Here is a 72089-nt window from a genome sequence, read left to right as displayed (position 1 = left end):
CCCCAGTCTGCATGATTTTAAAACTTTTTTTTTGGGATAGAGATTAGAGACTCTGTCAGGTTTTTATTGCTGCCTTTTGTCCCCATTAGGAATATTCATGTGATGTGTAGTCTCCATACACTGACCTCTGACCCACCTCTCTTCCCCCAGATCTGCACCCAGTGCCCAGGGAAACCGCGGAATGGATCAGAAGTGGCCCGCCTGTGCACAGAAACCTCGGAGGCGGAGATTGTGGGCCGCTGCTGTATGAAGCCTCCAGGGGGCGATATTATTGGGTATGCACCCTTTGGGGGGGGTGTTGGGTAAATTATAGTGAATATAGCAGTACAGGATCTAATCTGTCATCGTCTTATCTTCCTGCAGGCTGGATCTGTGGAACTGCTCCATCTCCCGCCTGGACTCCGGGCTTCACCTTACCCCCGCCATCGCTGTCATGTGAGTCATGGTGGGCTTTTATTCAGATCTGTGCAGACAGTGCTGTGACCCTTCTACTTATACTGTGTGCTCTTCACAGGGACCTTTCCCAGAATCCTCTGCACGAGCTGCGCCAGGACTTCTTCCAGGGACTGACAAGCCTGCGCTACCTGTGAGTGTAAGAGCTCAGCTATGTCCTCTGCGCTGTGTATTTTATAGCTCACCTTCTTCCCTCCTGCGCTGTGTATTTTATAGCTCACCTTCTTCCCTCCTCTGCGCTGTGTATTTTATAGCTCACCTTCTTCCCTCCTCTGCGCTGTGTTTGTAGGTCACCTTCTTCCCTCCTCTGCGCTGCGTTTGTAGGTCACCTTCTTCCCTCCTCTGCACTGTGTTTGTAGGTCACCTTCTTCCCTCCTCTGCGCTGTGTTTGTAGGTCACCTTCTTCCCTCCTGTGCTGTGTATTTTATAGCTCACCTTCTTCCCTCCTCTGCGCTGTGTATTTTATAGCTCACCTTCTTCTCTCCTCTGCGCTGTGTATTTTATAGCTCACCTTCTTCCCTCCTCTGCGCTGTGTATTTTATAGCTCACCTTCTTCCCTCCTCTGCGCTGTGTATTTTGTAGGTCACCTTCTTCCCTCCTCTGCGCTGTGTATTTTATAGCTCACCTTCTTCCCTCCTCTGCGCTGTGTATTTTGTAGCTCACCTTCTTCCCTCCTCTGCGCTGTGTATTTTGTAGGTCACCTTCTTCCCTCCTCTGTGCTGTGTATTTTATAGCTCACCTTCTTCCCTCCTCTGCGCTGTGTTTGTAGGTCACCCGCTGTGTTTGTAGGTCACCTTCTTCCCTCCTCTGCGCTGTGTATTTTATAGCTCGCCTTCTTCCCTCCTCTGCGCTGTGTATTTTATAGCTCGCCTTCTTCCCTCTGCGCTGTGTATTTTATAGCTCACCTTCTTCCCTCCTCTGCGCTGTGTATTTTATAGCTCGCCTTCTTCCCTCCTCTGCGCTGTGTATTTTATAGCTCACCTTCTTCTCTCCTCTGCGCTGTGTATTTTTTTTTTTTAGCTCACCTTCTTCCCCCCTCTACGCTGTGTTTGTAGCTCGCCTTCTTCTTCCCTCCTCTGCGCTGTGTTTGTAGCTCGCCTTCTTCCCTCCTCTGCGCTGTGTTTGTAGCTCACCTTCTTCCCTCCTCTGCACTGTGTATTTTATAGCTCACCTTCTTCTCTCCTCTGCGCTGTGTATTTTATAGCTCACCTTCTTCCCTCCTCTGCGCTGTGTATTTTATAGCTCACCTTCTTCCCTCCTCTGCGCTGTGTATTTTATAGCTCACCTTCTTCTCTCCTCTGCGCTGTGTATTTTATAGCTCACCTTCTTCCCTCCTCTGCGCTGTGTTTGTAGGTCACCTTCTTCCCTCCTGTGCTGTGTATTTTATAGCTCACCTTCTTCCCTCCTGTGCTGTGTATTTTATAGCTCACCTTCTTCCCTCCTCTGCGCTGTGTATTTTATAGCTCACCTTCTTCTCTCCTCTGCGCTGTGTATTTTATAGCTCACCTTCTTCCCTCCTCTGCGCTGTGTATTTTATAGCTCACCTTCTTCCCTCCTCTGCGCTGTGTATTTTATAGCTCACCTTCTTCCCTCCTCTGCGCTGTGTATTTTGTAGGTCACCTTCTTCCCTCCTCTGCGCTGTGTATTTTATAGCTCACCTTCTTCCCTCCTCTGCGCTGTGTATTTTGTAGCTCACCTTCTTCCCACCTCTGCGCTGTGTATTTTGTAGGTCACCTTCTTCCCTCCTCTGTGCTGTGTATTTTATAGCTCACCTTCTTCCCTCCTCTGCGCTGTGTTTGTAGGTCACCCGCTGTGTTTGTAGGTCACCTTCTTCCCTCCTCTGCGCTGTGTATTTTATAGCTCGCCTTCTTCCCTCCTCTGCGCTGTGTATTTTATAGCTCGCCTTCTTCCCTCTGCGCTGTGTATTTTATAGCTCACCTTCTTCCCTCCTCTGCGCTGTGTATTTTATAGCTCGCCTTCTTCCCTCCTCTGCGCTGTGTATTTTATAGCTCACCTTCTTCTCTCCTCTGCGCTGTGTATTTTTTTTTTTTTAGCTCACCTTCTTCCCCCCTCTACGCTGTGTTTGTAGCTCGCCTTCTTCTTCCCTCCTCTGCGCTGTGTTTGTAGCTCGCCTTCTTCCCTCCTCTATGCTGTGTTTGTAGCTCACCTTCTTCCCTCCTCTGCACTGTGTATTTTATAGCTCACCTTCTTCTCTCCTCTGCGCTGTGTATTTTATAGCTCACCTTCTTCCCTCCTCTGCGCTGTGTATTTTATAGCTCACCTTCTTCCCTCCTCTGCGCTGTGTTTGTAGGTCACCTTCTTCCCTCCTCTGCACTGTGTTTGTAGGTCACCTTCTTCCCTCCTCTGCACTGCGTTTGTAGGTCACCTTCTTCCCTCCTCTGCACTGTGTTTGTAGGTCACCTTCTTCCCTCCTCTGCGCTGTGTTTGTAGGTCACCTTCTTCCCTCCTGTGCTGTGTATTTTATAGCTCACCTTCTTCCCTCCTCTGCGCTGTGTATTTTATAGCTCACCTTCTTCTCTCCTCTGCGCTGTGTATTTTATAGCTCACCTTCTTCCCTCCTCTGCGCTGTGTATTTTATAGCTCACCTTCTTCCCTCCTCTGCGCTGTGTATTTTGTAGGTCACCTTCTTCCCTCCTCTGCGCTGTGTATTTTATAGCTCACCTTCTTCCCTCCTCTGCGCTGTGTATTTTGTAGGTCACCTTCTTCCCTCCTCTGTGCTGTGTATTTTATAGCTCACCTTCTTCCCTCCTCTGCGCTGTGTTTGTAGGTCACCCGCTGTGTTTGTAGGTCACCTTCTTCCCTCCTCTGCGCTGTGTATTTTATAGCTCGCCTTCTTCCCTCCTCTGCGCTGTGTATTTTATAGCTCGCCTTCTTCCCTCTGCGCTGTGTATTTTATAGCTCACCTTCTTCCCTCCTCTGCGCTGTGTATTTTATAGCTCGCCTTCTTCCCTCCTCTGCGCTGTGTATTTTATAGCTCACCTTCTTCTCTCCTCTGCGCTGTGTATTTTTTTTTTTTAGCTCACCTTCTTCCCCCCTCTACGCTGTGTTTGTAGCTCGCCTTCTTCTTCCCTCCTCTGCGCTGTGTTTGTAGCTCGCCTTCTTCCCTCCTCTGCGCTGTGTTTGTAGCTCACCTTCTTCCCTCCTCTGCACTGTGTATTTTATAGCTCACCTTCTTCTCTCCTCTGCGCTGTGTATTTTATAGCTCACCTTCTTCCCTCCTCTGCGCTGTGTTTGTAGCTCGGCTCCCTCTCTCCTCTGCGCTGTGTTCGTAGCTCGGCTCCCTCTCTCCTCTGCGATGTGTATGTAGTTTGGCTCTGTTATTGCGCCATGTACTGACGTATTTTCTCCCCATCAGAGCTCTGCCAGTGAACATCAGTTGCCCCGGGGGTAATGAGTCTTGGGGTAGTGTGGAGAGACGATCGGATGCCTGGATCTGCCAGGATCAGCAGAGTGCCTGTAATGTCACTGGAGATATGGGTAAGTCCCAGCGCGGGCTGCTCTTATACACGCAGTATATACAGTGCCTTTTAAAAAGTATTCATGCCCCTTTTGAAATGTTTCACATTTTGTCATGTCCAAAAAATGGGGAGATCTATTCTGCCGTGTGCGGCCACATCCCGAAAATGATATAAAAAATGTGCGTTTCCTCATTACGACAAAGGGGACTTTAAAGGCTCAGAGAGTAAAAATCTAATTCTGTTAAGTTATAAATATAATTCATTAAACAACAATAATGTTATACAGTATATAAAATCAATAGTATAAATTGATACATATAAAAGTGAGGTACATTATTACTCATGGCAGAGGAATCGCATATTGATATTGTTACAGTGACCATGCAGAGGTTGCTTAATTAAAAATCCAACGCGTTTCGGAGTTCTGAGACTCCTTCCTCAGGGAAATATCTGCATGTAATGTTGATATAATCTAAAAAAATATTTTTTGTGTCATATTAATCAACACACATAGTGGTATACGTATGTATATGTTATATGGCAGTATCTTTAAAAAAAAAAAAAAAAAAGTGGGTTCAAGGTGTGATTCTTAAAGTGCGTCCCCACGTTTTGGTTCGACCAGTCACAAATAAAACCACCAACCCCTTCCAAAAAGGAGTGGGTGGAAAAAAATAATAACCAGGGCGGAGGCTGCTCGACAGACACAGACCGCCATTTATGGTAAAAGGGGCGGGGCTGGTGTCAGATTAAAGAGAATCTATATGACAGAAAGGGGTGTGTCTTGTCTCTTGTTTTATGACAACAGATATGTGACCAATCACTTGTCTCCTCGTAGCGGTGCTGTGTCCAGAGAACTCGATGTGCACTCCGGACGGTCCGGGGTACACGGAGTGCGTCTGTGCTGATGGATTCAGTGGCTACAAATGTATGAGAGAGGTAAGTTGGGTGGGGAATGGTCAGGGTGGTGCATGGGCTGATGGTCAGGAGGGCAATGGGCGGGGCCTATGAACTGGTTGTGGGAATGGAAGCGGCCTCTGAAGTAGTTGGATCAAAAAAAGGAATGGGTGGAGCATGTGATCGGGCTGTGAACAAGGAGGGGAATAGGGACCTGTGAATGGGCTGAGAGTCAGGAATTGAATGGATGGAGGCTAAGAATGGACTAAAATCAGGGGAGGAAATGGGTGGGGCCTGTGAATTGGCTGTGAATCAAGAGGGGAAATAGGTGGGGCATGTGAATGGGCTGAGAATCAAGGAGAAATGGGTGGGGCCCCTGAATTGGCTGTGATTTAAGAGAAGTAGGAGGGGCCTGTGAATGCGCTGCAAGTCACAAGGGAGAATGGGTGGGGCCCATGAATGGGCTGAGAATCAGAATGGGGAATGGGCAGGGTCCGTGAAAGGACTGAGAATCGGGAGGGGGGATGGGTGGGGCCTGTGAATGGATAGTCAGGAGGGGGAATGGGTGGGGCCTGTGAATGGATAGAGTCAGGAGGGGGAATGGGTGGGGCCTGTGAATGGATAGAGTCAGGAGGGGGAATGGGTGGGGCCTGTAAATGGATAGTCAGGAGGGGGAATGGGTGGGGCCTGTAAATGGATAGTCAGGAGGGGGAATGGGTGGGGCCTGTGAATGGATAGAGTAGGAGGGGGAATGGGTGGGGCCTGTGAATGGATAGTCAGGAGGCGGAATGGGTGGGGCCTGTGAATCGATAGTCAGGTAGGGGGAATGGGTGGTGCCTGGGAATGGATAGAGTCAGGAGGGGGAATGGGTGGGGCCTGTGAATGGATAGAGTCAGGAGGGGGGATGGGTGGGGCCTGTGAATGGATAGTCAGGAGGGGGGATGGGTGGGGCCTGTGAATGGATGGAGTCAGGATGGGGAATGGGTGGGGCCTGTGAATGGATGGAGTCAGGAGGGGGAATGGGTGGGGCCTGTGAATGGATGGAGTAAGGAGGGGGAATGGGTGGGGCCTGTGAATGGATGGAGTAAGGAGGGGGAATGGGTGGGGCCTGTGAATGGATAGTCAGGAGGGGGAATGAGTGGGGCCTGTGAATGGACTGAGAATCAGGAGGGGGAATGGGTGGGGCCTGTGAATGGATAGTCAGGAGGGGGAATGGGTGGGGCCTGGGAATTGATAGTCAGGAGGGGAATGGGTGGTGCCTGTGAATGGATAGTCAGGAGGGGGAATGGGTGGTGCCTGTGAATGGATGGAGTCAGGAGGTGGAATGGGTGGGGCCTGTAAATGAATAGTCAGGAGGGGGAATGGGTGGGGCCTGTGAATGGATAGAGTCAGGAGGGGGAATGGGTGGTGCCTGTGAATGGATAGAGTCAGGAGGGGGAATGGGTGGTGCCTGGGAATGGATAGAGTCAGGAGGGGGAATGGGTGGTGCCTGGGAATGGATAGAGTCAGGAGGGGGAATGGGTGGGGCCTGTGAATGGTTGGAGTCAGGAGGGGGAATGGGTGGGGCCTGTGAATGGATGGATTCAGGAGGGGGAATGGGTGGGGCCTGGGAATGGATAGAGTCAGGAGGGGGAATGGGTGGGGCCTGTGAATGGATGGAGTCAGGAGGGGGAATGGGTGGGGCCTGTGAATGGATGGAGTAAGGAGGGGGAATGGGTGGGGCCTGTGAATGGATAGTCAGGAGGGGGAATGAGTGGGGCCTGTGAATGGACTGAGAATCAGGAGGGGGAATGGGTGGGGCCTGTGAATGGATAGTCAGGAGGGGGAATGGGTGGGGCCTGGGAATGGATAGTCAGGAGGGGAATGGGTGGTGCCTGTGAATGGATAGTCAGGAGGGGGAATGGGTGGTGCCTGTGAATGGATGGAGTCAGGAGGGGGAATGGGTGGGGCCTGTAAATGGATAGTCAGGAGGGGGAATGGGTGGGGCCTGTGAATGGATAGAGTAGGAGGGGGGATGGGTGGGGCCTGTGAATGGATAGTCAGGAGGCGGAATGGGTGGGGCCTGTGAATCGATAGTCAGGTAGGGGGAATGGGTGGGGCCTGTGAATGGATAGAGTCAGGAGGGGGAATGGGTGGGGCCTGTGAATGGATAGTCAGAAGGGGGAATGGGTGGGGCCTGTGAATAGATAGTCAGGAGGGGGAATGGGTGGGGCCTGTGAATAGATAGTCAGGATGGGGAATGGGTGGGGCCTGTGAATGGATGGAGTCAGGAGGGAGAATGGGTGGGGCCTGTGAATGGATGGAGTCAGGAGGGGGAATGGGTGGGGCCTGTGAATGGATAGAGTCAGGAGGGGGAATGGGTGGTGCCTGTGAATGGATAGAGTCAGGAGGGGGAATGGGTGGTGCCTGTGAATGGAGAGTCAGGAGGGGGAATGGGTGGTGCCTGTGAATGGATAGAGTCAGGAGGGGGAATGGGTGGTGCCTGTGAATGGATAGAGTCAGGAGGGGGAATGGGTGGTGCCTGGGAATGGATGGAGTCAGGAGGGGGAATGGGTGGGGCCCGGGAATGGATGGAGTCAGGAGGGGGAATGGGTGGGGCCTGTGAATGGATAGATTCAGGAGGGGGAATGGGTGGTGCCTGTGAATGGATAGAGTCAGGAGGGGGAATGGGTGGTGCCTGGGAATGGATGGAGTCAGGAGGGGGAATGGGTGGGGCCCGGGAATGGATGGAGTCAGGAGGGGGAATGTCTGTGGGAATTAGAGGAGCCTGGTAATGTGCTATGAGTCAGGAGGGGAATGGGGGGCTTATATGGGGGCTGTAAATTGGGAGTAGGTGGGGCCTCACAATGGGATTCTGCTACCATGTTGGGTGTATGAGGGGTCTGGTGTATGCTCTGTGTGTGTGGGGGGGGGGTGAACAATAATTTTAATATATGAGGAGATTGCGCACTGGCAAACAGAGAATTTGTAGGGTAACCCCCCCCTCCTTCGACCAGCATTTTTTTGCTAATATCCTAGGAGGATGGACGTCCTTTCTTTTGCTCTGCTTAGAAAATTCTCACCAATTTTTGTGCTGGTCTTTTTTTTTCCTTCTTCTTTTTTGGATTCCTTTTCCATTGACTTCAATCAAGATTTCTTAGCACATCACAGCTTGGGTTGGTCTCTATGAAGCATCTATCTGGATCAGTCTTTCCTCCACTTAGCTTTGAAGGCTGTACTGCGTTAGACTGGATGTGCCGGGCTTGATAAGAATTTGACCTTCAGGCGCTGGGAACCCTTTCTAGAACCGTGGCACAGTCCCAGTTGTGACCTTGTAGCTCAAGACTTATTTAGTGAGTCAGGCTAAGTCTTTGAGAACTGTCTCTAGCTGTACCATTGTTAGTATTTTCACCTAGGAGGAGGTAAACGCTGAGGGACTGAGTGCGAATGCCATCTGCTGGGTGGATCGTCACATGTGTGCGTTCCACACATTCTCCTGCAATTTAGTGGAAACCTGTAGGCGCCCCGAGAGCCTGACTCCCGCTCAGCCTGTAGGTGTCCCGGGAGCCTGACTCCCACTCAGCCTGTAGGCGCCCCGAGAGCCTGACTCCCGCTCAGCCTGTAGGCGCCCCGAGAGCCTGACTCCCGCTCAGCCTGTAGGCGCCCCGAGAGCCTGACTTCCGCTCAGGCTGTAGGTGCCCCGAGAGCCTGACTCCCGCTCAGCCTGTAGGTGCCCCGGGAGCCTGACTCCCGCTCAGCCTGTAGGTGCCCCGAGAGCCTGACTCCCGCTCAGCCTGTAGGTGCCCCGAGAGCCTGACTCCCGCTCAGGCTGTAGGTGCCCCGAGAGCCTGACTCCCGCTCAGGCTGTAGGTGCCCCGGGAGCCTGACTCCCGCTCAGCCTGTAGGTGCCCCGAGAGCCTGACTCCCGCTCAGCCTGTAGGTGCCCCGAGAGCCTGACTCCCGCTCATCCTGTAGGTGCCCCGAGAGCCTGACTCCCGCTCATCCTGTAGGTGTCCCGGGAGCCTGACTCCCGCTCATCCTGTAGGTGTCCCGGGAGCCTGACTCCCGCTTAGCCTGTCGGTGCCCCGGGAGCCTGACTCCCGCTCAGGCTGTAGGCGCCCCGAGAGCCTGACTCCCGCTCAGGCTGTAGGCGCCCCGAGAGCCTGACTCCCGCTCAGGCTGTAGGCGCCCCGGGAGCCTGACTCCCGCTCAGGCTGTAGGCGCCCCGGGAGCCTGATTCCCGCTCAGGCTGTAGGCGCCCCGGGAGCCTGACTCCCGCTCAGGCTGTAGGCGTCCCGGGAGCCTGACTCCCGCTCAGGCTGTAGGCGCCCCGAGAGCCTGACTCCCGCTCAGGCTGTAGGTGCCCCGAGAGCCTGACTCCCGCTCAGCCTGTAGGGCTCAAACTCGGAGCTCAACTAATCCCTCTGAAGGAAGGTGTGGCGGGGGGGGGGGGGGTCATGAGTATGTTCTCTCTTTGGCATTGAAGTTTAGGGAGCCCTGTGCCCCTTTTAGCCCACAGGCTAATCCCTTGTTTCTGGGCCCCCTTCAGTTCTTCCTTATTTTACCTGTATAGAACCCTGCACCGTACCCAGTCAGACTTCATCTTTCCTACCTCAGGTCCCCTTGTGCTGGTCCTAATGTAACTTGGAATCTAAAGCTGTTCCTTCTCTGGGCTTTCACTCCTTTTCTGAGGAAGGACTCCTGTCCCTGAGACACAAACGGCCTCCTGTGCTACATGCTACCCTTTAGGGGTTCCTTCACTCCAGAGGGTATGGCTGACCTACAGAGTCAGCTGGGACTAGCTCTAACTGTTCTCTACATAGACAAGGACCTGGATGCTTCGTGTCCATCAGGCACATTAGGTGCTTCTTGGTATCCTTGTTAAGGGATGCTCAGGTGGTCTCTTGTAAAAAGAGTTTTTTCTTTATTGATCCTTGTAGTCGGTACCTTTTCTGAAGGACCTGATTCTTCTTGGGTCAAGCTGGATCAGTCCTCTAGGTTTCAGCATGGACGGGCACCTGTCACCAGTGGGTGAGGTGGTCCAAATTAAGCCCACACTTTTTGTGTACCTTTTGTTCCCTGGTTGTCCGACAGTAAGTTCATCCCTTCTCTGTTGAGGCAGTGTAGAGCGTTGGGGAAGCCCCCAAACAGAATGGGTTTTTTTCTGGTTTTCTACAACTCCTATCCCTGGAGTCTTGGCAGGCCTGCAATCCTGTCTCTGCAAATCAGGTAGTCCTTGCTTTAATTCTTCAGCCTCATCAAGTAACTTGGGTAGTCTCTTCCTACTCTTCTTGGGGCATTCCACTTACTGGACTACCTCCATCCCTGGGACCGTTGTCTGTTCTCTCCATGTTGGAGGACCCTGCCATGACTAAGTTTCCATTTTCAGACACCATTTAGGTGTTGCATTGCCTTCTTCTCCAGGAAGGAGTGGGAGTCCCCCATTGTGAAAGGGAAAGTTGTCTGATTGTGGTGCAGGACGATGCTGAGCATATTGGCCGTGCTTGAACGTACCTTCAGAAGGAAATTACATTGGAAGCTGGCTGTCCTCAGCCAGACAGTGCGACCACACAATATTGGCCCAACCGCATATTATATAATCATCCGGTAATACCACCCTGCTCAGACCAGTCCTGGTCATGGATCAAGCAACCAGTTATACACATCCGAGTTCTCAAGATCTCTCACCGCCTGGGGTTGCCACACAGTAGCCACAATCACATTACATGCCAAAATAAAATGCCTCCATAGTATATAAATCCAACAGGCTTTTATTCGCATAAAAATAGCGCACTTACATATGTTGGTGGGACTAGATGGACTTCTAGTCCTACCAACATATGTGCTTGATGACGTCACCGTCCCAACGCGTTTCTCTCAAAAGCATCCTCAGGGAAATGCAGAAAATCAGATAGCTTGCCTTGTGCTACTGCTAATCCTATGTATGCTCTTAGCATTTCGGCTGTTGTTTCTGTCCCTCGCTTCATGGGTGTCGAGCATTTGCTGGACCTGAGGGAATCGGAAGCTTCCTATAACCAGGGCTGTGGTGGAAGTCAGGCACGATCTGCTGCATTCTTCTACCCCAGTGTCACGTAGGGTTGCCGAGGGGGATGTTTTGGTTTGTCTTTTCAGGGACCCCCATTTCACCAGCTTGGGCCTGATACTTAATTTTTGTTCCTGCCTACCCTTGTGGTGGTGTCTTCCTGCTTTTATGTTGATCTGCAGGATTGAACCCGTGGGTCCTCTGGTAGGCTCCGGGGTCTTGCCATGTACTTGTGAGACGTTGAGCTGTTGTCATTACTCACCAGTACTGCGCTTCACAGTATGTTAATCACATATAATGCGATCGTGAAAACACTATCATAAAACATGAAAGTCCCAATATCGCAATAACGTGTAATCAAAGTCCTCAGTTGTATTAGCGTTGTCCTCCTCTTTTAACACCACCACTCTGTGCCAATGCTCCTATGAGTGACATGAACACCGTCCACCAGATGTCCGTCCACCAGATGTCCTCCCACCTGAGATATACGACTGTACAATTAAGTATGGTCAATGAAGGCAGAAGTAAACCCATCGATTTTTTTTTTTTTTTTTTTTTTTTTTTTTTTTTGAGTTTCAAAAAACAGTTACATTCCTGTCACGTGTCAGGAATATAACTGTCACATTGGTTGGTTGTGCTCTCGAGCAAACTGTCAAACCATCCAATGGCTGGTATCACAACTGATCACATGTGCAGCACCATGACAGTTGAAGATTAAACAGAGGCCAAGATGGCAGTTTCCTTGTCTGAAAATGATGGGAAGGTTTACTTCTATTTTTAACCGCTTGCGCCCCCCCATAGTGGACCTTATAGTCACCATTATCTTCACAGATGCTCCTTAAAGCGGAGTTCCACCCAAAAGTGGAACTTCCGCTTTAGGGAGTCCTGACCCCCCGACATGCCACATTTGGCATGTCATTTTTTTGGGGGGGGGAGCGGGTACCTAGTTTTGACAGGTACCCGCTCCCACTTTCGCTCGGAGCGCCGCGGCGCCCTGAGCGGAAGTTCTCCTCTCCCCCTCCCTCCCTGCAATCTTCTGGGACACGTCAGAGGTCCCAGAAGATTGCCGGCCAATCACGGCGCGCAGCGCGACTCGCGCATGCGCAGTGGGTACCCGGCTGTGAAGCCGCAAACTGTAACAGCCGGGTGCCCACAGCAGTGATGCCGGCGCCGAGGGAGAGGATCGAGGCTTCCGGCGGCCGCATCGCTGGACCGTTGGACAGGTGAGTAAATGGCTGGAACTCCGCTTTAATACCCTGTGTGTTCCTTTAGTGTACTTATTCCACTCAAAACCTCCACTCAGCCACACATAGAAACCACCAAACACAGTGCTTTATCCTTTAAAATAATTTATTACTTCTCAAATCTTCCAGACATGCTCACTTTTAACAGGTGCTAAAAGCGCACTGGACTTTTCCAGCATATACACTATAGTATATATCCAACAGTAGTCTCCATCGGTTTTTCCAAGTGTATAATTACCACGCCACCTCGTGTACAGAGCATCGTGACGTCTTCCAGCCCCTCCCCTACGTGTTACGTCACAGGGTCGCGTAATCACTCCGATAAAGCAACATGACCCTATGGTGTAACATGTAGGGGAGGGGCTGGAAGACGTCACAATGCTCTGTACACGAGGCGGCGTGGTACTGATGTACGTTAACCGAGATATGAGAGTGTGTAACGTGTGGGCGACTCACAAGTCACTAAGTAACATTTTGGTCATAGCAGCTCACCAGGTTATCACTTTTTGATTTTAGACACTGAGCTGTACTTGTACGTACCTCACTAATAAGGTTGGTTGTCCAGCTAGACAGGTAGGGGTTAAGAATGTTAGTCCTCGTTCCCATGTCGACCAACTGGTCTTTCTTTGTTTTTTACTTGTTTCCCTTTGGGACCTGTTCTGTCTGGGGGCCATCCCTAAAGATTTGAACACTTTAGGTTTTGTGTCCTCCTCACCCATTGGGAATTTCCTATGGTTCCACCGGTGTTGGTGGGTTCTGGTTGACCACCTTCATACTGGCTAAGTTTGTTTCCTTTGCTGGTGGTGACGTTCTTCCCCATGCTCTGGAGCATATGGTCGATCCCCTGTGCTTTCCCCTGAGTTGCCAGGTTCCCTTATCTCAGCTATGTCCAAACTATGGCCCTCTAGCTATTCAGGACCTACAATTCCCATCATGCCTAGGTATGTCTCTGAATGTCAGAGATTTACAATGCCTCATGGGGATTGTAGTTCCTGAACAGCTGGAGGGCCGTAGTTTGGACACCCCTGCCTTATCTAGTAGGAAGCCTCACCTCATTCATCCAGATGTGGGTGGTGGCTGAAGGTGGTCCTTGGTCCTCCTAGTGAGACATGTTAGTGTTTTTTTGCTGTTGTCCTTCTCTCAGTTGGACTACTTTTGGATGTCCTAAAGGTAAAAGGCTTCCTGTGTCCCCCCAATGGACGAGTAAGAAATGGGATTTTTGTAGTAAAATTCTTTTCTTTGGAGTCAATGGAGGGACAAAGGTCCCATCCATATACATGTATTATCAATTCCCTAGCATTGCTTTACCACAAAACTGAGGCATGCTGGGTAGAGGGGGTTTTGTAATGGGAATTGGCCTATGATTTTTCTTTTTTTGTTTGCCTGTGTCTAGTTCACCTTTAGGGGGCAGTTTAACCCAACTGTATCTGGATTCTCTGGTTTCCGGAGGGGGGGGGAGTCGTCTATATTCTCTATGGTTCATGTGGCGGGGTGGGGACAGCAGGGTTCTCTATATATTCTGTGTGGTTCCCAAGCCAGGGGTCCCTGTATATTCTTTATGGTTGCCAAGCCATGGGTCCCTGTATATTCTTTATGGTTCCCAAGCCAGGGGTCCAGACATGTTCTCTGTTTCACAGACGTGAGGTCCGCTGTATGTTCTCTATGGTTCCCATGCCGGGCGGTCCCTGTATGTTCTCTATGGTTCCCATGCCGGGCGTTCCCTGTATGTTCTCTATGGTTCCCAGGCCGGGCGTTCCCTGTATGTTCTCTATAGTTCCCATTCCAGGGTTCCCTGTATGTTCTCTATGGTTCCCAGGCAGGGGGGTCCCAGTATGTTCTCTATGGTTCCCAGGCAGGGGGGTCCCACTATGTTCTCTATGGTTCCCAGGCAGAGGGGTCCCTGTATGTTCTCTATGGTTCCCAGGCAGGAGGGCCCTGTATGTTCTCTATAGTTCCCAGGCAGAAGGGCCCTGTATGTTCTCTATGGTTCCCAGGCAGGAGGGCCCTGTATGTTCTCTATAGTTCCCAGGCAGGAGGGCCCTGTATGTTCTCTATAGTTCCCAGGCAGGAGGGCCCTGTATGTTCTCTATAGTTCCCAGGCAGGAGGGCCCTGTATGTTCTCTATAGTTCCCAGGCAGAAGGGCCCTGTATGTTCTCTATGGTTCCCAGGCAGGAGGGCCCTGTATGTTCTCTATGGTTCCCAGGCAGGAGGGCCCTGTATGTTCTCTATGGTTCTCAGGCAGAAGGGCCCTGTATGTTCTCTATGGTTCCCAGGCAGGAGGGCCCTGTATGTTCTCTATGGTTCCCAGGCAGGAGGGCCCTGTATATTCTCTATGATTCCTAGGCAGTGGGGTCCCTGTATGTTCTCTATGGTTCCAAGGCAGGAGTGACCTGTATGTTCTTTATAGTTCCCAGGCAGGAGGGCCCTGTATGTTCTCTATAGTTCCCAGGCAGGAGGGCCCTGTATGTTCTCTATAGTTCCCAGGCAGGAGGGCCCTGTATGTTTTCTATGGTTCCCAGGCAGGAGGGCCCTGTATGTTGTCTATGGTTCCCAAGCAGGGGGCCCTGTATGTTCTCTATAGTTCCCAAGCAGGGGGACCTGTATGTTCTCTATAGTTCCCAAGCAGGGGGCCCTGTATGTTCTCTATGGTTCCCAAGCAGGGGGCCCTGTATGTTCTCTATGGTTCCCAAGCAGGGGGCCCTGTATGTTCTCTATGGTTCCCAAGCAGGGGGCCCTGTATGTTCTCTATGGTTCCCAGGCAAGGCGGGGTCCCAGTGTGTTCTCTATGGGTTCCATATTGGGTGAGGAGGGGGGGGGATGTTGGAAGTTGGGAATAATGTTCTAGAATATAATACGGGTTCTCTCCGCAGGGCTCCTTCCCCACCATAATGTTTTTCGGGATCCTGTCCTCCGTCACCGTCACTCTGTCCATCCTGCTGTGGTGCACGCAGAGGAAGAAGGTGAAGAGTCTGTAGGCGGAGTCTCGCTGGTGGGAGGGGTGACATGTTCGCACCCACTGACATCAGACTCCCCACTGCCCGATCAGAACGGCCTACCTGGAAATGTATAGAACAGTTCACAGACGATGGAAGATGAGGATTGGTGTCGGTCCATCACCCGCACTCCAAGGATGGCCACTAGGACCTCACCTCAGGACTGTTCGGGGATTGCTGAGCTCCTCAGATAACTGTATCAATGGTCGGTGGATGGTGTAGGGGGCGGGGCCTTTTTTATTTTTTTCTCATTAATTCTCCTGTGCTGTACTTTTTATCCTTAATTTATATATGGCCGCTCTCTCTCCTTTAAGGGAACCTGTCTAAAGACAAGTTTGCACAGAGAGGTACGAGGGGGGGGATGGGTGGGGGGCGCTCCTTCTGTATGACTCGCAAGCCCCAAAACCACCCAGGAACGTTCATGCCTGGCTGGGACTGTCAGTCCAGTTCTAGGCCGGGTCCAATATTTTACATTACTAGAAGGTGGTCACTGCCTGCCTGGCTGGGACTGTCAGTCCAGCTCTGTGCCAGGTCAAAATTAATCTGTACATTCCAGGTATGTGGTCACTGCCTGGCTGGTACCCCTTCTCCAGCTGTTATTGGAGGGTGGTCACTGCCTGGCTGGTACCCCTTCTCCAGCTGTTATGGGAGGGTGGTCACTGCCTGGCTGGTACCCCTTCTCCAGCTGTTATTGGAGGGTGGTCACTGCCTGGCTGGTACCCCTTCTCCAGCTGTTATGGGAGGGTGGTCACTGCCTGGCTGGTACCCCTTCTCCAGCTGTTATTGGAGGGTGGTCACTGCCTGGCTGGTACCCCTTCTCCAGCTGTTATGGGAGGATGGTCACTGCCTGGCTGGTACCCCTTCTCCAGCTGTTATGGGAGGATGGTCACTGCCTGGCTGGTACCCCTTCTCCAGCTGTTATGGGAGGGTGGTCACTGCCTGGCTGGTACCCCTTCTCCAGCTGTTATGGGAGGATGGTCACTGCCTGGCTGGTACCCCTTCTCCAGCTGTTATGGGAGGGTGGTCACTGCCTGGCTGGTACCCCTTCTCCAGCTGTTATGGGAGGATGGTCACTGCCTGGCTGGTACACCTTCTCCAGCTGTTATAGGAGGGTGGTCACTGGCTGGTTGGCACCCCTTCTCCAGCTGTTATGGGAGGGTGGTCACTGCCTGGCTGGTACCCCTTCTCCAGCTGTTATGGGAGGATGGTCACTGCCTGGCTGGTACACCTTCTCCAGCTGTTATGGGAGGATGGTCACTGCCTGGCTGGCACCCCTTCTCCAGCTGTTATGGGAGGGTGGTCACTGCCTGGCTGGTACCCCTTCTCCTCCAGCTGTTATGGGAGGGTGGTCACTGCCTGGCTGGTACCCCTTCTCCAGCTGTTATGGGAGGGTGGTCACTGCCTGGCTGGTACCCCTTCTCCAGCTGTTATGGGAGGGTGGTCACTGCCTGGCTGGTACCCCTTCTCCTCCAGCTGTTATGGGAGGGTGGTCACTGCCTGGCTGGTACCCCTTCTCCTCCAGCTGTTATGGGAGGGTGGTCACTGCCTGGCTGGTACCCCTTCTCCTCCAGCTGTTATGGGAGGGTGGTCACTGCCTGGCTGGGACTGTCACTCCAGCTTTGTGCCAGGGACAAAGCTGTGTAAATAACAGGGAGGTGGCAACTGTTGAACATTAAAGTGGAACTCCTGTGGGGGAGATTTACTAAAACTGCAGCACTCGGATTCTGGTGCAGCTCTGCATAGTAACCAATCGGCTTCTGACTTCAGCTTGTTTATTTAAACTTTGACAATAAAACCTGGAAGCTGATTGGCTACCATGCACAGCCGCACTATGTTCTGTCTGCTCCAGTATTAGTAAATCCCCCCCCCTTCTTCAACCGGTAATAAAACTGATAGAAGGGAAAACAAAAAACTGTTGTGTTAAAGCAGTTGTAAACCAGAAGTATTTGCCCCCTTTAATGACCAGGCTCTATTTTGCGATTTAGCACTGCGTTACTTTAACTGACAATTGCACGGTCGTGCGACGCTGTACCTAAATAAAATTGATGTCCCTTTTTTCCCCACAAACAGAGCTTTCTTTGGGTGGTATTTGATCACCTGTGCCATTTTTTTTTTTTTTTTTTTTTTTTTTTTTTTCTTTGCGCTATAAACAAAAAAAGAGTGACAATTTTGAAAAAATAACAATATTTTCACATTTTTTATATGAAATTCCCCCCCAAAAAAATGTAAAAATTAAAATTTTTTAACATTTTTGGCCAATTTGTTTTCTGCTACATATGTTTGGTAAAAAAAAAAATCACAATAAGCGTATTTTGATTGGTTTGCGCAAAAGTTATTGCGTTTACTAACTAAGGGAAAGATTTATGTCATTTTTGGTGTTTTTTTTTTTTAACGAGTAATGGCGGCGATCTGCGTTTTTTTTTTTTTTTTTTGGCGGGACTGCGACATTGCGGCGGACAGATCGGACCCCTAACTGACATTTTTGACACTTTTGGGGGGACCAGTGACATTACACTACAGTAATCAGTGCTAAAAACAAGCACTGTCACTGTACTGACACTGGCAGGGAAGGGGGTTAACCCAGGGGCGATCATAGGGTTAAATGTGCTCCTAGGGGGTGCATTCTAACTGTGGGGGGGGGGGGTGGGCTTGCTGCATAAACACAGTGCCCTGTGTTCCTAATTAAGAGAATCCCTGTGTTCATAAGTGACAGAACAGCGGTCTGCTGTGTTTACAACAACAGACCGCCGTTCTGTCTCCACAGGGAGCGATTGCAGGTGCCCTACGAACATGGCGGCTGCCAGACCCCATGATTGGCTTTCCCTTTAGCCAATCAGCACTCACCCTCACTAAACGGAGTTCAGGTACATCGTTTCGCGGAACAGAGCCAACCTGCCGCAGTAAAACTATGGGGGCTGATCAGCAAATGGTTAAAAAAAAAACCCGCAAGGCAATGGCATAATGTGCTAGTGTGCATCCCATACTAGCACATTATGAAATATTCCCCTTAGAATAAAGCTCTTCCAGCCATGTAATGTCACCGATGAGAGGGCCAACATCCCCCCCCCCCCCTCCCCGTCTCCTTTTTGGGTTTGCGCGCTCCAGCTATGTAATTGGCCGGAGTTTGCGATGACGTCACTCCGGGAGCCTCCAGTTCCAGCACGAAGCTCTGAAGTCCTGGCAAGGTAGGCCGGTCAGAGCGTGTGCACCAGTGATGTCATCGGCTGCATCCAGGGTAACTATAACGGTACACATTTAGGAGATATGAATTTTACCTACAGGTAAGCTTTATTATAGTATATATGTGTGTGTGTGTATATATATATATATATATATATATATATATAAAATCTATTTATTACCTGTAAGTAAAAATCTCCAAGCGGGGTGTACTGCCGCTTTAAGGTTACCAGCAGGCTGCATTGTATGGAGTTCCACTTTAATTTGTGGAGGCGGAGCACATCCTCCTGAGGAGGGGGACTGGGTCCACTAATAATGTTCAGAGGGAGAAATATTTGAAAAATGATTTGTATAAAATGTAAATTCTATGTTTTTATTTTTATGGGTTTGATCAAGAAATAAAGAAATGCTTGGAATAAATTGTATCTTTTGATCTGATTATTTGATATTTTTCTGGGTGATAAAGGTGGTTCTGGCTCCTCTGGGGAGGAGCCATCACATCCCTGTGCTCCCATCCAATCAGGAGCCAGGCCGCCTCCCAGACTGTACAGCTGACATCACAGACTCCTCCCCAGCAGAACAGATGATGGAGAACATTGTGCAGAACTGCTGTAAGTGGACATAGTTTTAACCACTTCAACGCTGGACAGTTTCATCCCCAGGATAGTTTTTAGCTTTCAGTGCTGTCACACTTTGAATGACAATTGTGCGGTCATGCAACAATTTTTTTTTTAACACAAATAGAGCTTTCTTTTGGCAATATTTAACACTTTCCGCCAGACCTATAGCAGAGTGATGGCCCAGGCAGTGGCTTTATTGTCGTATGACGTCCTCTCAGAAAGCGCCGGACCTCCATCGGCTCGCTGCCGGTACCATGTGACCAATCACAGCAGGTCACATGACAGTTGTACACAATGGATGGCTTCCTGTCATGCCATCCATGTGTACAATTGTGTTGCTAACTGATCACATGGTACAGGCAGGGCCAATCCCAGCTTATCTGTACCATGTGATTTAGCTTTGACCAATCACAACAAAACAAATTGAATACGTTTCTTTCATTAAAATGCTTGCTTATAGCAATGTAATTCACTGCTATAAGCAATCATATTGTGGAAAAAAAAAAAAAAATCCTGATCACTTCCCCAGCGTAATACAGTGTTACTATAGTAACGTTATATTGCTCTGGTCAGTGTATTAAAAAAAAAAAAAAAAAAAATTTGTGTAATAAAAAAAAAAAATAGAACAAAAAAATATGACATTTTCTTTTTTCTGTACTGGCACCAGTCAGTATCCCTGATCACAGTCACACTAGTTATATGATGACACTCTACTGCATTGGTGACAGTATGTAAAAAAAAAAAAAAAAAAAAAGTGACTTTTTTAAATTAATTTTCCTAAAAATTATATCAAAATTCTGTCTTTTTAATTGTTGCTTTTTTAATTACTTTTTTTATTCTTTTTTTAATTAAATTTTTTTTAATTGTTACTTTTTTATTTACTTTTTTTTTTTTTTATTCTTTAATTACTTTTTTTTTTTTATTCCTTTTTAGTTACATTTTTTTTTTAATTGTTACTTTTTTATTTAATTCTTTAATTACTTTTTTTTTTTTTATTCCTTTTTAGTTACATTTTTTTTTTTTTTTTTAATTGTTACTTTTTTTAACATACAAGGACCAGAGCAATCGTGTTATCAAACCAACACTGTACTACTCTGGGGAGGTGATCAGGATTTTTTTTTTACACTCTATTGTTGCTTATAACTGTGAATTTTACAGTTATAAGCAACCTACAGTTATAAGCAACCATTTTTTTTCTGAATGAAAACTACTCAGTGTTAACTATTGTGATTAGCTGTGATTGGCCACAGGTAATCACATGGTACAGATAGCCTGTGATTAGCCCTGTCTGTACCATGCGATCACTGTGACCAATCACAGAGCTCATCACAATAGTACACAATGAATGGCATGAATCAAATTTTGTAATTGTGTACAACTGTCCTGTGATCTGCTGTGATTGACCACAGCGGTCACATGGTACCGGCAGCAGGCCGGTATAGTGATCTGTCATGGGCCGGTTGACACAGGGGATGCCAGACTGCACTGGTCCTGAGATGATGTCATATGACGTCCTCCCAGAACAACAGAGACCTGGTCACTTTGCCCATTCAGGCCAAAGATGGGGGGGTGGTGGTGCTGCTATGCAGGCGCTTACACAAGATTGATGACCTTACCCCGCCCCTGAGGTTCAGGCCTGGTGATTGACTGCTCAGGGAGAAGCACTGCATCCTTGTGATGTGTTCAGTAAGCTATATACAGCAGTGGTCTTTCAACCCTGGCCTACAGGGCCCACTAACAGGCCAGGTTTGCAAGATAACTGAAATACATCCCAGGTGATATCATTTGCTGCTCAGTGATTGCAGTACTCTAGGCTGCATCTCCCCAAGGAAATACTTAAAATCTGGCCTGTTAGTGGGCCCTGAGATGAGGACCACTGATATACAGCCTGCTGGCCCCTCCCACCAGCCATGATCTGCCTGCATTGCATAGAGAAGCACAGAGTGATGACACCATTGGGATAGGAAAGTATTGTAATGAAAGCGGAAAGGTAAGCCAAGTTATATAGTTACAGCTGGTCTAACTAAGGATGGTATGTAACAAACTGCTGCATGCTACAGGTGACTGTTAGAAGGAACTACAGACTACTTGCAAACTAAATGGTTATAAAAACCATCCTCAGCCTGCAATACTCACCTCTTCTCCAGAGCCGGCCCCTGCACTAGATGTCCTGAGCATTCTGGGTTGAATAGCACCTGGCAGGCTTTCACCGGGGATGGCTGAGGACATACAGTGAGTTCAGAACGTCATGCACCCAGATAGCAGAGCCCCGTGATGACACCGGACTGGAAGTGATGTCATTCTCCCCTCCTAGTAATACCGTGCCAGAGCCCCATTCACTTATCCTACCCAACCACCACTCTGCACAGCAAGGAACCTGCAGGGGCACTCCACCTTCTTCTGAACCATCACACTATTTTTTTTGTTTAAGTTGTTAGGAAGGGTTTGCAAAAGTCTCATATTAAACCTTGGTAGCAGCTCAACAAACTTTAGCACAAGCTGCCATATACCATCTTGCTGGACAGAACTTGATTCTGCAGAGGGATGGCACACTAGGAGTGGGGGCAGGGTGTTAGACAAGTACCTGTACCTGACTCATGCCTAGCCCTCATTTTCCATAATCACATGAAGATCTGACAGTGGATGGTGCAGACATGACTGTAGTTATATGTTAGAAAATGATAGGATGAGTGGGAAATTTTCCACAGTACGGGAATGGCCATTATCGCCCCCTGTCTATTGTTACATGGTGCACTGTAGTCCCTGTCACCTATCTGCGGGGGTTGCTCCTGGAGGTTTCACCCCTGTCCTTAGTTACAGTGCCCCAGGGGTCACTTCTGTCCCTGGTTACTTGGTGCAGTGTAGTATCTGCCACTGCCAGCAGGGATCACTCTTGTCCTTTGTTACACAGTGCCCCAGGGGTAACTTCTGTCCCTTGTTACATGGTGCAGTATAGTCTAGTACCTGCCACTGCCAGCAGGGATCACTCTTGTCCTTTGTTACACAGTGCCCCAGGGGTCACTTCCGTTCCCTGTTACTGTTACATGGTGCAGTATAGTCTAGTACCTGCCAGCAGGGGTAACTCTTGTCCTTTGTTACACAGTGCCCCAGGGGTCACTTCCGTTCCCTGTTACTGTTACATGGTGCAGTATAGTCTAGTACCTGCCACTGCCAGCAGGGGTCACGCTTATCCATTATTACACAGTGTCACATAGTACTTACCATTGCCAGCAGGTGTCACTCCTGTCCTTTGTTAAACAGCGCAGCAGGGGCAACTTCTGTCCCTTGTTAAATGGGGCAGTGCAGTACCTGCTACTGTCAGCAGGGGGTCACTCTTGTCTGTTATTATACAGTGCCAGACTGTCACATGTGCTCAGGGTGAACCCTGCTCTCATCTGTGAAAAGCACAGGACACCAGTGGTGGTCCTGCCAATTCTGGTGTTCAATGGCAAATGGCAATCAAGCTCCACGGTCCTGGGCAGTGAGCACAGGGCCCACTAGAGGATGTTGGGCCCTCAGGCCACCCTCATGAAGTCTGTTTGATTGTTTGGTCAGAGACATTCACACCACCTGCTGGAGGTAATTTTGTAGAGCTCTGGCAGTGCTCATCCTGTTCCTCCTTGCACAAAGGAGCAGATACCAGTCCTGCTGATGGGTTAAGGACCTTCTGCGGCCCTGTCCAGCTCTCCTAGAGTAACTGCCTGTCTCCTGAACTCTCCTCCTTGCTATTGAGACTGTTCTGGGAGACACAGCAAACCTTCTGGCCATGGGACGTATTGATGTGCCATCCTGGAGAAGTTGGACTGCCTGTGCAACCGCTATAGGGCCCAGGTATGGCCTCCATGCTACCAGTAGTGATTTGCCCTAGCCAAATGCAAAACAAGTGAGAAACAGCCAGAAAAAATGAGTAGGGAAAAAATGTCAGTGGCCTCCACCTGTAAAACCATTCCTGTTTTGGAGGTTGGAGGTCGTCTCATTGTTGCCCATCTAGTGCATCTGTTTATTTCATCAACACCAAAGCAGCTGAAATTGATTAAAAAACCCCTCTGCTACTTAACTGACCAGATCAATATCCCAGGAGTTTCATTGGCTTGATGATATACTCAGATTAAAAAATGTTCCTTTAATTATTTTGAGCAGTGTATAATACCATATAGTACCCTCTGTGGCCTGTAGGTGTCACTCCTATCCTTCGTTACACAGTGTAGTACCCTCTGTGGTCTGTAGGGGGTCACTCCTGTCCTTTATTACACAGCATAGTACCCTCTGTGGTCTGTAGGGGTCACTCCTGTCCTTAGTTACACAGTGTAGTACCATCTGTGGTCTGTAGGGGGTCACTCAGCGTAGTACCCTCTGTGGTCTGTAGGTGTCACTCCTGTCCTTTGTTACATAGCGTAGTACCCTCTGTGGTCTGTAGGTGTCACTCCTGTCCTTTGTTACATAGCGTAGTACCCTCTGTGGTCTGTAGGGGGTCACTCCTGTCCTTTATTACACAGCATAGTACCCTCTGTGGTCTGTAGGGGTCACTCCTGTCCTTAGTTACACAGTGTAGTACCATCTGTGGTCTGTAGGGGGTCACTCAGCGTAGTACCCTCTGTGGTCTGTAGGTGTCACTCCTGTCCTTTGTTACATAGCGTAGTACCCTCTGTGGTCTGTAGGTGTCACTCCTGTCCTTTGTTACATAGCGTAGTACCCTCTGTGGTCTGTAGGTGTCACTCCTGTCCTTTGTTACACAGCATAGTACCCTCTGTGGTCTGTAGGGGTCACTCCTGTCCTTAGTTACACAGTGTAGTACCATCTGTGGTCTGTAGGGGGTCACTCAGCGTAGTACCCTCTGTGGTCTGTAGGTGTCACTCCTGTCCTTTGTTACATAGCGTAGTACCCTCTGTGGTCTGTAGGTGTCACTCCTGTCCTTTGTTACATAGCGTAGTACCCTCTGTGGTCTGTAGGTGTCACTCCTGTCCTTTGTTACACAGCGTAGTACCCTCTGTGGTCTGTAGGTGTCACTCCTGTCCTTTGTTACACAGCATAGTACCCTCTGTGGTCTGTAGGTGTCACTCCTGTCCTTTGTTACACAGCATAGTACCCTCTGTGGTCTGTAGGTGTCACTCCTGTCCTTTGTTACACAGCGTAGTACCCTCTGTGGTCTGTAGGTGTCACTCCTGTCCTTTGTTACACAGCGTAGTACCCTCTGTGGTCTGTAGGTGTCACTCCTGTCCTTTGTTACACAGCGTAGTACCCTCTGTGGTCTGTAGGGGGTCACTCCTCCCCTGTTCTGTAGCCGACACACACAAAACAACACAGAGACTATAACAAAACAAGGAATATTATATTGTATAGAAACAAACAGTCCTGTTCACTATTATGCAGCAAATAAAAGCGGCATCCCATCATCGCTGTCAGACCTCAGGCTGACCAATCACACATCGGCGGCAGCAACGCAAAAATAGCGCAAGACACAGAGGCTCATAACCGGCCTCGGCTTCATCTTTCATACGCCGGATCCAGAGGGGGGCGATGTGGCCTCTGATTAGGGCTCCTCACTGATTACACCGAACCACCATCACTTCTCTATCTTCTCCCGATACTTGCTCTTCGTCTGCTGCAGAAAATTCTGGAAAGCCGGTTCCTCGAGCCGGGCCTCAGCCACTACAGGGGGAGGGGAGAGAATATGGAAGATTATAGGAGCGGGACTTGAAGTTGCCTAAATTCCAAAAGGGAAGGGGTGGGGGGGTTGAAGGAGGCACCTCGTTTCCCAATCTTGGGGGGAAAGGAAGAGGGGCCAGGACTGAAAGGAGGTGCCTAAATTCCCAAAGGAAGCACGATTCCTGAAGAGAGAGGAGGTGCCTATATTGCCTAAGGGGAAAAAGGCACCTAGATTCCCAAAGAGAGGAGGAGCCTAAATTCCCATAGGAGAAAGGAGGCTCCTAAATAGAGAGGAGGTGCCCAAATTCCCCAAAAGGTGGGAAGGGGGTTGAAGGAGGGGGGTCGTATATTTCCCAAAGAGGGAGGAGGTGCCTAAATTCCCAAAGGAGTGGTGGGCCTATATCACCAAAGGGAAAGAGGGAGGAGGTCCCCAAGTTTCCAAAAATGTGGGGGTGGCCAAAGAAAGCACCTAAATTCCCAAAGGCGGGGCAGGAGTTGGAGGAGGTGCCTTTATTGCCAAAAGAGGAAGGGACTGGAGAGGAGTTGAACCCGAGCAATCCTGTATTATCAAAAATCTCACATATCCTTACTGAGCCCCCCCTATGCTGCGTCACACACACAAGTCCCATTTAAGTAAAAAAAAGTCTCACCAGAGTGGTCGATGTCGTCTGTGTCGCTGTCCTCTGGCTCCTCCTCTTCCATATTCCCGCGGGTCAGGATGAGATCTGATGGACCTTCGATTAACTCCTCTACAAACAAAGGGTGTATGATGGGAGAATTCTACAAGACAACCTTCTACCTCCCCCCCCACACCCAATCACAACTAGCGCTTCACAAAGCAGACCTGTCAAGGTGGCGCCGCCACCAGATGTTCACATATCACTCTACATAAAAGCGTCCTCCCACCACTGTTTATTACCTGTGGAAGGCGCGGGGTCCAGATCGACTGAGCCCATATCTCTATGGAGCCTGTTCAGCTGTTCCTCCTGTTCCTTCCTCTTCTCTTCCTCCTGATAATAGAAAACACAGATCAGGATATCATACGTAAAATCGTACCCACAGGGCCCTCCTCATCTATAGGGCCACACAAAAGATTAACATACCGCAGCTCTACGCAGACGTTCGTACTCTGGCCGATACTCTCTGTGAACGAACAGACAATTAAGGTTACAGCAGAATGGTGGACGGTGGAAAATTTCTTGTAGATCATTGGGAGACACAGGAGATCAGACTGTTGGGTTATACTGCCACCTACAGTAGGATTGGAAACTGGCTTTGCAAACCTGGGAAAGAGATGTCTCAAGACAAAAAGCCTACGAAGCACCAAGATCTAGTGCAATGCGTTCTTAGGAACCTGATTCTTGAGACCATTAGCTTGCATGATTATCTATCCAGGCCACCTAGATAGCTGCAGATTATGACCTTCTTATATTTTATTTTCTAAAAACATCTCACCCCATAACTTATCTCTGGTATAAAATAAATTGCGCTAATGAATGATAGAACAGATACATTGAAAAGGAGAGACTCCAGGTTCTGCTAGTTTTTCTATTCTCATGCAATTGTATACTTGGTTTGCTTTTCAGTATGTCGACCAGAAATATCCACAACATTTTGGCGAGCCAGCCAGGAGTGGACAGAGTCTCTACCATCAGGGAAGCAGACCACTGTATGCTGGCTACATAAGCTGCCCTCAAGCTCTCCTTTCCTTTGTTTCCCGTCTGTTTCCAAGGAAACCTGTCACTCTCAGACCCTTCTAGTTGGTAACGTATGTGGACATGTTTGTGTACACCTTCACGGGCTGGACAGAGTGTGAACAGGTTGTTGAAATATTCACAACAGGTCTTAATCACACAGTGAGAGGCATACGGCCTTTGAAACAGAATGGAAAGAGCAGAAACCTGGCCTCGGACAGGGCCAAGAGCCAAATGCTTTTCCAGACCCAGCTGTAGGCTTTGTCCCACGGAGTGGAAACTCCAGAGAGTTACACCAAGTGAAACAAGCTCTCTATTGCCTAGTGATAGACCTTGCAGGAAGCAGCCTTCTCCAACTTTTAGCATCATAGGAATCACAGATTCAGAGATATATGTCTTCTCTCCATCAGCCATACCAATAAAACCAAAGATCATGAAGCAAGATGGTAGATAAGTCCTGGAGACAGGAGATGCAGATGATCTGGCAGCACCCAAGAGGATTTTAGCAAAGTGGGAGTATCACATCCACCTGGGCCAGTCTGAAGCTATGAGGATCACCAGAATGCCCTACTATCTCAATCCTGCAAAGCAGACGAAGAAAAAGCTATAGACTAACCTGTCAAGTTGGTTATTGAACCTGGAGGCCAAAAAGACTACACCCAGTGTCCTACACCTTTGACATCGGTCGATGAATACCTTTGGGTGAAGGGGGGTCACTACCCTGACCATGCACTGCCAGCTGATGATATCTGCCAACTGTCTATATCTGGAATGTCCATTACTGACAAGGCTGAAACGTTCTGCTCCGGAGAGAAGGTGCCTTAGCAAGACTTCGTTCTTCTCTGATCGAGGTATGCACCACCAAAACATTGTCTGACTGAAACCAGATCAGTAGGATGATCCAATGCAGTAGAGCAAGCCAAAGAACCAGAATGCTGATCGGGATACGAAAGATGCATTGGGGCTCCTCTGACAACCAAGTCGCCAACAGCGTGCCCTCAAAAGATGGGAAGGAAGGCCTTTGACTCCAAAATTGACTCTTGAGCCACCAAGCCAAGGAAAACCTTGCCCTCAGCAACAAACACTTAAGCCTGTCCAAAGGCCAGGTGGACTTTTCCCACTATGACAGACAGCTGCGTTGTAGAGGTCTAGAGTGAAACTGGGCAAATGGACCTGCCCTCAAAAGAGGTCATTATCAGACCCAGGATTTTTATGCAAAAGATGGGAAGGAAGGACTTAGACTCCAGTGGTCCACTCCTGAGCCACCAAGCCAAGGAAAACCTGGTCCTTTAGCAACAACTCAGCCAGTCTAAAGGCCAGATGGACTTGTTCCACCATAACAGAAGGTTGCGTTGTAGGAGTCTGGACTGAAACTGGGCAAATGGATCTGCCTCAAAAGAGACCACCACCAGAACCAGGATCCTCATGCAAAAGCAGAGAGTAAGTCAATTACTGCAACGAGATGTTCTCATATCAGACCAGAGGGTCTAAAGTTTCTCCTGTAAAAGGAACACTCTGACCTAAGCCGTGTCTAGAACTAGATACTGCAGATCATGAGTCGGTACCAGATTCATCTGAACAGTTGTAGCGTCTGGACAGTCAAAGATGCATTGCCTGATAGAACCCATGCTGACTGTTCCCTCAACATGAGGTCATCTGAACCTCCAACATTGGAGATGTCATTGGAACACAGCAAGGCCAATACTGGTGCCAGCAGCTTTGTGAATAACCAAAAGGGCAGATGAGATGCCGAAGGGCAGGGCCACACACTGGTAGTGAAGGGGACCAAAAGCAAAGGGGTAGGAATCAGATTTGAAGGAAAGCTGGGGACATGAACGTAAGCATGCTTAATAGCCTCAAAAGCCAGACAAATTTGGTGGATTCCATATAGAATAGCTTAGAGCAGCCATTCTGAACCAGGATTCCATTCCTTCAGAAGTGGTTGGGGGTTTCTTGAGTTGTGGATACCTCACCGCCCATCTGGTGCTTGAATAGTTCTAGGTCCAACATCACATGGCATAACTGCAATGGTGACATTACCACCGTAAGTTGGGGTGGTAGTGGAATTCTTCCCATTGATCACCACGACTGTAATGGGCATCTTCCCAATGACCACCAATAGACTCATCTTAAGAGGGGTTCCTGGAGACCTTAAAATTATTCCAAGGGTTCCTTTAGGGCAGTGGTCCTCAACCCTGGTCCTCACTAACAGGCCAGGTTTGCAAGATAACTGAAATACATCCCAGGTGATATCATTTGCTGCTCAGTGATTGCAGTACTCTAGTCTGCATCTCCCCAAGGTAATACCTAAAATCTGGTCTGTTAGTAGGCCCTGAGGACCGGAGTTGAGGACCACTGCTTTAGGGCAGTGGCCTCCAAACTGCAGCCCTTTGCTTGCCTTTATCCGGCCCTTGGGGCATTAGTCCATCCACTGACCCCAACAATGGGGTACTATTCTTCTCATTGACACCATCAAAAGGGCAAAATTCCTCTCACTGACGCCCAACAATGGAGCACTAGTCCTCCCACTGTCACCCAACAACGGGGCACTAGTCCTCCCACTGTCACCCAACAACGGGGCACTAGTCCTCCCACTGACACCCAACAATCTGGCACTAGGCCTCCCACTGACACCAAAGGCAGGGCATTGTTTACTCCCACTGGACACCAGGACATTTTCTATTCCCACTGGCCTTCGTCCAGCCCCCTTAAGGTCTGAAGGACAGTAAAATGGCCCTATGTAAAGTCTGGAGACCCCTGCTTTAGGGTAATAAGGTAGAGAAAGACTGCCTTAGAGCTTTGAAATACAAGATGGGGTAGAGGCCCCCTCTGGATTTAGGAACAGTAAACAGGTTGGAGTAAAACCTCTGAAAATCAATTCTGCTACAGAACTAGGGGCAATGACACCTTGATCCAGGAGACTTGAGAAGGCCAAATGTAGATCTGCTAAATCAGGTGGATCAAGCATGCTGGGAGTAGGAGAGGTTATCCTGGACTAGTCAACAATATTTCTATTTTCAAGTTTCTGTATCCTCCTGCAGGCGGCAGGATAACCCAAAGGTTTAGAGCTTCCTTTGTCCATCAACAGGAAAGAAGAAAACAATTATTTTGGCTAGATATACCTACAATTCCTTGTAGAATTGGTTTATAAAAACCTTAATTAAAAGCTTATTGGGTCTTGTATGTAGACAATGAGGAAGAGACCCATTACATACCCAGAGGGTTCTTTGCTAAGCTTGGCTGCCATGTACTGACCGCCTCTTATCACTCACTTCTCATATTCTTCCACTGCCTCTGAAAGCTTGACGAAAAATTCATCCATCCCGGCTCCAGTCATTGCTGACACGCCAACCACCTAATGAGAGTCAAGAATGTAGACGGAGTGTCAGGACTGTGTGTGACTGCTCACACAAACAACCAACAGCGCATACAGCAAGCACGTTACCCGCAGTGCGTTGTAGAACTCATCCAGGACCAGGCTCATGGATCGGGTAAAGTTACTGACATAGGAGGTCTCCTGATTCAGAGCGTCCTGGAACGTCTCAAAGTCCTGCATCCACTCCAGTGCAAAGCTGTGATCGATTATGTCTGTCTACAAAAGGTATGTTATTACTGCCTGAGTCCCATCCCCACCAAAAGAGACCAATACTTTGGAGCCCATCCTGGGGACCCCACATTGCACTTCATGAATCTCATTCCCACCACCAGACATGATAAATACATCAGAGCCCATGCTGAGGACCCTCTATTGTACTACATGAATCCCATTCCCACCACCAGAAAGGATACATACACAGAAGCCCATCCTGGGGACTCCGCATTGCACTAAATTAATTTCATCCCCACCACCAGAGGCGATAAATACATAGGAGCCCATCCTGAGGACCATCCATTGTACTACCTGAATCCCATCCCCACAACAAACCATGATAAATACATAGGAGCCCATCCTGAGGACCATCCATTGTACTACCTGAATCCCATCCCCACTACAAGACATGATAAATACATAGGAGCCCATCCTGAGGACCATCCATTGTACTACCTGAATCCCATCCCCACAACAAACCATGATAAATACATAGGAGCCCATCCTGAGGACCATCCATTGTACTACCTGAATCCCATCCCCACTACAAGACATGATAAATACATAGGAGCCCATCCTGGGGACCTCATATTGTACTGCCTGAATCCCATCCCCACCACCATACATGATAAATACATAGGAGCCCATCCTGAGGACCATCCATTGTACTACCTGAATCCCATCCCCACAACAAGACATGATAAATACATAGGAGCCCATCCTGGGGACCCCACATTGCACTTCATGAATCTCATTCCCACCACCAGACATGATAAATACATCAGAGCCCATGCTGAGGACCCTCTATTGTACTACATGAATCCCATCCCCACCACCAGAAAGGATACATACACAGAAGCCCATCCTGGGGACTCCGCATTGCACTAAATTAATTTCATCCCCACCACCAGAGGCGATAAATACATAGGAGCCCATCCTGAGGACCATCCATTGTACTACCTGAATCCCATCCCCACAACAAACCATGATAAATACATAGGAGCCCATCCTGAGGACCATCCATTGTACTACCTGAATCCCATCCCCACTACAAGACATGATAAATACATAGGAGCCCATCCTGGGGACCTCATATTGTACTGCCTGAATCCCATCCCCACCACCATACATGATAAATACATAGGAGCCCATCCTGAGGACCATCCATTGTACTACCTGAATCCCATCCCCACAACAAGACATGATAGATAAATACATAGGAGCCCATCCTGGGGACCTCTTATTGTACTGCCTGAATCCCATCCCCACCACCATACATAATAAATACATAGGAGCCCATCCTGGGGACCTCCTATTGTACTGCCTGAATCCCATCCCCACCACTAGGGATGCACCGAAATTTCGGCCACCGAAATTTTCGGCCGAAAATGGGCCTATCTCATTTCGGCCGAAAATGGGTTAAAATGCCGAAATTAATGGCCGCAGCGCAGGTTTGAAAAGTCCCTGATTCTCCCGTCTGTAGGATAGGAGAATCAGTCTGTTCAATTAGAAGCTGTGGCTGCAGCAGAGCGCAGCGTCTGTGACCCCTCGTCTATCACACAGCCCAGCAGCGAGCAGTACTCACCCCTCCCAGACACGGACAGGAGAGGAGAAAGACATGCAGCTCATCCTCCTCCCCCTCCCACCCCAGTTTTTCTGTCTGCCCGGGGCCGCCCACTCTCCTATCTCGGCCTATGTGCAGGACAGAGAGGGGGATGTGGGCGGGAAATATGCAGAACAGCAAGCAGCTACATTCCAAGCCTCATGAATGAAATCTGAGCCATCCTTTTTTTTTTTTCTCTAGCAAAGCGTCCAATGACAACCAGTGAAACGTTGTTAAAACTCTTGGGCTATCTTGACCAGTATCTGCCAAAAGCTCCCTGTCTTTGAACTGAAAAGAAGCAGTGCAGAAATGGCAGTAACAAACACCAAATTATTCCAAACAGTTCAATTACTTTGCTGTTTGTAATGAAGTTTATTCTAATGTTTGAAATAATGTCAGTTTTTAAGACATGTACTTTATTTGAAGGTTAATTACCCTGAAGCAGCAAATTTACTTTTTTACTTTGTATGTATACACAATGTTTCATTTAAGTTTATGCAATTCTGTGTTCTATAGGAACATAAAAATAAATCTTGCATAAAAAAAAAAAAATTAACCCCTTTTGTACTGCATTAGTGCAACCAGTATCAGTGCAGCCAGGGTTAATTAACTGCCACTGGTCGGTCACTAATGCATCAGTGACAATACATTAACCCCCTCATGCTGCATAATACAAATACCATTGGTAATTAAATTAACCTCTTGCCAACCCATCACAGTACATTACAGTGACAGGGTGGCAGTGACAGGTGTACGTCGCTGCCTGTTTTTGGCGTATGCCCCTCTTCTATCTAATTTAAAATTATTTGGGGGAAAAAGTCATTTTCGGTTTCGGTTTCGGTTTTCGGCCAAGGGCATCCTGCATTTTCGGTTTCGGTTTCGGCCCAGAATTTTCATTTCGGTGCATCCCTACCCACCACCATACATAATACATAGGAGCCCATCCTGGGGACCTCTTATTGTACTGCCTGAATCCCATCCCCACCACCATACATAATACATAGGAGCCCATCCTAGGGACCTCATATTGTTCTGCCTGAATCCCATCCCCACCACCATACATAATAAATACATAGGAGCCCATCCTGAGGACCCACAGTTGTACTACATGAATCCCATTCCCACCACCAGGCATGATAAATACATAGGAACCCAACCTGAGGACCCTCCATTGTACTGCCTGAATCCCATCCCCACCACGAGACATGATACATAGGAACCCAACCTGAGGACCATCCATTGGTGGTGGGGATGGGATTCATGTAGTACAATGGAAGGTCCTCAGGATGGGCTCCTATGTATTTATCATGTCTGGTGGTGGGGGGATGGGATTCATGTAGTACAGACATGATAAATTCATAGGAGACCATCCTGAGGACCCCGCATTGTACTGCTTGATGCCCAACCGCCCCACCAGATACAACACTCAGGAGCCCCCATCCTTGGATTCCTCCATCTCACAATCACAGTTCACTGCGGACTACACACTGTACAAGGGGACAATACGAGTACAGACTTCCTGTCTATGGGACCTCACATGTATTACTCACCTTGTTCATGACAACTATGAATGGCAGTTTGGTCTTATACATGATGCTGGAAGAGAAGAAAACGTATCAGAAATAAACGGGCGATATCAGACAAGCGCACCCCCCTGCTCCAATTACAGCGTGTACCCCCTTCCCTCCACACTGCCATCAAAGCGTGTACCCCACTTCCCTTTGCAACGCCATCACAGTGTGCACCCCCCTTTCCCTCCGTACCGCGTGTACCCCCCTCCCCTTCGCACCGCCATCACAGCGTGCACCCCCCCTTTCCTCTGCACCACTATCACAGCGTGCACCCCCCTTCCCTCTGCAACGCTATCACAGCATGCATCCCCCCCCTTCCCTCTGCAACGCCATCCCAGCATGCACCCCCCCTTCTCTCTGCAACGCCATCCCAGCATGCACCCCCCCTTCTCTCTGCAACGCCATCACAGCGTGTACCCCACTTCCCTCCGCAACGCCATCACAGCGTGTACCCCCTTCCCTCCGCAACACCATCACGGCATTTACCCCAATTCCCTCCGCACCGCAATCACAGCGTGTACCCCCCCTTCCCTCCACACCGCCATCACAGCGTGTACCCCAATTACCTCTGCACCGCCATCACAGCGTGTACCCCAATTACCTCTGCACCGCCATCACAGCGTGTACCCACCCTCCCTCCACACCGCCATTCCAGCGTGTACCCACCCCTCCCTCTGCCTCGTTATCAGTGTGCCCCCCCCACTTCCCTCCGCACCGCCATCCCAGCTTGTACCCACCTTCCCTCCGCAGCCGCCATCCCAGCTTGTACCCACCTTCCCTCCGCACCACCATCCCAGCTTGTACTCACCTTCCCTCCACACCGCCATCACAGTGTGTACTCCCCCCTCCCTCCGTACCGCCATCACAGCGTGCAACCCTTCTTCCCTCCGCACCGCCATCACAGCGTGTACTCCCCCTCCCTCCGCACCGTTATCACAGCGTGCAACCCTCCTTCCCTCCGCACAGCCATCACTGCATGTACCCCCTTTCGCTCCACCATCCCAGCTTGCACCCTCCTTTCCGCTGCCATCACAGCGTGCACCACTTCCCTCTGCACCGCCATCACAGCTTGTACCCCTTCCTTCCCGCCATCACAGCGTGCACCCATTCTCTCTGCACCACCATCACAGCGTGCACCCCCCTTCCCTCCATACCACCATCCCAGCGTGTACCCCCCCTCTCCCCGCCATCCCAGCGTGTACCCCCCCCTCTCCCCGCCATCCCAGCGTGTATGCCCCCTTCCCTTCGCACCGTCATCCCAGCATGTAACCCCCCCTTTCCTCCGCACCGCCATCACAACGTGTACCCCCCCCTCCCTCCGCACTGCCATCTTGTGTTACCATGACAGCGCCACCATCATTACACTCACCTGCAGGCGTACAGCATGTTGGACATGAAGGTGACGGGGTTTACGCTGCGCGAGGTATCCATCACATACACCACCACAGAGGGGAAGGAGGAGGCCTGGGGAAGAAAACAACATTGACCAATAACAAAGCAGAATCAGATCACCTGACCTGGATCAGGAGGATTCCCAGTGATCTGCTCATTGCAGACGATGGTCCATGCCAGGGGCCCGTTCAATCTGACCTCCGGCTCTCCCTCCCCTGACTGCATTGCATATAGTAATAGGGAGACAGAAAAGCACCTCTAAGTGTAAGATTTATTTAGTAAGGGATAACAGTAAAGACAATGGAGAACTCACAAGGAGGTGGTAAAAATAAGGCTCATCTGTAGAAGTTAGTATCCCGGTGGAATAAATGTGTAAGTCATGCTGATCCAAAACTGCAACAGCCGCGGTGTGACAGGAAGAGATGCCGGCTCGTTCCATGTTGTTCCGGGTGAAGAGGATGGAGGGCAGCGTGGAATGCAGCGTCAAGGATGGCGTGTTTATTCTATCTTTTCATGTGACAACACTGAAGAAATGACACTTTGCTACAATGTAAAGTAGTGAGTGTACAGCTTGTATAACAGTGTAAATTTACTGTCCCCTCAAAATAACTCAACACACAGCCATTAATGTCTAAACCGCTGGCAACAAAAGTGAGTACACCCCTAAGTCAAAATGTCCAAATTGGGCTATAGAAGCTGAGGGTAAAGGTGATGGACTGGCCAAGCATGTCTCCAGACCTAAACCCTATTGAGCATCTGTGGGGCATCCTCAAACAGAAGGTGGAGGAGCGCAAGGTCTCTAACATCCACCAGCTCTGTGATGTCGTCATGGAGGAGTGGAAGAGGACTCCAGTGGCAACCTGTGAAGCTCTGGTGATCTCCATGCCCAAGAGGGTTAAGGCAGTACTGGAAAATAATGGCGGCCACAAAAAATATTGACACATTGGGCCCAATTTGGACATTTTCACTTAGGGGTGTACTCACTTTTGTTGCCAGTGGTTTACACATTAATGGCTGTGTGTTGAGTTATTTTGAGGGGACAGTAAATTTACACTGTTATACAAGCTGTACACTCACTACTTTACATTGTAGCAAAGTGTCATCTCTTCAGTGTTGTCACATGAAAAGATAGAATAAAATATTTCCAGAAATGTGAGGGGTGTACTCACTTTTGTGAGATACTGTGTGTGAGTGTGTGTGTATATATATTATATATACACACACACACACACATATACAATATATATATATATATATTTGGTGTATATATATATATATACACACACATATACACACACACACACACAATATATACATATTAGAGATCGACTGATTATCGGCAAAATATATCGAGGGCCGATCTGCACTTTCCCCAATATATTGGAATCAGCCCCTGAGGTGACCGATATTTAGGGAAAGTGCTGTACCGGAGTGATTCCTGCAGCTAGAGGCATCACCCCGGTACCGGCGTCCATAGCTGACGGTTGGCTGTCTTGTAATGACAACCGATGCGGCTGAGAAGCCGCTCAGTTGTCATTACAAGGAGCGGGAGCGAGACGTCCTCCTCCCGTCGCTCGCCCGGGTCTCCCGTCCCGCCTTCACGGCTGCTGAAGAGAAGACCTAATCAAAGCCGCATTCGGCTCTGATCGGGTCCCCATGCAAAAACCCGGAAGTGATGTCATGACATCGCTTCCGGGTACTCGGCGCCAGATTCAAAAAAAATGACAGCGTTCAAAACAGCCAAACTTGGCGTTTTGAAAGCTTTAAGTACAGAGGAGGGGTTTGGGGTCTTTTAGACCCCCAGATCCCTCCACAAGAGTACCTGTAAGATAATCCTTCTGTTTTTACCCATACATTAATTAGTGCGTGTGATTTTATTTATTCTCATTTACCCGTGTTCTTTTATCCTTCTGTTTTTTTTATATTTGCATATATCACGTATACCTCATTTAGTCTTTATACCTATTGTGATCCTCCTGTATTGTATTATCAGCCATTCAAACCAACCTCCCCACTCTTCCCATCCAATCACTGTATGCCCAATTGCTATTCATCCTATCTAAAGAGATTGTAAACCTCCTAATAAATAAAATATATTATAATATATATATATATATATATAATAATAATAATAATAATAATAAAACCCTGTAGGACAAAGGCATGATGATGAGCTAGCACGGATCACATACTAGCTCATTATAAAATACTCTACTTCCCTTAGAAGGAAGCCCTTCCAGCGGCGCCGCTCACCGATGAGACAGCGGACATGTTCACCCGTCTTCTTTCTGGGTTCGCCTCCTCCGGCCGTCTGATTGGCTGCAGCCACAATGACACATGGGAACCCCAGTTCACAACACAGGGCTCTGAAGGAACGGCACGGGGTTGCTATTTCTTCAGAGCGCATTCGTCAGTGATGTCATCGGCTGTATGCAATTTAAATATCTCCTAAAGGGTGCAAGTTTAGGAGATCTATACAGCACCTATAGGTAAGGCTTATAATAGGATCACCTATAGGTACAAGTTACAGAGGAGGGGGGGGGGGGGTTTACTTCCTCTTTAAACTTGGCTCCCCTTCACTCTCATTACACTTGCTCAGAACGTTAGCCCCTTTAGGATACAGTTTTTATCTGGACACGTCACTTTTTTGAAAGAACTTCATGGATTGGCCTCTAATAGGTCCTACATGTGCTAATCCTGAACACATGTTTTATACATTTACATTGTCTGCATTGCATAGAGTAGCACAGAGGCCCAGTGGTCACCTTACCACAATGGGAGGGGCCCCACCGGGGAACTCACCAAGGCTTCTGTAATGATGGCTCCAGAGGCCGACCATGTGAAGACTTCGATCTGCCCCGGGGTGTCGATCACAACATACCTACAGGATGGAGAGAAGACAGTCTATTGGTGGGACAATGAGATCAGGAAATGGCAGCAGCTCCGCTGGGGCGGGCACATGGGAGGAGCTAATCATTATCACATTCTGAATGCCAGCAAACGGGAGCCAATAAGAAAGGTCTAAAACCAGGCTGGGCAGCCCCCTTTCCCTCCACAAATCTTAAAGCATCTTTTGCATTGGGTCACATGACATCCCGGGTCCTCTCTCTCCTCCAGTGGTCTTCAGTGTTACACCTACTGACCAGGAGCCCCCAGGGGGCGTGTCTCTGCCACCATGGATACTCAGGGAGAAGGTCAGGTGATGGTGGACGTTATTCAACCCTGGAGAGGAGCCCATCTAGCAGCCTAAATTAATTTCAACGATGGAAAAAGTATTTCACCCCCTCAACCAGTCCGCCTGCCTCAGATACCCACCCCTGACCAGCCCCCGTCTCAGATACCTGCCCCCGACCAGTCTGCCTGCCTCAGATACCCACCCCTGACCAACCCCCCTGCCTCAGAGACCGGCCCCCGACCAGTCCGCCTGCCTCAGATACCCACCCCTGACCAGCCCCCGTCTCAGATACCTGCCCCCGACCAGTCCGCCTGCCTCAGATACCCACCCCTGACCAGCCCCCCTGCCTCAGAGACCGGCCCCCGACCAGTCTGCCTGCCTCAGATACCCACCCCTGACCAGCCCCCGTCTCAGATACCTACCTGCCCCCGACCAGTCCGCCTGCCTCAGATACCCACCCCTGACCAGCCCCCCCTGCCTCAGAGACCGGCCCCCGACCAGTCCGCCTGCCTCAGATACCCACCGTCTCAGATACCTGCCCCCGACCAGCCCCCCTGCCTCAGATACTGTTAAACTTTCAGTGCAAAATAGAAATACATTTTTATTATTACAGGTCAAGAATTGTGAACTTTGAGGCCTCCATTGACCTTGCTACATATTGAGTCAAAACTCTTTCAGTTTGAAACACACATTGCGTCCATTGTTTGACATGGTTTTGTTTGCCTGAACTTTGAGATGAGAAGCTGTGTCATCTGCCCCAAAAGGAAAATGTGTTTGACAAACTTTTAAATACAATACTCAGAAAGACAGATAAATAAATCGCTTATCACAGGTGGATCGGCCTTTGGGGGAAAAGGTTTACATAAGACATCCTTCCCCTGGTCTTGAAACACGAAAAACCAGAGAGGTCGTAAAACTTTATGTTCAGGCCATGACTCACACAATGGGCGAAACTCAATTTCAGGATAACACCTGTGTTCAACCATACACCATGCAAGTAAACTATTGTTTCCACCCTGAGAAGACAAACAAAACTGTCTGGACAAAGACGAGAATCTGTCATTTATTTACCTAAACACAAACAGGGGGATAAAGTTGTTGAAATCTACACGGAGTCACATAAACATTGTCACTTAGATTGATGAGAACTGCAAATCTCAAAATGAATTTCAGAAAATCATAAATTGATATCTCTGCCCCATCATATACAAAAGGTGTTATGGAACTATGATGTTATGACAACCTCCTACTGAGAAGTACATTATATTCTATCATATAGTAGTGTCAAATGGTCAGAAATTTCACCCATATTTTATCATCCAGTCCAAATCATAAATGTACTGTTGTTAACATAGTAATCCCTTAAATGGATAATACTCTAATTGGAAACAAACCATGTATAGAAAAAGTTACATATACAAGCTGTTGTGTATCAATATATATAACTGTATATGTATCTATACAATTCTTACTGCTACTAATTGAAGTCTTGGGTTAAAAAGTAAAGTCCAATATATATATTACATAAGATATATTAAATATTAGAATAGTGTTACCAAGATTAATCTTTATTCAGATACCTGGTGGATTAAATGGACGTCATAGATGAGAGCATGATTACATTTTATGTTTTTTTTATAATAGTCTTAAATGGAGAAATTTTTAATTAATTTTAATATACTGGTTAACCAAGAGGTGTCACCCTATGACATCACCAGTTAATGAATAAGATGTTCCAACCAATAGGAATAATGTTCCTCCCACTGGGTTTGGCTTATGATAATTTTTACTGCCCTTTTGTTCAACACAAAATAAAAAGAAACCAGAGATGTAATAAGAGAACACAACACAACACAACAGACACACACAAGACACAAGACACATCACACTTACAACATACACATTACTAACAGCCATGCATAGACTCATCTACACAGACGCCATCTTGGTCCACCCTGTATCTGAACCTTTGAGGGACGCCAAAAGAAGCTCCTCCCTAATTGGCCACCATCTTGGAAATGCAGCCATCTTAAAGGAACCTGGTAACTACTATTCTAAGCTAAGCGGCCATTTTAAATATGGTAATTATGCCTTGCTGTTATTTGATTATTATTCAATATTGTTTATGTACTTCCTTAAATGTTTTACATTTCCTATTTAAAGGGTAACGAAAGTACAATCCCAGCCGTATAAACCATATGTAGATTTTTCTCTAAAGAGATGATTTTTGTTTTTATAACATTTTTTAATATCAGATTAAGCGCATTATTTGCAATTTTACGTCTTCCGTTTTGCATGGCTTATTCTCACTTCATCTGCAGTGGAATGACTTTCGGCCATGTGATTCGCAGACTATTGTGGTCTGATTATATAGAATATTAATGTATGGTTCATACTACACCTGGGAAAAACATAATCTTGTTTTATTTTACTTCATCGTTTAGCTAAATATCACATTGCATTTATCGTTTTAAGTTGGTATTTTATGTAAGGTTATCTCTTTGTGTCACTCAAGTATGATCATTTATGGTGAAAATATGTCTTGCGAATAAATATTCTTATATATATATTCCCTACTGTAGACTGCTTCACTAAGATTGGTATATGCTTTTAAAAAGAAATTAACTGATATAAAAAAAAGAACTTGGGAAAATTGCGTGGTATACTATGAGTGTCTGAACAAAATTAATTGGGTTTTTTTTCTTAGATATTAAATTATTTGCCGTAATCGGCTGGAGGCACTGCGTCATAATTCTATTGATAGTTCAGACACCGCCTTTTAGTAATAAATTAAAAATAGTCAAATTTTATACCAAAACGCACAACAATACCCACCCCTGACCAGTCCACCTGCCTCAGAGACCGGCCCCCGACCAGTCCGCCTGCCTCAGAGACCGGCCCCCGACCAGTCCACCTGCCTCAGAGACCGGCCCCCGACCAGTCCGCCTGCCTCAGAGACCGGCCCCCGACCAGTCCGCCTGCCTCAGAGACCGGCCCCCGACCAGTCCGCCTGCCTCAGATACCCACCCCTGACCAGCCCCCCTGCCTCAGAGACCGGCCCCCGACCAGTCCGCCTGCCTCAGATACCCACCGTCTCAGATACCTGCCCCCGACCAGTCCGCCTGCCTCAGATACCCACCCCTGACCAGCCCCCGTCTCAGATACCTGCCCCGACCAGTCCGCCTGCCTCAGATACCCACCCCTGACCAGCCCCCCTGCCTCAGAGACCGGCCCCCGACCAGTCCGCCTGCCTCAGAGACCGACCCCGACCAGTCCGCCTGCCTCAGAGACCGGCCCCCGACCAGTCCGCCTGCCTCAGAGACCCGCCCCCGACCAGTCCGCCTGCCTCAGATACCCGCCCCCGACCAGTCCCCCTGCCTCAGATACCCGCCCCCGACCAGTCCGCCTGCCTCAGATACCAGCCAACGACCAGTCCGCCTACCTCAGATACCGGCCCCCGACCAATCCCCCTGCCTCAGATACCTGCCCCTAACCAGTCCCTTTGCCTCAGATACCCGCCCACGACCAGTCCGCCTGCCTCAGATACCAGCCCACGACCAGTCCGCCTACCTCAGATACCGGCCCCCGACCAATCCCCCTGCCTCAGATACCTGCCCCTAACCAGTCCCTTTGCCTCAGATACCCGCCCACGACCAGTCCGCCTGCCTCAGATACCAGCCCACGACCAGTCCGCCTACCTCAGATACCGGCCCCCGACCAATCCCCCTGCCTCAGACCAGCCCCCCGCCTCAGATACCGGCCCCCGACCAGTCCCCCTGCCTCAGATACCGGCCCCCGACCAGTCCACCTGCCTCAGATACCGGCCCCCGACCAGTCCCCCTGCCTCAGATACCGGCCCCCGACCAGTCCCCCTGCCTCAGATACCGGCCCCCGACCAGTCCACCTGCCTCAGATACCAGCCCCCGACCAGTCCCCCTGCCTCAGATACCAGCCCCTGTATTGAAGAGAAGCAGGAGCCCCAGCACACCAGTAGCAGTGGTGGACCTTGTAGAAATGTTCTGCTGGACGGATATTTCTAACCAATTGTGTCCCGTGCAATGAGGACCTCTGGTGTTGGGTAAACATCCATTACCTAGATGTCATAGCTGAGAGCCGGCGCCATGAAAACTCACCGACAGTTCTTCTGCCTCTTCTCGATGAACTTCACCACCTGGAACAAGATCACTGTTACCATGTGACTCCAGGAAACCAATCACATTGAAGAAATGTTACTCCAAGGAGGAAGAAGAAAACATGAACATAGGTGACTGCTAAGGGGCCCTGGAGGAAAGGAGACAACGCAGCTTATAAAAGGAAAGAAGAGCCAAGGTGGGGGAGGGGACACTCACCTGATCGAAACGCGTTGCAAAGAGGTTGAGGGCCGTGACAATCCCACCATTAGGGCCCAATCCGTATCTGTGGAGGGAGCTCAGGAAACCACCAAACACTGACCAAGCAAATCATAAAACGGGGACTCCCTCTCTGTGCCTGTGTCCCCATAGAACCTCCCCTTCCATGTCCCCATAAACAACCCCCCCATAGACAACCCCCCCCCACCATGTCCCCATAGACAACCCCCCTCCCCTTTGTGTCCCCATAGACAACCCCCCCTCCGTGTCCCCATAGACAACCCCCCTCCCCTTTGTGTCCCCATAGACAACCCCCCCCCCCCCCGTGTCCCCATAGACAACCCCCCCTCCCCTTTGTGTCCCCATAGACAACCCCCCCTCCCCTTTGTGTCCCCATAGACAACCCCCCCCCCCCCCCGTGTCCCCATAGACAACCCCCCCCCCCGTGTCCCCATAGACAACCCCCCCCCCGTGTCCCCATAGACAACCCCCTCCGTCTCCCCATAGACAACCCCCTCCGTCTCCCCATAGACAACGCCCCCCCTCCATGTCCCCATAGACAACAGGGTATCTCTGATCTCTGCGGGAAGGATACTGCTTCATCACCTCCTTGTAGTTCACAGTGTCCCGAATATCTGCAGAGAGACAAACAGATCATCACATCGCCCCCTACTGGGAGTCCAGAGAAACTACAATCATCTATAGGGGATTTACTACATACTAGGTGGGGAAGGGGATTATAGTACATATCTATGTTGGCGGGGAAGGGGATCTCGTTGATGGTGGGGTCCAGGTTGATGGGTAGGAGGAGGGGATTGTAGTACATACCTATGTTGGCGGGGAAGGGGATCTCGTGGACGGCGGAGTCCAGGTTGATGGGTAGGGGGGGGGGGGGATTGTAGTACATACCTATTTTAGCGGGGAAGGGGATCTCGTGGACAGCGGGGTCCAGGTTGATGGTGTATGGGGTGGGGGAGGGGATTGTAGTACATGCCTATGTTGGAGGGAAGGGGATCTTGTGGGAGGCGGAGTCCAGGTTGATGGTGTAGGGGGAGGGGATTGTAGTACATATCTTTGTTGGCACGGAAGGGGATCTCGTGGACGGCAGGGTCCAGGTTGATGGTGTAGGGGATTGTAGTACATACCTATGTTGGCGGGGAAGGGGATCTCGTGGACGGCGGGGGTCCAGGTTGATAGTGTAGGGGGGGGAGGGGATTGTAGTACATACCTGTGTTGGCGGGGACAGGGGAATTTCGTGGATGGCGGCATCCAGGTTGATGGTGTAGGGGGAGGGGATTGTAGTACATACCTATGTTGGAGGGAAAGGGATCTCATGGACGGCGGGGTCCAGGTTGATGGTGTAGGGCAGGGGTGGGGAACCTACGTCCCGGGGGCCGTATGCGGCTCTCAAAGTCATTTGGTCCGGCCCCCCGAGAAGCTGAGTCTGTGTCTCCCAGCTGATCTGTCAGAACGGAGCCGATGCTTCCTGTATAGTTCAGGCTCCGTTCTGACAGTCTGAGTGAGTCACAGGCGGAGTGATATCAAATGCACTCCGCCTGTGACCAATACAGGAAACATCGCCTCTTCCTCCAGCGCGGCGCTGCTGCACACTACACTTCTCCTAGCCAGCTTTTCCCACCAGCAGTACTCACAGCAGTACCAGCCAGAGTCAGCAGTACCCACAACAGTACCAGCCAGCAGTACCTACAGCACAGTGCCAGCCAGCAGTACAAGCCAGTAGTACCAACCAGCAGTACCTACAGCACAGTACCAGCCTGAATCAGCAAAACCCACAGCAGTACCAGCCTGAACCAGCAGTACCAGCCAGCAGTTCTTTTCAAAACTTACCACCACAAAGTCGACTGACCAGACTCCAGGAAAACCAGTTGCGAGTAGCAACATCACCAATACCAGCTAACATCACACACCTCACCAAAGAGAAGCAGTTGCAGCCATCACATTAGGGGTGAGATAATTAAATGTTTGACCAAATATAACAGGCTCATTTTTAAGGTGATAATTTTGTACGGCCCCCGAATGGTTTTATAAATACCCAAATGGCCCTTGGCAGAAAAAAGGTTCCCCACCCCTGGTGTAGGGGGAGGGGATTGTAGTACATACCTATGTTGGCGGGGAAGGGGATCTCGTGGACGGCGGGGTCCAGGTTGATGGTGTAGGGGGGAGGGGATTGTATTACATACCTATGTTGGCGGGGAAGGGGGATCTCGTGGACGGCGGGGTCCAGGTTGATGGGGGAGGGGATTGTAGTACATACCTATGTTGGCGGGGAAGGGGATCTCGTGGACGGCGGGGTCCAGGTTGATGGTGTTGGGGGGAGGGGATTGTAGTACATACCTATGTTGGCGGGGAAGGGGATCTCGTGGACGGCGGGGTCCAGGTTGATGGTGTAGGGGGGAGGGGATTGTAGTACATACCTATGTTGGCGGGGAAGGGGATCTCGTGGACGGCGGGGTCCAGGTTGATGGTGTGGGGGGGAGGGGATTGTATTACATACCTATGTTGGCGGGGAAGGGGATCTCGTGGACGGCGGGGTCCAGGTTGATGGGGGAGGGGATTGTAGTACATACCTATGTTGGCGGGGAAGGGGATCTCGTGGACGGCGGGGTCCAGGTTGATGGTGTAGGGGGGGAGGGGATTGTAGTACATACCTATGTTGGCGGGGAAGGGGATCTCGTGGACGGCGGGGTCCAGGTTGATGGGGGAGGGGATTGTAGTACATACCTATGTTGGCGGGGAAGGGGGATCTCGTGGACGGCGGGGTCCAGGTTGATGGGGGAGGGGATTGTAGTACATACCTATGTTGGCGGGGAAGGGGATCTCGTGGACGGCGGGGTCCAGGTTGATGGTGTTGGGGGGAGGGGATTGTAGTACATACCTATGTTGGCGGGGAAGGGGATCTCGTGGACGGCGGGGTCCAGGTTGATGGTGTAGGGGGGAGGGGATTGTAGTACATACCTATGTTGGCGGGGAAGGGGATCTCGTGGACGGCGGGGTCCAGGTTGATGGTGTGGGGGGGAGGGGATTGTATTACATACCTATGTTGGCGGGGAAGGGGATCTCGTGGACGGCGGGGTCCAGGTTGATGGGGGAGGGGATTGTAGTACATACCTATGTTGGCGGGGAAGGGGATCTCGTGGACGGCGGGGTCCAGGTTGATGGTGTAGGGGGGGAGGGGATTGTAGTACATACCTATGTTGGCGGGGAAGGGGATCTCGTGGACGGCGGGGTCCAGGTTGATGGGGGAGGGGATTGTAGTACATACCTATGTTGGCGGGGAAGGGGATCTCGTGGACGGCGGGGTCCAGGTTGATGGTGTAGGGGGGAGGGGATTGTATTACATACCTATGTTGGCGGGGAAGGGGGATCTCGTGGACGGCGGGGTCCAGGTTGATGGGGGAGGGGATTGTAGTACATACCTATGTTGGCGGGGAAGGGGATCTCGTGGACGGCGGGGTCCAGGTTGATGGTGTTGGGGGGAGGGGATTGTAGTACATACCTATGTTGGCGGGGAAGGGGATCTCGTGGACGGCGGGGTCCAGGTTGATGGTGTAGGGGGGAGGGGATTGTAGTACATACCTATGTTGGCGGGGAAGGGGATCTCGTGGACGGCGGGGTCCAGGTTGATGGTGTGGGGGGGAGGGGATTGTATTACATACCTATGTTGGCGGGGAAGGGGATCTCGTGGACGGCGGGGTCCAGGTTGATGGGGGAGGGGATTGTAGTACATACCTATGTTGGCGGGGAAGGGGATCTCGTGGACGGCGGGGTCCAGGTTGATGGTGTAGGGGGGGAGGGGATTGTAGTACATACCTATGTTGGCGGGGAAGGGGATCTCGTGGACGGCGGGGTCCAGGTTGATGGGGGAGGGGATTGTAGTACATACCTATGTTGGCGGGGAAGGGGGATCTCGTGGACGGCGGGGTCCAGGTTGATGGGGGAGGGGATTGTAGTACATACCTATGTTGGCGGGGAAGGGGATCTCGTGGACGGCGGGGTCCAGGTTGATGGTGTTGGGGGGAGGGGATTGTAGTACATACCTATGTTGGCGGGGAAGGGGATCTCGTGGACGGCGGGGTCCAGGTTGATGGTGTAGGGGGGAGGGGATTGTAGTACATACCTATGTTGGCGGGGAAGGGGATCTCGTGGACGGCGGGGTCCAGGTTGATGGTGTGGGGGGGAGGGGATTGTATTACATACCTATGTTGGCGGGGAAGGGGATCTCGTGGACGGCGGGGTCCAGGTTGATGGGGGAGGGGATTGTAGTACATACCTATGTTGGCGGGGAAGGGGATCTCGTGGACGGCGGGGTCCAGGTTGATGGTGTAGGGGGGGAGGGGATTGTAGTACATACCTATGTTGGCGGGGAAGGGGATCTCGTGGACGGCGGGGTCCAGGTTGATGGGGGAGGGGATTGTAGTACATACCTATGTTGGCGGGGAAGGGGATCTCGTGGACGGCGGGGTCCAGGTTGATGGGGGAGGGGATTGTAGTACATACCTATGTTGGCGGGGAAGGGGATCTCGTGGACGGCGGGGTCCAGGTTGATGGGGGAGGGGATTGTAGTACATACCTATGTTGGCGGGGAAGGGGATCTCGTGGACGGCGGGGTCCAGGTTGATGGGGGAGGGGATTGTAGTACATACCTATGTTGGCGGGGAAGGGGATCTCGTGGACGGCGGGGTCCAGGTTGATGGTGTTGGGGGGAGGGGATTGTAGTACATACCTATGTTGGCGGGGAAGGGGATCTCGTGGACGGCGGGGTCCAGGTTGATGGTGTGGGGGGAGGGGATTGTAGTACATACCTATGTTGGCGGGGAAGGGGATCTCGTGGACGGTGGGGTCCAGGTTGATGGGGGAGGGGATTGTAGTACATACCTATGTTGGCGGGGAAGGGGATCTCGTGGACGGCGGGGTCCAGGTTGATGGGGGAGGGGATTGTAGTACATACCTATGTTGGCGGGGAAGGGGGATCTCGTGGACGGCGGGGTCCAGGTTGATGGGGGAGGGGATTGTAGTACATACCTATGTTGGCGGGGAAGGGGATCTCGTGGACGGCGGGGTCCAGGTTGATGGTGTGGGGGGAGGGGATTGTAGTACATACCTATGTTGGCGGGGAAGGGGATCTCGTGGACGGCGGGGTCCAGGTTGATGGTGTGGGGGGGAGGGGATTGTAGTACATACCTATGTTGGCGGGGAAGGGGATCTCGTGGACGGCGGGGTCCAGGTTGATGGGGGAGGGGATTGTAGTACATACCTATGTTGGCGGGGAAGGGGATCTCGTGGACGGCGGGGTCCAGGTTGATGGTGTGGGGGGGAGGGGATTGTAGTACATACCTATGTTGGCGGGGAAGGGGATCTCGTGGACGGCGGGGTCCAGGTTGATGGGGGAGGGGATTGTAGTACATACCTATGTTGGCGGGGAAGGGGATCTCGTGGACGGCGGGGTCCAGGTTGATGGGGGAGGGGATTGTAGTACATACCTATGTTGGCGGGAAGGGGATCTTGTGGACGGCGGGGTCCAGGTTGATGGTGTGGGGGGGAGGGGATTGTAGTACATACCTATGTTGGCGGGGAAGGGGATCTCGTGGACGGCGGGGTCCAGGTTGATGGGGGAGGGGATTGTAGTACATACCTATGTTGGCGGGGAAGGGGGATCTCGTGGACGGCGGGGTCCAGGTTGATGGGGGAGGGGATTGTAGTACATACCTATGTTGGCGGGGAAGGGGATCTCGTGGACGGCGGGGTCCAGGTTGATGGTGTAGGGGGGGGGGGAGGGGATTGTAGTACATCATACCTATGTTGGCGGGGTCCAGGTTGATGGTGTAAGGGGAGGGGATTGTAGTACATACCTATGTTGGCGGGGAAGGGGATCTCATGGACAGCGGGGTCCAGGTTGATGGTGTAGGGGGGGGAGGGGATTGTAGTACATCATACCTATGTTGGTGGGGTCCAGGTTGATGGTGTAGGGGGAGGGGATTGTAGTACATACCTATGTTGGCGGGGAAGGGGATCTCATGGACAGCGGGGTCCAGGTTGATGGTGTAGGGGGGGAGGGGATTGTAGTACATCATACCTATGTTGGCGGGGTCCAGGTTGATGGTGTAGGGGGGAGGGGATTGTAGTACATACCTATGTTGGCGGGGAAGGGGATCTCGTGGACGGCGGGGTCCAGGTTGATGGTGTAGGGGGGGAGGGGATTGTAGTACATCATACCTATGTTGGCGGGGTCCAGGTTGATGGTGTAGGGGGAGGGGATTGTAGTACATACCTATGTTGGCGGGGAAGGGGATCTCATGGACAGCGGGGTCCAGGTTGATGGTGTAGGGGGGGAGGGGATTGTAGTACATCATACCTATGTTGGCGGGGTCCAGGTTGATGGTGTAGGGGGAGGGGATTGTAGTACATACCTATGTTGGCGGGGAAGGGGATCTCGTGGACGGCGGGGTCCAGGTTGATGGTGTAGGGGGCGCAGTCTTTCCCATGTAGATAGGAGGTCAGTCTCTGTAGGGGGAGAATAGAAGACATTGTAGGAATACACATCTCATCCTAGCCAATCACAGCGCGCCATTCCGTGGGCGAAGGGTTTACAGATCGGTCCTGGAATCTGAACCAATCAAGGAGCAGCACACCCAATAGGAGGGCACAGCCTGTACTTCCGGGAACGGTGGTCATGTGACTCTCCCCTGATTGGCTCAGAGCTGTCACATGGGGGCGGGAAATATAAAGAGCTGACACATGTCCTCCCTGGTGAAGATGTGTATGAAGAAAACCTGTCCCCACAGAGAAGAGGGGGGGCCCCCATCCCCCACACACTGACCTGGGTGAAGGTGGTCTTCCCGGAGCCCGCCATCCCCAGTACGATCAGACATATCGGGGCATCGCCATTCTCTCCTCCACCCTCCGCCATCTTACTACTCCAACTCATATGTCACTTCCGCCTTCACACAGCTTTATTAGCAATGGACAGAAATGAGAGCAAGGGTGGAGAGATGGGAGGATCACTAGAAGAGACTCCGCCCCACATGCACCAACATAGGCCGTACATTGGGGGCGGGCATGGTCATTGGGCGGAGCTCTGCGCTCTGTGATAGGTAGAGGGAGGGGAGCCTGGGCGGTCCTTATAGGATCCTCGATTATAGAGGGGCACGGGGGTCCCAGAGGGACTACAACTCCCAACATAGCATTTCACTGACCCCCTAGAGGGACTACAACTCCCAGCATGTCCTGTCACTGCGACATAGAGGGACTACAACCCCCAACACCCCCTGTCACTGCCTCCTAGAGGGACTACAACTCCCAACATAGCCTGTCACTGACCCCCTAGAAGGACTACAACTCCCAGCATACCCTGTCACTGCTCCCTAGAGGGACTACAACTCCCAGCATAGCCTTTCACTGCTCCCTAGAGGGACTACAACTCCCAGCATACCCTGTCACTGCTCCCTAGAGGGACTACAACTCCCAACATTTCCTGTCACTGACCCCCTAGAAGGACTACAACTCCAAGAATATCCTGTCACTGCTCCCTAGAGGGACTACAACTCCCAGCATAGCCTGTCACTGCTCCATAGAGGGACTACAACTCCCAGCATAGCCTGTCACTGCTCCATAGAGGGACTACAACTCCCAGCATAGCCTGTCACTGCTCCCTAGAGGGACTACAACTCCCAGCATAGCCTTTCACTGCTCCCTAGAGGGACTACAACTCCCAGCATACCCTGTCACTGCTCCCTAGAGGGAATACATCTCTCAGCATACCCTGTCACTGCTCCCTAGAGGGACTACAACTCCCAGCATAGCCTTTCACTGCTCCCTAGAGGGACTACAATTCCCAGCATATCCTGTCACTGCTCCCTAGAGGGACTACAACTCCCAGCATAACCTGTCACTGCTCCCTTGAGGGACTACAACTCCCAACATAACATGTCACTGACCCCCTAGAGGGACTACAACTCCCAGCATATCCTGTCACTGCTCCCTAGAGGGACTACAACTCCTAACATATCCTGTCACTGCGACATAGAGGGACTACAACTCCCAGCACCCCCTGTCACTGCCTCCTAGAGGGACTACAACTCCCAACATATCCTTTTATTGTTTCCTAGAGGGACTACAACTCCTAACATATCCTGTCACTTCCCCCTAGAGGAATTACAACTTCCAGCACCTCCAGTCACTGCCCTCTTTAGGAAATATAACTCTTAACATATCCTGTCACTGCCCCCTAGAGGGACTACAACTCCCAGCACCTCCTGCCACTGCCTCCTAGAGGGACTACAACTCCCAACATATCCTGTCACTGCTCCTAGAGGGACTATAACTTCTAGCATGTCCTGTCACTGCTCCTAAAGGGACTACAACTCCCAGCATATCCTGTAACTGCTCCCTAGATATACTATAATTCGTAGCATATCCTGTCACTGCTCCTAGAGGGACAATAACTCCTAGTATGTCCTGCTACTGCTGCTAGAGGGACTATAACTTCTAGCATGTCCTGTCACTGCTTCCTAGAGGGACTACAACTCCTAGCATATCCTGTCACTGCTCCTAGAGGGACTATACTTCCTAGCATGTCCTGTCACTGCTCCTAGAGGAACTATAACTCCTAGTATGTCCTGTTAGTATGTCCTGTTAATATCCTGTTAACTCCTAGCATGTCCTGTCACTGCTCCTAGAGGGACTATAACTTCTAGCATGTCCTGTCACTGTTCCCTAGAGGGACTACAACTCCCAGCATATCCTGTCACTGCTCCCTAGAGGGACTACAACTCCCAACATAACCTGTCACTGCTCCCTAGAGGGACTACAACTCCCAGCATACCCTGTCACTGCTCCCTAGAGGGACTACAACTCCCAGCATAGCCTGTCACTGCTCCCTAGAGGGACTACATCTCCCAGCATACCCTGTCACTGCTTCCTAGAGGGACTACAACTCCCAGCATAGCCTTTCACTGCTCCTAGAGGGACTACAATTCCCAGGATATCCTGTCACTGTTCCCTAGAGGGACTACAACTCCCAGCATATCCTGTCACTGCTCCCTAGAGGGACTACAACTCCCAACATAACCTGTCACTGCTCCCTAGAGGGACTACAACTCCCAGCATACCCTGTCACTGCTCCCTAGAGGGACTACAACTCCCAGCATAGCCTGTCACTGCTCCCTAGAGGGACTACATCTCCCAGCATACCCTGTCACTGCTTCCTAGAGGGACTACAACTCCCAGCATAGCCTTTCACTGCTCCTAGAGGGACTACAATTCCCAGGATATCCTGTCACTGCTCCCTAGAGGGACTACAACTCCCAGCATAGCCTGTCACTGCTCCCTAGAGGGACTACAACTCCCAGCATATCCTGTCACTGCTCCCTAGAGGGACTACAACTCCCAGCATAACCTGTCACTGCTCCCTAGAGGGACTACAACTCCCAGCATATCCTGTCACTGCTCCCTAGAGGGACTACAACTCCCAGCATACCCTGTCACTGCTCCCTAGAGGGACTATAACTCCCAGCATAGCCTTTCACTGCTCCCTAGAGGGACTACAATTCCCAGCATATCCTGTCACTGCTCCCTAGAGGGACTACAACTCCCAATAAATTCTATCACTGCCCACCAGAGGGACCACAACTCCCAGCACCTCCAGTCACTGCCCTCTAGAGGGACTACAATTCCCAGCACCTCCTGTCACTGATCCCTAAAGGGACTACAACTCCCAACATATCCAGTTACTGCGCCATAGAGGGACTACAACTCCCAGCACCTCCTGTCACTGCCTCCTAGAGGGACTACAACTCCCAACATATCCTTTTATTGCTTCCTAGAGGGACTACAACTCCTAACATATCCTTTCACTGCCCCCTAGAGGGACTGAAACTTTTAGCATATCTTGCCACTGCCCCCTAGAGAGACTACAACTCCCAGCATATCCTGTCACTTCCCCCTAGAGGAACTACAACTTCCAGCACCTCCAGTCACTGCCCTCTTTAGGAAATATAACTCTTAACATATCCTGTCACTGCCCCCTAGAGGGACTACAACTCCCAGCACCTCCTGTCACTGCTCCTAAAGGGACTACAACTCCTAGCATATCCTGCCACTGCTCCCTAGATATACTATAATTCCTAGCATATCCTGTCACTGCTCCTAGAGGGACTATAACTCCTAGTATGTCCTTTCATTGCTCCTAGAGGGACTACAACTCCTAGCATATCCTGTCACTGCTCCCTAGAGGGACTATAATTCCTAGCATATCCTGTCACTGCTCCTAGAGGGACAATAACTTCTAGTATGTCCTGCTACTGCTCCTAGAGGGACTACAACTCCTAGTATGTCCTGTCACTGCTCCTAGAGGGACTATAACTTCTAGCATGTCCTGTCACTGCTCCTAGAGGGACTATAACTTCTAGGATGTCCTGTCACTGCTCCTAGAGGGACTACAACTCCTAGCATATCCTGTCACTGCTCCCTAGATGGACTATAATTCCTAGCATATCCTGTCACTGCTCCTAGAGGGACTACAACTCCTAGCATATCCTGTCACTGTTCCTAGAGGGATTATAACTCCTAGCATGCCCTGTCACTGCTCCTAGAGGGACTCTAACTCCTAGCATTTCCTGTCACTGCTCCTAGAGGGACTATAACTCCTAGTGTGTCCTGTTAGTGCTCCTAGAGGGACTATAACTGCTAGTATGTCCTGTCACTGCTCCTAGAGGGATTATAACTGCTCCTAGAGGGACTATAACTGTCAATGCCCCCTAGAGGGACTATAACTCCTAGTATGTCCTGTCACTGCTCCTAGAGGGACTATAACTGCTCCTAGAGGGACTATAACTGTCAATGCCCCCTAGAGGGATTAAAACTCCTAGTATGTCCTGTCACTGCTCCTAGAGGGACTATAACTCCTAGCATGTCCTGTCACTGCTCCTAGAGGGACTATAACTCCTAGCATATCCTGTCACTGCTCCTAGAGGGACTATAACTTCTAGCATGTCCTGTCACTGCTCCTAGAGGGACTACAACTCCTAGTATGTCCTGTCACTGTTCCCTAGAGGGACTATAATTCCTAGCATATCCTGTCACTGCTCCTAGAGGGACTATAACTGTCAATGCCCCCTAGAGGGATTATAACTCCTAGTATGTCCTGTCACTGCTCCTAGAGGGACTATAACTCCTAGCATGTCCTGTCACTGCTCCTAGAGGGACTATAACTGTCAATGCCCCCTAGAGGGATTATAACTCCTAGTATGTCCTGTCACTGCTCCTAGAGGGACTATAACTCCTAGCATGTCCTGTCACTGCTCCTAGAGGGACTATAACTCCTAGCATGTCCTGTCACTGCTCCTAGAGGGACTATAACTCCTAGCATGTCCTGTCACTGCTCCTAGAGGGACTATAACTCCTAGTATGTCCTGTCACTGTTCCCTAGAGGGACTATAATTCATAGCATGTCCTGTCACTGCTCCTAGAGGGACTATAACTCCTAGTATGTCCTGTCACTGCTCCCTAGATGGACTATAACTCCTCGCATGTCCTGTCACTGCTCCTAGAAGGACTACAACTCCTAGCATATCCTGCCACTGCTCCTAGAGGGACTATAACTCCTCACATGTCCTGTCACTGCTCCTAGAAGGACTATAACTCCTAGCATATCCTGCCACTGCTCCTAGAAGGACTATAACTCCTAGCATATCCTGCCACTGCTCCTAGAGGGACTATAACTCCCAGCATAGCCTGTCACTGCTCCCTAGAGGGACTACAACTCCCAGCATATCCTGTCACTGCTCCCTAGAGGGACTACAACTCCCAGCATAACCTGTCACTGCTCCCTAGAGGGACTACAACTCCCAGCATATCCTGTCACTGCTCCCTAGAGGGACTACAACTCCCAGCATACCCTGTCACTGCTCCCTAGAGGGACTATAACTCCCAGCATAGCCTTTCACTGCTCCCTAGAGGGACTACAATTCCCAGCATATCCTGTCACTGCTCCCTAGAGGGACTACAACTCCCAATAAATTCTATCACTGCCCACCAGAGGGACCACAACTCCCAGCACCTCCAGTCACTGCCCTCTAGAGGGACTACAATTCCCAGCACCTCCTGTCACTGATCCCTAAAGGGACTACAACTCCCAACATATCCAGTTACTGCGCCATAGAGGGACTACAACTCCCAGCACCTCCTGTCACTGCCTCCTAGAGGGACTACAACTCCCAACATATCCTTTTATTGCTTCCTAGAGGGACTACAACTCCTAACATATCCTGTCACTGCCCCCTAGAGGGACTGAAACTTTTAGCATATCTTGCCACTGCCCCCTAGAGAGACTACAACTCCCAGCATATCCTGTCACTTCCCCCTAGAGGAACTACAACTTCCAGCACCTCCAGTCACTGCCCTCTTTAGGAAATATAACTCTTAACATATCCTGTCACTGCCCCCTAGAGGGACTACAACTCCCAGCACCTCCTGTCACTGCTCCTAAAGGGACTACAACTCCTAGCATATCCTGCCACTGCTCCCTAGATATACTATAATTCCTAGCATATCCTGTCACTGCTCCTAGAGGGACTATAACTCCTAGTATGTCCTTTCATTGCTCCTAGAGGGACTACAACTCCCAGCATAGCCTGTCACTGCTCCCTAGAGGGACTACAACTCCCAGCATATCCTGTCACTGCTCCCTAGAGGGACTACAACTCCCAGCATAACCTGTCACTGCTCCCTAGAGGGACTACAACTCCCAGCATATCCTGTCACTGCTCCCTAGAGGGACTACAACTCCCAGCATACCCTGTCACTGCTCCCTAGAGGGACTATAACTCCCAGCATAGCCTTTCACTGCTCCCTAGAGGGACTACAATTCCCAGCATATCCTGTCACTGCTCCCTAGAGGGACTACAACTCCCAATAAATTCTATCACTGCCCACCAGAGGGACCACAACTCCCAGCACCTCCAGTCACTGCCCTCTAGAGGGACTACAATTCCCAGCACCTCCTGTCACTGATCCCTAAAGGGACTACAACTCCCAACATATCCAGTTACTGCGCCATAGAGGGACTACAACTCCCAGCACCTCCTGTCACTGCCTCCTAGAGGGACTACAACTCCCAACATATCCTTTTATTGCTTCCTAGAGGGACTACAACTCCTAACATATCCTGTCACTGCCCCCTAGAGGGACTGAAACTTTTAGCATATCTTGCCACTGCCCCCTAGAGAGACTACAACTCCCAGCATATCCTGTCACTTCCCCCTAGAGGAACTACAACTTCCAGCACCTCCAGTCACTGCCCTCTTTAGGAAATATAACTCTTAACATATCCTGTCACTGCCCCCTAGAGGGACTACAACTCCCAGCACCTCCTGTCACTGCTCCTAAAGGGACTACAACTCCTAGCATATCCTGCCACTGCTCCCTAGATATACTATAATTCCTAGCATATCCTGTCACTGCTCCTAGAGGGACTATAACTCCTAGTATGTCCTTTCATTGCTCCTAGAGGGACTACAACTCCTAGCATGTCCTGTCACTGCTTCCTAGAGGGACTATAATTCCTAGCATATCCTGTCACTGCTCCCTAGAGGGACTATAATTCCTAGCATATCCTGTCACTGCTCCTAGAGGGACAATAACTTCTAGTATGTCCTGCTACTGCTCCTAGAGGGACTACAACTCCTAGTATGTCCTGTCACTGCTCCTAGAGGGACTATAACTTCTAGCATGTCCTGTCACTGCTCCTAGAGGGACTATAACTTCTAGCATGTCCTGTCACTGCTCCTAGAGGGACTACAACTCCTAGCATATCCTGTCACTGCTCCCTAGATGGACTATAATTCCTAGCATATCCTGTCACTGCTCCTAGAGGGACTACAACTCCTAGCATATCCTGTCACTGTTCCTAGAGGGATTATAACTCCTAGCATGCCCTGTCACTGCTCCTAGAGGGACTCTAACTCCTAGCATTTCCTGTCACTGCTCCTAGAGGGACTATAACTCCTAGTGTGTCCTGTTAGTGCTCCTAGAGGGACTATAACTGCTAGTATGTCCTGTCACTGCTCCTAGAGGGATTATAACTGCTCCTAGAGGGACTATAACTGTCAATGCCCCCTAGAGGGACTATAACTCCTAGTATGTCCTGTCACTGCTCCTAGAGGGACTATAACTCCTAGCATGTCCTGTCACTGCTCCTAGAGGGACTATAACTCCTAGCATATCCTGTCACTGCTCCTAGAGGGACTATAACTGCTCCTAGAGGGACTATAACTGTCAATGCCCCCTAGAGGGATTAAAACTCCTAGTATGTCCTGTCACTGCTCCTAGAGGGACTATAACTCCTAGCATGTCCTGTCACTGCTCCTAGAGGGACTATACTTCCTAGCATGTCCTGTCACTGCTCCTAGAGGGACTATAACTCCTAGCATATCCTGTCACTGCTCCTAGAGGGACTATAACTTCTAGCATGTCCTGTCACTGCTCCTAGAGGGACTACAACTCCTAGTATGTCCTGTCACTGTTCCCTAGAGGGACTATAATTCCTAGCATATCCTGTCACTGCTCCTAGAGGGACTATAACTGTCAATGCCCCCTAGAGGGATTATAACTCCTAGTATGTCCTGTCACTGCTCCTAGAGGGACTATAACTCCTAGCATGTCCTGTCACTGCTCCTAGAGGGACTATACTTCCTAGCATGTCCTGTCACTGCTCCTAGAGGGACTATAACTCCTAGTATGTCCTGTCACTGTTCCCTAGAGGGACTATAATTCATAGCATGTCCTGTCACTGCTCCTAGAGGGACTATAACTCCTAGTATGTCCTGTCACTGCTCCCTAGATGGACTATAACTCCTCGCATGTCCTGTCACTGCTCCTAGAAGGACTACAACTCCTAGCATATCCTGCCACTGCTCCTAGAGGGACTATAACTCCTCGCATGTCCTGTCACTGCTCCTAGAAGGACTATAACTCCTAGCATATCCTGCCACTGCTCCTAGAAGGACTATAACTCCTAGCATATCCTGCCACTGCTCCTAGAGGGACTATAACTCCTAGCATATCCTGTCACTGCTCCTAGAGGGACTATAACTCCTAGCATGTCCTGTCACTGCTCCTAGAGGGACTATAACTCCTAGCATGTCCTGCCACTGCTCCTAGAGGGACTATAACTCCTCGCATGTCCTGTCACTGCTCCTAGAAGGACTATAACTCCTAGCATATCCTGCCACTGCTCCTAGAGGGACTATAACTCCTAGCATATCCTGCCACTGCTCCTAGAGGGACTATAACTCCTAGCATATCCTGTCACTGCTCCTAGAGGGACTATAACTCCTAGCATATCCTGTCACTGCTCCTAGAGGGACTATAACTCATAGTATGTCCTTTCACTGCTCCTAGAGGGACTACAACTCCTAGCATGTCCTGTCACTTCTCCCTAGATGGACTATAATTCCTAGCATATCCTGCCACTGCTCCCTAGAGGGACCATAGTTCCTAGCATATCCTGTCACTGCTCCTAGAGGGACTATAACTCCTAGCATATCCTGTCACTGTTCCCTAGAGGGACTATAATTCCTAGCATATCCTGTCACTGCTCCTAGAGGGACTACAACTCCCAGCATATCCTGTCACTGCTCCTAGAGGGACTATAACTTCTAGCATGTCCTGTCACTGCTCCTAGAGGGACTACAACTCCTACCATGTTCTGTCACTTCTCCCTAGATGGACTATAATTCCTAGCATATCCTGCCACTGCTCCCTAGATATACTATAATTCCTAGCATATCCTGTCACTGCTCCTAGAGGGACTATAACTCCTAGTATGTCCTTTCATTGCTCCTAGAGGGACTACAACTCCCAGCATAGCCTGTCACTGCTCCCTAGAGGGACTACAACTCCCAGCATATCCTGTCACTGCTCCCTAGAGGGACTACAACTCCCAGCATAACCTGTCACTGCTCCCTAGAGGGACTACAACTCCCAGCATATCCTGTCACTGCTCCCTAGAGGGACTACAACTCCCAGCATACCCTGTCACTGCTCCCTAGAGGGACTATAACTCCCAGCATAGCCTTTCACTGCTCCCTAGAGGGACTACAATTCCCAGCATATCCTGTCACTGCTCCCTAGAGGGACTACAACTCCCAATAAATTCTATCACTGCCCACCAGAGGGACCACAACTCCCAGCACCTCCAGTCACTGCCCTCTAGAGGGACTACAATTCCCAGCACCTCCTGTCACTGATCCCTAAAGGGACTACAACTCCCAACATATCCAGTTACTGCGCCATAGAGGGACTACAACTCCCAGCACCTCCTGTCACTGCCTCCTAGAGGGACTACAACTCCCAACATATCCTTTTATTGCTTCCTAGAGGGACTACAACTCCTAACATATCCTTTCACTGCCCCCTAGAGGGACTGAAACTTTTAGCATATCTTGCCACTGCCCCCTAGAGAGACTACAACTCCCAGCATATCCTGTCACTTCCCCCTAGAGGAACTACAACTTCCAGCACCTCCAGTCACTGCCCTCTTTAGGAAATATAACTCTTAACATATCCTGTCACTGCCCCCTAGAGGGACTACAACTCCCAGCACCTCCTGTCACTGCTCCTAAAGGGACTACAACTCCTAGCATATCCTGCCACTGCTCCCTAGATATACTATAATTCCTAGCATATCCTGTCACTGCTCCTAGAGGGACTATAACTCCTAGTATGTCCTTTCATTGCTCCTAGAGGGACTACAACTCCTAGCATATCCTGTCACTGCTCCCTAGAGGGACTATAATTCCTAGCATATCCTGTCACTGCTCCTAGAGGGACAATAACTTCTAGTATGTCCTGCTACTGCTCCTAGAGGGACTACAACTCCTAGTATGTCCTGTCACTGCTCCTAGAGGGACTATAACTTCTAGCATGTCCTGTCACTGCTCCTAGAGGGACTATAACTTCTAGGATGTCCTGTCACTGCTCCTAGAGGGACTACAACTCCTAGCATATCCTGTCACTGCTCCCTAGATGGACTATAATTCCTAGCATATCCTGTCACTGCTCCTAGAGGGACTACAACTCCTAGCATATCCTGTCACTGTTCCTAGAGGGATTATAACTCCTAGCATGCCCTGTCACTGCTCCTAGAGGGACTCTAACTCCTAGCATTTCCTGTCACTGCTCCTAGAGGGACTATAACTCCTAGTGTGTCCTGTTAGTGCTCCTAGAGGGACTATAACTGCTAGTATGTCCTGTCACTGCTCCTAGAGGGATTATAACTGCTCCTAGAGGGACTATAACTGTCAATGCCCCCTAGAGGGACTATAACTCCTAGTATGTCCTGTCACTGCTCCTAGAGGGACTATAACTGCTCCTAGAGGGACTATAACTGTCAATGCCCCCTAGAGGGATTAAAACTCCTAGTATGTCCTGTCACTGCTCCTAGAGGGACTATAACTCCTAGCATGTCCTGTCACTGCTCCTAGAGGGACTATACTTCCTAGCATGTCCTGTCACTGCTCCTAGAGGGACTATAACTCCTAGCATATCCTGTCACTGCTCCTAGAGGGACTATAACTTCTAGCATGTCCTGTCACTGCTCCTAGAGGGACTACAACTCCTAGTATGTCCTGTCACTGTTCCCTAGAGGGACTATAATTCCTAGCATATCCTGTCACTGCTCCTAGAGGGACTATAACTGTCAATGCCCCCTAGAGGGATTATAACTCCTAGTATGTCCTGTCACTGCTCCTAGAGGGACTATAACTCCTAGCATGTCCTGTCACTGCTCCTAGAGGGACTATAACTGTCAATGCCCCCTAGAGGGATTATAACTCCTAGTATGTCCTGTCACTGCTCCTAGAGGGACTATAACTCCTAGCATGTCCTGTCACTGCTCCTAGAGGGACTATAACTCCTAGCATGTCCTGTCACTGCTCCTAGAGGGACTATAACTCCTAGCATGTCCTGTCACTGCTCCTAGAGGGACTATAACTCCTAGTATGTCCTGTCACTGTTCCCTAGAGGGACTATAATTCATAGCATGTCCTGTCACTGCTCCTAGAGGGACTATAACTCCTAGCATATCCTCTCACTGCTCCCTAGATGGACTATAACTCCTCGCATGTCCTGTCACTGCTCCTAGAAGGACTACAACTCCTAGCATATCCTGCCACTGCTCCTAGAGGGACTATAACTCCTCGCATGTCCTGTCACTGCTCCTAGAAGGACTTTAACTCCTAGCATATCCTGCCACTGCTCCTAGAAGGACTATAACTCCTAGCATATCCTGCCACTGCTCCTAGAGGGACTATAACTCCTAGTATGTCCTGTCACTGCTCCCTAGATGGACTATAACTCCTCGCATGTCCTGTCACTGCTCCTAGAAGGACTACAACTCCTAGCATATCCTGCCACTGCTCCTAGAGGGACTATAACTCCTCGCATGTCCTGTCACTGCTCCTAGAAGGACTATAACTCCTAGCATATCCTGCCACTGCTCCTAGAAGGACTATAACTCCTAGCATATCCTGCCACTGCTCCTAGAGGGACTATAACTCCCAGCATAGCCTGTCACTGCTCCCTAGAGGGACTACAACTCCCAGCATATCCTGTCACTGCTCCCTAGAGGGACTACAACTCCCAGCATAACCTGTCACTGCTCCCTAGAGGGACTACAACTCCCAGCATATCCTGTCACTGCTCCCTAGAGGGACTACAACTCCCAGCATACCCTGTCACTGCTCCCTAGAGGGACTATAACTCCCAGCATAGCCTTTCACTGCTCCCTAGAGGGACTACAATTCCCAGCATATCCTGTCACTGCTCCCTAGAGGGACTACAACTCCCAATAAATTCTATCACTGCCCACCAGAGGGACCACAACTCCCAGCACCTCCAGTCACTGCCCTCTAGAGGGACTACAATTCCCAGCACCTCCTGTCACTGATCCCTAAAGGGACTACAACTCCCAACATATCCAGTTACTGCGCCATAGAGGGACTACAACTCCCAGCACCTCCTGTCACTGCCTCCTAGAGGGACTACAACTCCCAACATATCCTTTTATTGCTTCCTAGAGGGACTACAACTCCTAACATATCCTGTCACTGCCCCCTAGAGGGACTGAAACTTTTAGCATATCTTGCCACTGCCCCCTAGAGAGACTACAACTCCCAGCATATCCTGTCACTTCCCCCTAGAGGAACTACAACTTCCAGCACCTCCAGTCACTGCCCTCTTTAGGAAATATAACTCTTAACATATCCTGTCACTGCCCCCTAGAGGGACTACAACTCCCAGCACCTCCTGTCACTGCTCCTAAAGGGACTACAACTCCTAGCATATCCTGCCACTGCTCCCTAGATATACTATAATTCCTAGCATATCCTGTCACTGCTCCTAGAGGGACTATAACTCCTAGTATGTCCTTTCATTGCTCCTAGAGGGACTACAACTCCCAGCATAGCCTGTCACTGCTCCCTAGAGGGACTACAACTCCCAGCATATCCTGTCACTGCTCCCTAGAGGGACTACAACTCCCAGCATAACCTGTCACTGCTCCCTAGAGGGACTACAACTCCCAGCATATCCTGTCACTGCTCCCTAGAGGGACTACAACTCCCAGCATACCCTGTCACTGCTCCCTAGAGGGACTATAACTCCCAGCATAGCCTTTCACTGCTCCCTAGAGGGACTACAATTCCCAGCATATCCTGTCACTGCTCCCTAGAGGGACTACAACTCCCAATAAATTCTATCACTGCCCACCAGAGGGACCACAACTCCCAGCACCTCCAGTCACTGCCCTCTAGAGGGACTACAATTCCCAGCACCTCCTGTCACTGATCCCTAAAGGGACTACAACTCCCAACATATCCAGTTACTGCGCCATAGAGGGACTACAACTCCCAGCACCTCCTGTCACTGCCTCCTAGAGGGACTACAACTCCCAACATATCCTTTTATTGCTTCCTAGAGGGACTACAACTCCTAACATATCCTGTCACTGCCCCCTAGAGGGACTGAAACTTTTAGCATATCTTGCCACTGCCCCCTAGAGAGACTACAACTCCCAGCATATCCTGTCACTTCCCCCTAGAGGAACTACAACTTCCAGCACCTCCAGTCACTGCCCTCTTTAGGAAATATAACTCTTAACATATCCTGTCACTGCCCCCTAGAGGGACTACAACTCCCAGCACCTCCTGTCACTGCTCCTAAAGGGACTACAACTCCTAGCATATCCTGCCACTGCTCCCTAGATATACTATAATTCCTAGCATATCCTGTCACTGCTCCTAGAGGGACTATAACTCCTAGTATGTCCTTTCATTGCTCCTAGAGGGACTACAACTCCTAGCATGTCCTGTCACTGCTTCCTAGAGGGACTATAATTCCTAGCATATCCTGTCACTGCTCCCTAGAGGGACTATAATTCCTAGCATATCCTGTCACTGCTCCTAGAGGGACAATAACTTCTAGTATGTCCTGCTACTGCTCCTAGAGGGACTACAACTCCTAGTATGTCCTGTCACTGCTCCTAGAGGGACTATAACTTCTAGCATGTCCTGTCACTGCTCCTAGAGGGACTATAACTTCTAGCATGTCCTGTCACTGCTCCTAGAGGGACTACAACTCCTAGCATATCCTGTCACTGCTCCCTAGATGGACTATAATTCCTAGCATATCCTGTCACTGCTCCTAGAGGGACTACAACTCCTAGCATATCCTGTCACTGTTCCTAGAGGGATTATAACTCCTAGCATGCCCTGTCACTGCTCCTAGAGGGACTCTAACTCCTAGCATTTCCTGTCACTGCTCCTAGAGGGACTATAACTCCTAGTGTGTCCTGTTAGTGCTCCTAGAGGGACTATAACTGCTAGTATGTCCTGTCACTGCTCCTAGAGGGATTATAACTGCTCCTAGAGGGACTATAACTGTCAATGCCCCCTAGAGGGACTATAACTCCTAGTATGTCCTGTCACTGTTCCCTAGAGGGACTATAACTCCTAGCATATCCTGTCACTGCTCCTAGAGGGACTATAACTGCTCCTAGAGGGACTATAACTGTCAATGCCCCCTAGAGGGATTAAAACTCCTAGTATGTCCTGTCACTGCTCCTAGAGGGACTATAACTCCTAGCATGTCCTGTCACTGCTCCTAGAGGGACTATACTTCCTAGCATGTCCTGTCACTGCTCCTAGAGGGACTATAACTCCTAGCATATCCTGTCACTGCTCCTAGAGGGACTATAACTTCTAGCATGTCCTGTCACTGCTCCTAGAGGGACTACAACTCCTAGTATGTCCTGTCACTGTTCCCTAGAGGGACTATAATTCCTAGCATATCCTGTCACTGCTCCTAGAGGGACTATAACTGTCAATGCCCCCTAGAGGGATTATAACTCCTAGTATGTCCTGTCACTGCTCCTAGAGGGACTATAACTCCTAGCATGTCCTGTCACTGCTCCTAGAGGGACTATACTTCCTAGCATGTCCTGTCACTGCTCCTAGAGGGACTATAACTCCTAGTATGTCCTGTCACTGCTCCTAGAGGGACTATAACTCCTAGCATGTCCTGTCACTGCTCCTAGAGGGACTATACTTCCTAGCATGTCCTGTCACTGCTCCTAGAGGGACTATAACTCCTAGTATGTCCTGTCACTGTTCCCTAGAGGGACTATAACTCTTGGCATATCCTGTCACTGCTCCTAGAGGGACTATAACTGTCAATGCCCCCTAGAGGGATTATAACTCCTAGTATGTCCTGTCACTGCTCCTAGAGGGACTATAACTCCTAGCATGTCCTGTCACTGCTCCTAGAGGGACTATACTTCCTAGCATGTCCTGTCACTGCTCCTAGAGGGACTATAACTCCTAGTATGTCCTGTCACTGTTCCCTAGAGGGACTATAATTCATAGCATGTCCTGTCACTGCTCCTAGAGGGACTATAACTCCTAGTATGTCCTGTCACTGCTCCCTAGATGGACTATAACTCCTCGCATGTCCTGTCACTGCTCCTAGAAGGACTACAACTCCTAGCATATCCTGCCACTGCTCCTAGAGGGACTATAACTCCTCGCATGTCCTGTCACTGCTCCTAGAAGGACTATAACTCCTAGCATATCCTGCCACTGCTCCTAGAAGGACTATAACTCCTAGCATATCCTGCCACTGCTCCTAGAGGGACTATAACTCCTAGCATATCCTGTCACTGCTCCTAGAGGGACTATAACTCCTAGCATGTCCTGTCACTGCTCCTAGAGGGACTATAACTCCTAGCATGTCCTGCCACTGCTCCTAGAGGGACTATAACTCCTCGCATGTCCTGTCACTGCTCCTAGAGGGACTATAACTCCTAGCATATCCTGTCACTGCTCCTAGAGGGACTATAACTCATAGTATGTCCTTTCACTGCTCCTAGAGGGACTACAACTCCTAGCATGTCCTGTCACTTCTCCCTAGATGGACTATAATTCCTAGCATATCCTGCCACTGCTCCCTAGAGGGACCATAGTTCCTAGCATATCCTGTCACTGCTCCTAGAGGGACTATAACTCCTAGCATATCCTGTCACTGTTCCCTAGAGGGACTATAATTCCTAGCATGTCCTGTCACTGCTCCTAGAGGGACTACAAATCCTACCATGTTCTGTCACTTCTCCCTAGATGGACTATAATTCCTAGCATATCCTGCCACTGCTCCCTAGATATACTATAATTCCTAGCATATCCTGTCACTGCTCCTAGAGGGACTATAACTCCTAGTATGTCCTTTCATTGCTCCTAGAGGGACTACAACTCCCAGCATAGCCTGTCACTGCTCCCTAGAGGGACTACAACTCCCAGCATATCCTGTCACTGCTCCCTAGAGGGACTACAACTCCCAGCATAACCTGTCACTGCTCCCTAGAGGGACTACAACTCCCAGCATATCCTGTCACTGCTCCCTAGAGGGACTACAACTCCCAGCATACCCTGTCACTGCTCCCTAGAGGGACTATAACTCCCAGCATAGCCTTTCACTGCTCCCTAGAGGGACTACAATTCCCAGCATATCCTGTCACTGCTCCCTAGAGGGACTACAACTCCCAATAAATTCTATCACTGCCCACCAGAGGGACCACAACTCCCAGCACCTCCAGTCACTGCCCTCTAGAGGGACTACAATTCCCAGCACCTCCTGTCACTGATCCCTAAAGGGACTACAACTCCCAACATATCCAGTTACTGCGCCATAGAGGGACTACAACTCCCAGCACCTCCTGTCACTGCCTCCTAGAGGGACTACAACTCCCAACATATCCTTTTATTGCTTCCTAGAGGGACTACAACTCCTAACATATCCTTTCACTGCCCCCTAGAGGGACTGAAACTTTTAGCATATCTTGCCACTGCCCCCTAGAGAGACTACAACTCCCAGCATATCCTGTCACTTCCCCCTAGAGGAACTACAACTTCCAGCACCTCCAGTCACTGCCCTCTTTAGGAAATATAACTCTTAACATATCCTGTCACTGCCCCCTAGAGGGACTACAACTCCCAGCACCTCCTGTCACTGCTCCTAAAGGGACTACAACTCCTAGCATATCCTGCCACTGCTCCCTAGATATACTATAATTCCTAGCATATCCTGTCACTGCTCCTAGAGGGACTATAACTCCTAGTATGTCCTTTCATTGCTCCTAGAGGGACTACAACTCCTAGCATATCCTGTCACTGCTCCCTAGAGGGACTATAATTCCTAGCATATCCTGTCACTGCTCCTAGAGGGACAATAACTTCTAGTATGTCCTGCTACTGCTCCTAGAGGGACTACAACTCCTAGTATGTCCTGTCACTGCTCCTAGAGGGACTATAACTTCTAGCATGTCCTGTCACTGCTCCTAGAGGGACTATAACTTCTAGGATGTCCTGTCACTGCTCCTAGAGGGACTACAACTCCTAGCATATCCTGTCACTGCTCCCTAGATGGACTATAATTCCTAGCATATCCTGTCACTGCTCCTAGAGGGACTACAACTCCTAGCATATCCTGTCACTGTTCCTAGAGGGATTATAACTCCTAGCATGCCCTGTCACTGCTCCTAGAGGGACTCTAACTCCTAGCATTTCCTGTCACTGCTCCTAGAGGGACTATAACTCCTAGTGTGTCCTGTTAGTGCTCCTAGAGGGACTATAACTGCTAGTATGTCCTGTCACTGCTCCTAGAGGGATTATAACTGCTCCTAGAGGGACTATAACTGTCAATGCCCCCTAGAGGGACTATAACTCCTAGTATGTCCTGTCACTGCTCCTAGAGGGACTATAACTGCTCCTAGAGGGACTATAACTGTCAATGCCCCCTAGAGGGATTAAAACTCCTAGTATGTCCTGTCACTGCTCCTAGAGGGACTATAACTCCTAGCATGTCCTGTCACTGCTCCTAGAGGGACTATACTTCCTAGCATGTCCTGTCACTGCTCCTAGAGGGACTATAACTCCTAGCATATCCTGTCACTGCTCCTAGAGGGACTATAACTTCTAGCATGTCCTGTCACTGCTCCTAGAGGGACTACAACTCCTAGTATGTCCTGTCACTGTTCCCTAGAGGGACTATAATTCCTAGCATATCCTGTCACTGCTCCTAGAGGGACTATAACTGTCAATGCCCCCTAGAGGGATTATAACTCCTAGTATGTCCTGTCACTGCTCCTAGAGGGACTATAACTCCTAGCATGTCCTGTCACTGCTCCTAGAGGGACTATAACTGTCAATGCCCCCTAGAGGGATTATAACTCCTAGTATGTCCTGTCACTGCTCCTAGAGGGACTATAACTCCTAGCATGTCCTGTCACTGCTCCTAGAGGGACTATAACTCCTAGCATGTCCTGTCACTGCTCCTAGAGGGACTATAACTCCTAGCATGTCCTGTCACTGCTCCTAGAGGGACTATAACTCCTAGTATGTCCTGTCACTGTTCCCTAGAGGGACTATAATTCATAGCATGTCCTGTCACTGCTCCTAGAGGGACTATAACTCCTAGTATGTCCTGTCACTGCTCCCTAGATGGACTATAACTCCTCGCATGTCCTGTCACTGCTCCTAGAAGGACTACAACTCCTAGCATATCCTGCCACTGCTCCTAGAGGGACTATAACTCCTCGCATGTCCTGTCACTGCTCCTAGAAGGACTATAACTCCTAGCATATCCTGCCACTGCTCCTAGAAGGACTATAACTCCTAGCATATCCTGCCACTGCTCCTAGAGGGACTATAACTCCCAGCATAGCCTGTCACTGCTCCCTAGAGGGACTACAACTCCCAGCATATCCTGTCACTGCTCCCTAGAGGGACTACAACTCCCAGCATAACCTGTCACTGCTCCCTAGAGGGACTACAACTCCCAGCATATCCTGTCACTGCTCCCTAGAGGGACTACAACTCCCAGCATACCCTGTCACTGCTCCCTAGAGGGACTATAACTCCCAGCATAGCCTTTCACTGCTCCCTAGAGGGACTACAATTCCCAGCATATCCTGTCACTGCTCCCTAGAGGGACTACAACTCCCAATAAATTCTATCACTGCCCACCAGAGGGACCACAACTCCCAGCACCTCCAGTCACTGCCCTCTAGAGGGACTACAATTCCCAGCACCTCCTGTCACTGATCCCTAAAGGGACTACAACTCCCAACATATCCAGTTACTGCGCCATAGAGGGACTACAACTCCCAGCACCTCCTGTCACTGCCTCCTAGAGGGACTACAACTCCCAACATATCCTTTTATTGCTTCCTAGAGGGACTACAACTCCTAACATATCCTGTCACTGCCCCCTAGAGGGACTGAAACTTTTAGCATATCTTGCCACTACCCCTAGAGAGACTACAACTCCCAGCATATCCTGTCACTTCCCCCTAGAGGAACTACAACTTCCAGCACCTCCAGTCACTGCCCTCTTTAGGAAATATAACTCTTAACATATCCTGTCACTGCCCCCTAGAGGGACTACAACTCCCAGCACCTCCTGTCACTGCTCCTAAAGGGACTACAACTCCTAGCATATCCTGCCACTGCTCCCTAGATATACTATAATTCCTAGCATATCCTGTCACTGCTCCTAGAGGGACTATAACTCCTAGTATGTCCTTTCATTGCTCCTAGAGGGACTACAACTCCCAGCATAGCCTGTCACTGCTCCCTAGAGGGACTACAACTCCCAGCATATCCTGTCACTGCTCCCTAGAGGGACTACAACTCCCAGCATAACCTGTCACTGCTCCCTAGAGGGACTACAACTCCCAGCATATCCTGTCACTGCTCCCTAGAGGGACTACAACTCCCAGCATACCCTGTCACTGCTCCCTAGAGGGACTATAACTCCCAGCATAGCCTTTCACTGCTCCCTAGAGGGACTACAATTCCCAGCATATCCTGTCACTGCTCCCTAGAGGGACTACAACTCCCAATAAATTCTATCACTGCCCACCAGAGGGACCACAACTCCCAGCACCTCCAGTCACTGCCCTCTAGAGGGACTACAATTCCCAGCACCTCCTGTCAGTGATCCCTAAAGGGACTACAACTCCCAACATATCCAGTTACTGCGCCATAGAGGGACTACAACTCCCAGCACCTCCTGTCACTGCCTCCTAGAGGGACTACAACTCCCAACATATCCTTTTATTGCTTCCTAGAGGGACTACAACTCCTAACATATCCTGTCACTGCCCCCTAGAGGGACTGAAACTTTTAGCATATCTTGCCACTGCCCCCTAGAGAGACTACAACTCCCAGCATATCCTGTCACTTCCCCCTAGAGGAACTACAACTTCCAGCACCTCCAGTCACTGCCCTCTTTAGGAAATATAACTCTTAACATATCCTGTCACTGCCCCCTAGAGGGACTACAACTCCCAGCACCTCCTGTCACTGCTCCTAAAGGGACTACAACTCCTAGCATATCCTGCCACTGCTCCCTAGATATACTATAATTCCTAGCATATCCTGTCACTGCTCCTAGAGGGACTATAACTCCTAGTATGTCCTTTCATTGCTCCTAGAGGGACTACAACTCCTAGCATGTCCTGTCACTGCTTCCTAGAGGGACTATAATTCCTAGCATATCCTGTCACTGCTCCCTAGAGGGACTATAATTCCTAGCATATCCTGTCACTGCTCCTAGAGGGACAATAACTTCTAGTATGTCCTGCTACTGCTCCTAGAGGGACTACAACTCCTAGTATGTCCTGTCACTGCTCCTAGAGGGACTATAACTTCTAGCATGTCCTGTCACTGCTCCTAGAGGGACTATAACTTCTAGCATGTCCTGTCACTGCTCCTAGAGGGACTACAACTCCTAGCATATCCTGTCACTGCTCCCTAGATGGACTATAATTCCTAGCATATCCTGTCACTGCTCCTAGAGGGACTACAACTCCTAGCATATCCTGTCACTGTTCCTAGAGGGATTATAACTCCTAGCATGCCCTGTCACTGCTCCTAGAGGGACTCTAACTCCTAGCATTTCCTGTCACTGCTCCTAGAGGGACTATAACTCCTAGTGTGTCCTGTTAGTGCTCCTAGAGGGACTATAACTGCTAGTATGTCCTGTCACTGCTCCTAGAGGGATTATAACTGCTCCTAGAGGGACTATAACTGTCAATGCCCCCTAGAGGGACTATAACTCCTAGTATGTCCTGTCACTGCTCCTAGAGGGACTATAACTCCTAGCATGTCCTGTCACTGCTCCTAGAGGGACTATAACTCCTAGCATATCCTGTCACTGCTCCTAGAGGGACTATAACTGCTCCTAGAGGGACTATAACTGTCAATGCCCCCTAGAGGGATTAAAACTCCTAGTATGTCCTGTCACTGCTCCTAGAGGGACTATAACTCCTAGCATGTCCTGTCACTGCTCCTAGAGGGACTATACTTCCTAGCATGTCCTGTCACTGCTCCTAGAGGGACTATAACTCCTAGCATATCCTGTCACTGCTCCTAGAGGGACTATAACTTCTAGCATGTCCTGTCACTGCTCCTAGAGGGACTACAACTCCTAGTATGTCCTGTCACTGTTCCCTAGAGGGACTATAATTCCTAGCATATCCTGTCACTGCTCCTAGAGGGACTATAACTGTCAATGCCCCCTAGAGGGATTATAACTCCTAGTATGTCCTGTCACTGCTCCTAGAGGGACTATAACTCCTAGCATGTCCTGTCACTGCTCCTAGAGGGACTATACTTCCTAGCATGTCCTGTCACTGCTCCTAGAGGGACTATAACTCCTAGTATGTCCTGTCACTGTTCCCTAGAGGGACTATAATTCATAGCATGTCCTGTCACTGCTCCTAGAGGGACTATAACTCCTAGTATGTCCTGTCACTGCTCCCTAGATGGACTATAACTCCTCGCATGTCCTGTCACTGCTCCTAGAAGGACTACAACTCCTAGCATATCCTGCCACTGCTCCTAGAGGGACTATAACTCCTCGCATGTCCTGTCACTGCTCCTAGAAGGACTATAACTCCTAGCATATCCTGCCACTGCTCCTAGAAGGACTATAACTCCTAGCATATCCTGCCACTGCTCCTAGAGGGACTATAACTCCTAGCATATCCTGTCACTGCTCCTAGAGGGACTATAACTCCTAGCATGTCCTGTCACTGCTCCTAGAGGGACTATAACTCCTAGCATGTCCTGCCACTGCTCCTAGAGGGACTATAACTCCTCGCATGTCCTGTCACTGCTCCTAGAAGGACTATAACTCCTAGCATATCCTGCCACTGCTCCTAGAGGGACTATAACTCCTAGCATATCCTGCCACTGCTCCTAGAGGGACTATAACTCCTAGCATATCCTGTCACTGCTCCTAGAGGGACTATAACTCCTAGCATATCCTGTCACTGCTCCTAGAGGGACTATAACTCATAGTATGTCCTTTCACTGCTCCTAGAGGGACTACAACTCCTAGCATGTCCTGTCACTTCTCCCTAGATGGACTATAATTCCTAGCATATCCTGCCACTGCTCCCTAGAGGGACCATAGTTCCTAGCATATCCTGTCACTGCTCCTAGAGGGACTATAACTCCTAGCATATCCTGTCACTGTTCCCTAGAGGGACTATAATTCCTAGCATATCCTGTCACTGCTCCTAGAGGGACTACAACTCCCAGCATATCCTGTCACTGCTCCTAGAGGGACTATAACTTCTAGCATGTCCTGTCACTGCTCCTAGAGGGACTACAACTCCTACCATGTTCTGTCACTTCTCCCTAGATGGACTATAATTCCTAGCATATCCTGCCACTGCTCCCTAGATATACTATAATTCCTAGCATATCCTGTCACTGCTCCTAGAGGGACTATAACTCCTAGTATGTCCTTTCATTGCTCCTAGAGGGACTACAACTCCCAGCATAGCCTGTCACTGCTCCCTAGAGGGACTACAACTCCCAGCATATCCTGTCACTGCTCCCTAGAGGGACTACAACTCCCAGCATAACCTGTCACTGCTCCCTAGAGGGACTACAACTCCCAGCATATCCTGTCACTGCTCCCTAGAGGGACTACAACTCCCAGCATACCCTGTCACTGCTCCCTAGAGGGACTATAACTCCCAGCATAGCCTTTCACTGCTCCCTAGAGGGACTACAATTCCCAGCATATCCTGTCACTGCTCCCTAGAGGGACTACAACTCCCAATAAATTCTATCACTGCCCACCAGAGGGACCACAACTCCCAGCACCTCCAGTCACTGCCCTCTAGAGGGACTACAATTCCCAGCACCTCCTGTCACTGATCCCTAAAGGGACTACAACTCCCAACATATCCAGTTACTGCGCCATAGAGGGACTACAACTCCCAGCACCTCCTGTCACTGCCTCCTAGAGGGACTACAACTCCCAACATATCCTTTTATTGCTTCCTAGAGGGACTACAACTCCTAACATATCCTTTCACTGCCCCCTAGAGGGACTGAAACTTTTAGCATATCTTGCCACTGCCCCCTAGAGAGACTACAACTCCCAGCATATCCTGTCACTTCCCCCTAGAGGAACTACAACTTCCAGCACCTCCAGTCACTGCCCTCTTTAGGAAATATAACTCTTAACATATCCTGTCACTGCCCCCTAGAGGGACTACAACTCCCAGCACCTCCTGTCACTGCTCCTAAAGGGACTA

General features: G+C 50.0%; 2 protein-coding genes across 6 annotated transcripts in view; one reads left to right on the top strand and one right to left on the bottom strand.

Annotated features, from left to right (window-relative positions):
• ATRAID (all-trans retinoic acid induced differentiation factor) overlaps window positions 1-15270 on the top strand; it is a gene marked incomplete at its 5' end in the record, with an annotated part of 21407 nt that extends 6137 nt beyond the window's left edge. Inside the window, 6 exons of the mRNA XM_082250698.1 lie at window positions 151-275; window positions 364-435; window positions 515-586; window positions 3830-3951; window positions 4768-4868; window positions 14964-15270. Of these exons, the coding sequence (XP_082106824.1) occupies window positions 151-275; window positions 364-435; window positions 515-586; window positions 3830-3951; window positions 4768-4868; window positions 14964-15068 (597 nt within the window). The 3' untranslated portion in view covers window positions 15069-15270. The remainder of the gene's footprint in view (window positions 1-150; window positions 276-363; window positions 436-514; window positions 587-3829; window positions 3952-4767; window positions 4869-14963) is intronic.
• An 8979-nt stretch (window positions 15271-24249) lies between these two features.
• GPN1 (GPN-loop GTPase 1) lies at window positions 24250-48881 on the bottom strand. 5 transcript variants are annotated; one of them, XM_082252019.1, is made up of 14 exons: window positions 48744-48881; window positions 48334-48427; window positions 42501-42540; window positions 41906-41972; window positions 41690-41727; window positions 37184-37262; window positions 34359-34453; window positions 32969-33014; window positions 29672-29818; window positions 29499-29581; window positions 25636-25675; window positions 25452-25542; window positions 25183-25281; window positions 24250-24535 (listed from the first exon to the last, which is right to left on the bottom strand). In XM_082252019.1, the coding sequence occupies exons 1-14, from the start codon at window positions 48849-48851 to the stop codon at window positions 24450-24452; spliced, it is 1113 nt and encodes a 370-aa protein (XP_082108145.1). In that variant the 5' UTR covers window positions 48852-48881; the 3' UTR covers window positions 24250-24449. The 5 variants fall into 5 exon arrangements, with proteins under 5 accessions (XP_082108145.1, XP_082108146.1, XP_082108148.1 ...); XM_082252020.1 differs by lacking the exon at window positions 48334-48427 and having other exon boundaries at window positions 48744-48813; XM_082252022.1 differs by lacking the exons at window positions 48334-48427; window positions 48744-48881 and adding an exon at window positions 47776-47811.
• Window positions 48882-72089: the final 23208 nt, after the last annotated feature.

This window comes from Pelophylax lessonae (genome assembly GCF_965119305.1).
Source record: "Pelophylax lessonae genome assembly, chromosome: 3".
NCBI classification, from domain to species: Eukaryota; Metazoa; Chordata; class Amphibia; order Anura; family Ranidae; genus Pelophylax; species Pelophylax lessonae.
This window is presented reverse-complemented; position numbering and strand designations above follow the sequence as displayed.

Coding starts and splice junctions, on each gene's coding strand:
- GPN1 (XM_082252019.1), bottom strand. CDS start 48,851: ATGAGTTGGAGTAGTAAGATGGCGGAGGGTGGAGGAGAGAATGGCGAT. Junction 25,676..29,498: donor GCAGTGGAAGAATATGAGAA/GTGAGTGATAAG, acceptor GTTCGTTCACAG/AGAGTATCGGCCAGAGTACG. Junction 25,282..25,451: donor GGACCCCGCGCCTTCCACAG/GTAATAAACAGT, acceptor CTTTGTTTGTAG/AGGAGTTAATCGAAGGTCCA.